Source organism: Dromaius novaehollandiae, chromosome 5 (genome assembly GCF_036370855.1).
Source record: "Dromaius novaehollandiae isolate bDroNov1 chromosome 5, bDroNov1.hap1, whole genome shotgun sequence".
In the NCBI taxonomy this organism is placed as follows: Eukaryota; Metazoa; Chordata; class Aves; order Casuariiformes; family Dromaiidae; genus Dromaius; species Dromaius novaehollandiae.
In genome coordinates this window covers 62,843,422-62,915,318 of record NC_088102.1, presented here as the reverse complement: position 1 = coordinate 62,915,318, position 71,897 = coordinate 62,843,422, and the positions used below count along the sequence as shown (strand labels likewise).

The 71,897-nt window shown below is 40.9% G+C and overlaps 1 protein-coding gene across 1 annotated transcript; it reads left to right on the top strand.

The window, feature by feature from the left end:
- The first annotated feature begins 23,141 nt into the window (after positions 1-23,141).
- RRAS2 (RAS related 2) lies at positions 23,142-71,053 on the top strand. The gene is made up of 6 exons (XM_064513062.1): positions 23,142-23,465; positions 57,338-57,425; positions 58,197-58,299; positions 60,819-60,927; positions 69,039-69,157; positions 69,604-71,053. The coding sequence occupies exons 1-6, from the start codon at positions 23,361-23,363 to the stop codon at positions 69,689-69,691; spliced, it is 612 nt and encodes a 203-aa protein (XP_064369132.1). The 5' UTR covers positions 23,142-23,360; the 3' UTR covers positions 69,692-71,053.
- Positions 71,054-71,897: the final 844 nt, after the last annotated feature.

Sequence of the window (71,897 nt, the reverse complement as noted above, 5' to 3'; positions counted from 1 at the left end):
CAATCTTTCATCTACCTAAACCACCAAGAAAAAAATCACTGTGCTGGAAGAGTAAGTTCCCAGCAGACATCTAAACATTTAAGTCTCCACCCTTCTTTTCATGTCAAATCATAAAAATGGTCTTGAAGCTTTGAAATTAGAAGACTTTTATAGATTCAGGACCTACTGTTGTCTGAAGGCAGCTTTATATGTTTGCCCTTAATGTCTCTATGGTTTGTGATCTCTGGGTATTTAATGATTACTGAAAACTTCCTGCAGTTAAAAGCAATGTGTCCTTAGTTATTAATTAAGAAAAAAAGAAGAAAAGAAAGAAAGAAAAACAGGAGAGAAAGAGAATCATTTGGTAATCTGGCTGGTACTTTTCCAATAAGTGAGTGGTAATATTCTACTCTAGATGTCTCAAGTAATTCATTAAGCCTTTCAGCGCTGTGCAGGCCAATAATGGATGCAAAATGTCACTTAAATCTCTACTAAAAGACAATAATCTTTACAGGAAATGGTGAGCCTTTGACAGTATATTCTAGTGGAGGGCGGTGAGGATCTACCTGAGATGGAATTTTGTGGGGCACCCAATTTATCACCACTCTCTTACGAAATGTTCCAGGAATTTCTGATTCTCTGAGCTTTCCCTCATGTCACCTGACTTTGACTCGGAGCCCAGACTGTAAAATGTAGTTTGGTTTACAACATAAGGTTTTCAATTTCAACCTTAACAGAATTAAGTATTGACTTGACATTTATACCGATTATGACTCATGGGATGAGTTAACTGATTAAAATGAGGACAAGCAATCTCTCAGAGTATGAGAAAAATGATGAATAGTGAAGAAGTAATGGTTGATAGTAATTAGGGAAGATTATATATTTGTCTGTAGATCTATAGGACCTCATATTAACTTGAATGAATTGCAGAAGTTAGATACAATACCCTTCAGTAGAAAGCCGGAAAATTCTAGTGAACTTTTAGAAATATGATTGACTCGTAAGTTAATTTAGTGCAGGCTTTTCTATGTCAGGTGCAGTATTTCAGCTGTGTACAACACATCTTTCTGTCTTTCTCCTCTAAGAAAGACATAAGGGCAAAGCTCACTTACAGGTCCATTTAAAATTTGTGATCTATCATATTTCTTTCATATCCTTTAATATTACTTACAATACCTTGCTCTTGAAGGACTCCCTTGGAATAAAAACAAACCCTGAGATAATGAAAAGAAAGGGCCAGAAGGCAAACTGTACTCAGTAGTGGTCTGTTGTACTGTGGGGATCATTATCACAGCTTCTAGAAGATACTGGGTGGGCAAATAAGGAGCTGTGTCCTTCAAGCTCTGCTTTCCTGTTAAATTTCATTAATTTTATTGTCTGTTTTCTTACCTACCCCTCTTGCCCTTCTCTGTTTTGTGTCTCTTTTACATCAGGACCTACTCCTACTGTGAGCTTCCACGTTGTAACTATCCGAGCTGAGCACAGGATTTGGCTATCATTTTTTCTCTTCCTAGAGGTGGCAAATGTTGCATGTTATTCATCTCTATGTTGTCTTCAAAAATAGACCCCTCCTTTCTGTTCGATATTCCTGGGTGCTACCTTAATTAAAACAGCAGTCTAGCAGTGCGGTTCCCAGTACTCTGGAATGTCAGCAGATAACCTTTCCTCACCCATCTTACAAAATGATGTGATTTCTCTCCTGTCAGTTGATTTTCCAGAAGCAGGTTCATCATTTTTTCCCCCTCTCTTGGTTTGTCGTGATCTGCCTGTAGCTCTAGATCACACCAAGTTGTTTGTTGGAACTTTGGGGAGGCAGAGTGGGGGGTACTACAGTGTCTCTGAAGGCATGGGCCGGTGGGGGGAAACCTGCTTTGTTCCCAAAGGCAAAATAACGGAGAACAGAGAGGAGTATGGCTTACAGCAAGAGCTGAGAGTACTCTTTTTTTGTCTATTTTTGTCCATACTTACTAGCTTCCTGCTCCCTGGGTTTTTTTTTCCTCAACTTAAAATTGCTTCAGTCTGTGACAGTACTTTTCATCTTCCAGTCCTTGCCTGCATTGCTCTTCCTCATCCATTTGGCCCTTACTCATGCTTTCAGGGATATCCTGAATTTTTAAATCTTACTCTGTGTAGGTTTGACAATACTTAAGGAATGACCCTGTGGTGCAGACTGTGCATGAATAACACTGTACATGGCAAGCCCTGGAACACTTTCACACTTTTCTGATGTGCAATACCTTTTTCTCCTTTTTTTCATAGGGAAAATAAGATACCGCAGGGCTTGAACAATGTTTTCTTATCCCATCATACCTACTAGCTACTCACTTTAGCATATGGTAATGGGTTCCTATTCTGTCCGCTTGGTGTTGATGAGCATCAGTAGAGCTCAGTGCAAAATCTCACTATGGTGGGCAGGCAGATCAGTGTGCAATCTAACCTTGATTACTGTCATCTCCACTTCATATTTTATCTCTGGCTTCTACAACCCTTGGAAATTCTCAGCACTTACCCCATTGTTATTGTTATTGCTATTTCTGGTTTTACAGATAGATACATCAAACATAGCTTGAGGCCCCATTTTACTAGATGCCATACTAGACTGGTAGATGATCTCTGATCTTGGACATTTACAATCTTACCCCTCCCCCCCAATTAACGGTAATTCTGTCTCCAAAGTATTTGATCTAGATTTTATTTATAGCATGTTTTGGGTAAAGACATAAGATGATGGTGAAGGCACAAGGGTTCAGCAGCAAGAGATGCTTAGAAGAGCTTTAAGGAATGAAAGGTAGAAAAGGCAGAGATGAGATTGTATCGCTGTCACTGAAGTTGGCAGACACAAACACAAAGGCAAGAGGCCAGCAAAGGAGTTTTTGAAGGAAGTGAGTGGACTCCAAAACAGTGTGAAGAGAAAGTTGTCTTGCTGTTATAGCTCCAGTGTGACCAGCCGAGGGCCAAGTAAGGAAGAGCTCTGAGGAACTTGGAAAGCCATAGAGGGAAATCAACACTAACCCTATTGAGTAGCGTTTGAGCTTTTGAATGGATGTCTCTGAGATTTTAACTGAAGAAATGCGTACCAGTGAAGTGATGTGTTGGATGCTGTGACTCTTGACTACGGAGAGAATGGCGAGTGGAAAGGAAGGCAGGAATAAGAAGAAGGTGGAGAGAGAAATGCAGAATCTATTTACTAGAGATTTGTGACAGGGTGGGCATGAGCTTCTTTTTACTGAATAAATTACTGTCACTGTAAATACAGTGTGAGTGAATCCATTCTTCATCCCAGCATGTATATTAGCTCAGCTGTGGCTGTCTCTTCCAGGACTTCAAGTGGCAGTGAAGGGCTGCAGCAAACCAGACTGCAGCTCTGTTTTCATATTTGTCTAGACTCATCGTAGGTGCACTGGGTTTGTTTTATGTTTTTCTTTTTCCTTTTCCTTCTTTTTATTTCTGTTTCAGCTGCTGCAGGGGTTTATTATTTGTATTACTGATGTTTGTTATATGTATTATTTAAGTAAGGGCCAAGTCCAAGATCACTAGTAAACCCTTACAAGTGGTAGCTTCTGGGCCGATGCTGCCTGGAATTTAAAGACAAGGCTTTGCCCTATAAGGATATTTGTGCTAAATTTACTTCTTGTGCTTCACTTCTCCTAGCCTTGGCCTTTAAAAATGTTTGATAAACATAGATATTGGGTGCTGGACCATACAGTACTTCCCGTCTTGTTACATTGCTGACAGTATAAGCTTTTGTCAGGGCCCTGAGTGCAGTAGTAGGCCTTCATGACCCTGACCAGTCTAAACGTAGGTTAAAGTTTTGCTAGTTATGACTGTATTTTGGCTGGTAACTTTGCAGTTAAAGTGAGCTGTACATCTCTGAAATCAGCCCTTGGTCAACTGTGATTACAAATTTAGTTTAATTATTTTCATTTAACTTTCTTCTTGGGTACCTACACTTACCATTATTTTATCATCGGTGCGATAAATCCAAACATTTCATGGTGACAGTGAAGCATGGATATCACCTCAAAAAGTACACCCAATCTCTATGGCAATGTCAAAGAAAGCTCCTGGTGTTTCTCTAACGGTGCAGGTTCCATTTTTGATGACTAACATAATGTGTGGGGACACCCTGAGTGACACCCTGTTGCCTTGGACAAATCTTTTGCACGTGACCTGTGGCTTGCAGTGTAATAGAAGGCTATCTCAGTGTAAAGCTGAAAGGGAATTGCCTCTGTTTATTGGTTACGGGGAAGAAACTACTGCTCTTTGTTGTGAACTTACAGCCTGTTTTCCAGAAAACACTAGTACATTTAAAAGATAAATTTATATCCTATTTTTTTGTGTGCCCTTCATAGGGATTTCAGAAGGCCTTTCTTCTGTCAGAATTTATAGCTCGTGCTGCTTCTTATTAACTCTGCAGTAAAATCCTCACCATTTTCAATCAGTGTTGCATTAATTCCTTAACAGGAGATAGATAAATAGCACTCTGAGGGTGAATTGCTGAGTACTTTGCTTACCTTGCTTTGATTTCTAACTTCCTCATTAGTTGTGCTTACCACTGATGCTATTAGGGTTTATGAACCCAGTACCAAGATCAAATCCAGTTCATCTTACTCTAAACAGAAGGCATCATTAAATGGTACAAATATGTTTATCATTCAGTAGGGAAAAATCTGGGAAGCTTTAGCTCATTACTCTGGTTTGTTTCTACAACCAACTTTGTATTTTTCTTTTAATATGGTAATTATTTAGTAGAAAACTCACTCAGTAATTTTAGTCACACATGCACTCTTGTGCATTTCTCTAAAAAAAAGATTTCAGAAGTTCAGATATATATCCAGTGTCTTTAAGGAGGTAATTGTCTAATTAGGGTTTCATTGGCTTTCTCAGTAATAAAAATGAAGACAATGTGACATAAAAGACATGCACATGCTGAATGCATTAAGATAATACAAGGGCTTTATGACCCTAATCCCTAATATATAAGTGCTGAGCTGAGACTACTGATTTAGGAAGCTATTTCTGACTCTTCTAGGGGAAAAAAGAATGTTGAATGAAGAAGTGGGTAAATTATACATAAAGACATTGCTGGAACTTTTTAGGTGTAAAAAGCACCAGCCCATACTTTTTCTGAGTGTAGTAGTAATTCATGTTTGCAAAGGAAACTTTAAAATGAAGATCAGTAGATCAAATTGGGAGACTCAAGGCCTGCTGTCTTGATTAATAACTTCTCCTAATAAAGAAGTGGCTGTTAAAAGAAAGAATATCTACCATGATATACCAGAGATGCTATAGAGATGGTCCAATTACAGTGACGTACATTATATTTTTTGCGTTTCTGCTTCTCTGTTCTTTTGTCCTGTATCCACTCCAGTATAAAAGGCCGAGTATTCAGTCGCTCCCTCCTTCTCAAGTGCCACATAACTAACGTTCCAGCCCAACGCGTGGCAGTTTTGTACCGGAGCGTAAGGTGTGGGGCAGGCATTCAAGGGCTCTTCTCCAGGCCGTGCGTGGATGTTCTCGTGAGACTCTCAGGATCCTGGGCCAGTCTCTTAAGACTCCTAATTAAAAAGGTAGAAGGCAGAAATCTGTTTGGTTCCTCTTCCCAGCAGAGGGGTCCCCGTGTCCCCTGGGCTTTCTCCCACAAAGTCCACCTTTCTCAGGAGACTTGCTAGCAGTCGTCTTACCACCTGCCACAAACCATTCCTGTCTTATATTTAACATGTACTAAAGGAAATGGAAGGGTGTGGCTGAGGTTGGCAATGTGTGATGTTAGCTTAGGTGCCTGGAGAGCATACAGTATGTTGTACTTTCTGAAGCAGTGGGGGTCTTGTTAGTCATTCGGGGAAGGTAAACTGCGTTTAGTGAGGTGCACCATGGTATTTCAAGGATGAGAGCTCATATCAAATGCATTCTTACAAAAAAAAAAAAAAAATCTGTTGAAACAATTAAACTAAGAAATGCCACGTCGTGCTATTTTGGCAATGATGTGAATCGTGACACACCTTCCCCCATTTGTGTGGGAGAGCTCTCAAATGGAATGCGAGATTAATTATTTTGTGACGGTTGGCTTTTTTTCCAGGAGATTACCTCTTTGCATAGCTATGAGCTGCTGTTGGTAGTTCCTGTCCACGTCGTTAATAAGGCATGGCCCTCTGTGACAGAACCAACTGAGAGACAAGTATCAGATAGTTTCACCTACTGCAATAAATAATACTTGTTACTAAATAATACTTGTTAATAATACTATTACTTGTTACTGCAATTTAGGTTGGAGTCTTAAATTGTTTATATTGAATAGTTCTCACACAAACTGCTGTCTGCTCAGAGACCAATTTGATTTCAGGAAGGCTTGGTGTAGTCTCTGCAGCCTGCCTTGATGTTATCAGATGAGAGGTCAGAGCTATAGATCTGAATTCTAAATGTTAAGTAGTGTCAACTATACACAGCCAGAGTGCATATGCTATGTGTACGCTACTTAAAACTGCCTATTATTTCTAGGGCACCTATTTTATACATGGAAACTCAAAAATAATAAAATCATGCTGCTTATGGATGTAATTGCTATAACTGTGTACAATCCGTGCCCAAATGGCTGAGACAAGATGGTCTTTGCACTAAGCTTCTCATGTTACAAAATCCAGACTGACATGGAAGAAAGAAGTGGAGCGTATGAACCCCTATTCAGATGTAGGCTACGTTAAAAGGTTAACAAAGTACAAAATGAAAGCTAGTCTGCATTAGACATTGTTCTGTTTTTTCGTGGAAAAATGTCTACCAGTCCTCCCTGCTCCTCCTCCTCCCCCCATCCCCCGAAAACGTTAACACCTCATTGGCCAGTTGTGTAGAAAGGTTTTTTAATAGTAAGACAAGTAACAAAAGCAAAGAGTCTAAAAAGCCCATAGGGTATGAATGAATGACAAATTTGTTTTTATGACTTCCTGCAGTGGAATGAGGAATGACTTTATTTTTCTGAGAGCAGGAATTACGAAGAAGGTTGGTCAAACATATACCGTGAAATCAATCTTGCTTTCAACAAAGTGAGAAGCATTTCAGCAAATGTGAAGGCGTGGCTTGATGAAAGTATTTGGGAGCCAAAGTCTCTTTATAACTTTGGGCCTAAGTGTAAAAAGCTTAATGCCAGTACTAACATGAATCTCTGTCATCTTTACTAACATCAAGTAAATCAAAACAAAATGAACCAACTACACCTTTGGGCTGCATCATGTAATGACTACTGGCAATGTGATTCTCATGTCCTGCTTCAGGAATGAGCTGGGCTTGCTTCCTCCTGCCTTGTGCACAGTACTGTCCCAGAGCCCCCCAGTTGTGCTGCCCTGGAGGAGGCTGCCTTGTCCTTAGCCAGACAGCAATCCTCACTGCTGTGGGCTGCAGCTGAGGCCACAGACTTGCCTCCTTCTGGTCCCTTTGGGGATGGCAGTGCTTGATTTGAGACGTACTTGTGATCTGATCTGGTGCCAAGTTGCAATCAGCAGTCTGCTTTTTCTGTCTTATCTCAGGGCTATACCACTGTCTTGTCCTTAGTTTGTAATTCCCTGACACTAACAGCTATGTCTGCCTCTGTGTTTTGTACAGTGCTGCCCATTGGCTGAACAGATATTCGCAGTTTGGTTTGGGGCACTGGTGTGGCTCTGAAGCAAATTCCTGCAGCTGTCCTCACTTACTGCCCATTAGTTTTGACTGCAGAGCAGTTTTGATGCATGCAGACTAGATTCTTTCTGGAGTAAACTAAACCAGTTGCAGATGTGCACCTACTGTGCTCCAACCTCTGAAGTGGTCAAACCGCTAGTGGGCCACACCATCATGAAATCCTCCAGCATGGACCGAAGTACATCAGGAGATCCTGTGACACTTTGAAGTGTTTCTCAGGTTATACAAAGATCCAAACGAGTCAGACCCTTCATGTTTACTGTTGACTGTGAGCCCTCTAGCCTTTGCAGCTCAATTCTTTGTCTTCCCCTAAGAGTTTCCCTGTCTCAAAATCTTTTCCCTGCTTTGCTTGCTCTGCTTCCTGTTGCTGTCCCCACTTGCTGAAGCACCTGTCTGTCCTTTATTTTTTTTTGTTTCTTTAGTAATATTAATCCTTTTGGCCTCCCAGAAGAGCCAGCGTGGTGCAACCTGGAGCTCCAATGAAATGACATTGCAGTGGTATTAGGAGGTTGCCAGCCGATAATGAGAAGAGTCACATAAAATTCAAGGTGTCCATGCTCTTGAAGACTTGAGGAAAGAACCACATGTGGAGGTAAAGTGGCAGCTGTTCTCCATGTTATAATGTGGTACAGATGCTTGAGCAAATCTTTCGGGGACAGTACACTCATTTGGACATCCATGCCCTGGACAGACTGTGCCTTTTGCTTCCCCTTTCTAGACCCCACAGTCCCCCTGAGAGGACAAATCCAGGAAGCCTCTTCAGCCCACTCCTAGCCACAGCTTGCATCAGTGAGCCCCTGTGCCAGTACTTCTTGTTCCAGCCTGCGTAAGTGTGCTGCTTTCCTATATGAGTTTCTTTTTTGGGTTGGTGAGGGGGAGGGAAAGAGTAGCAACTCTTGTCAGAAGACTTTCTGGCTCCCTCCAGAGTCAATGAATTATGCTGCCAAGAAGCGCCTGGTAGGCCAGCTAATGGAGCATGAGGAAGAGCAAGAAGGTAGGCCCAGTTCTGATTAAGGACCTTCATCAGCACCAGTGATTGCTGTGTGTCTCTCTTCAGAGAGACCCTCTTTACGTGCTTATGTTAGGCTGGGAGGACACAAAATGGCAGCAGGCGCCGGACAACATGATGGCTGTCGGAGCATCTCCTCTCCGCAACAGAGAGAGGCACAGTGCCTGTGGGGTGTTGGTGGCCTCTTGTGAGGTTCAGAAGGTACAGTCACTCCATGAATAGAGTGTTTTGGCCAAAAGCCTAGGTACAGGGCAAGTGGCCAATTTGTCTTGAGATAAAAAGGGAGAGGACAGGACAGAATTTCTTGTGTCACTGTGGAGGGGGATGGGAGATGGTTTCCTGGGTGAAAGAGTGCCTTTTTGCCCTGAAGGATGTAACCACTGGTTCCACCCCTTGCTTTTCTAGCCTTTATCAAGTTTCACTCCCCCATCCACATGAGCTGCTTACACAGCCTTATTGCATCTTCCCTCTCTCCTGCTCCCCTCCACCATCTCCCAAGAAGCAGATAGCAAGCAAATCTTCCCTCACCCCCCTCTCCTTTCCTGAGCTGTATGGCACAGCCACTTCTCAGCTGCGTTTTTCTCCAGCAAAACACTTAATCCTCAGCCTGTGACAGTTCCTGAGGGTTATGGAGGCAGCAGTCACAGCCACATGACAGAATGCTCAAAAGGTCAGAAAAGACATTGAGAGCCAGGGCATACACAGTCAAAGTAACCATGCTTGCACAAGAGATGTGGATTCAGGTGCCCTGAGGAGGGAGTGGGTGAAGCAGGCAAACCTATAACTTTTCTTTGCCTCCTGGAAGAGGGTTGTTTACAGTAAATTGCATCCCTTCCTCTTACTAATTTCACCCCATTAATGAGGGCATGGTCAGACACGGGTGCTCACCTGGGTGCTTCAGCTACTCACAAACTGCCAAATATGGGCATAAAGCAGCTGAAGAAACCAGTCCTTGCTGTTCTGGTCCAGATGGAAAGGCTCAGCTATTTCCTTGCAGAAGCTGTGTGGGACACAGAGGCATCAGGACTGCACTGGGAACATTTGTGTCTAATCTGTCAGACAGGGCTTGTTATATTGCAGTCAGAAGAAAAAGCACATTCCAGTTCTCATAGCATGTGGGAAGGGTGCAGTTAAACGAGGCCCGTCCTCCATCGTTGTTTGGGTATGGTTTCGTGGCCCAACAGCACAGAGGGGTTTCAGCCTCTTCCACACCATAGGCAGGTACCTGTATGTTGAAAATGATCCTGCTTGGAAAGAAGGTGTCAGTATCCCCTTTAGGTCCAAGGCTGGAGGAAGGGAAAACACAGATATCTTGAGTCCTTCTGAAGAAGCCTGCAGGGCTTCTGCCTCTATGGTGCTTCTGTTTGGCCAGTGACCAAATTCAGTGTTGGGAGGAGGCCTGGACAGCTGGCCTATGGTGTCCCCTGGAAACAGGCAGGAGCATGGGTAAGGCAGGGATATAAGAAACGAAAAGCTTGTGCATGAGACACCTTACACAGGAGAGGATGGCTGGGGCAGAGATATACTGCTGTCCCTGCATGTCGCAGATGAAAAAACAACTTGCAGCTTCCTGGGCGGCTCTGCAGGGAACCTACAATCAGGAAAGCAAAGCTTCAAACCGCTGTCATCAATGTTCAGTGTACGGGACCAGACTGCATCTTATCCCAAATGGATAGGACAGCATATATTGCAGTTGTAGAGACCTCAGCACTTTTGAACTGAATATACCGATCCACTCCTATTGGACTGCATTCGTTGTTAACAGACAGCTCACAAGCGAGAACTTAATGTTTTCATTTGTGGGGAGCCAAGTGCCCAAATATTTACTTCTGTTTTATAAGCTGTTTTGAAGAGGTGCAAATCTCATGCACTGCGCTTGGTGCCAGAACCCAGCTAAACTGCAGGTCATTTACTGTGCTTGTGTACAGTTCTCTGCCTCTGTGATAATGTGAAAAACAAATTGTGAGTTTCCTGTGTCAGTTCTGCCATGGCCAGGGAAGATGTGGAGACCTCAGGGTGAGATATTTTACAACCAGTCGCATCACCACTGAATGTGCTATTTAACATTGTCTCTGTTGATTTTCATTTTCACCACTTTCCTTTTCTTCCTGTGCTTTTTAAAATATGGCAGATTAAACTTAGGCCCTTGTTTTGCATATGCTTTTAGAAAATGTTCACACACAAGTTCTCCCAGGAGAACCAAGAAACTATTTAGTTCGGTAAGAGTTTGCTGGAATATTACTGATTAGCATCCCAATTCAATGAGGTAACTAAGGAAAGCATCATTTTAAGCACGTGAGTAACTCTAGTGAATTCAGAGAGTGGTGGATGCCTGCATTTCAGTACCTTGCTGGTTCACAGTGTAAAGCTTCTCAATGCAGTTGTTTATGTAACTAACAAAAAGATAAATTTAGGTTTAATGGTAGGTTTATTGATTGAATGTTTTCTTTTGTTCCATTATTATTTTGTTTGATTACTACTTATTATTTTTTTGTTGGTATCTTTTCCCTTAATAGAAGATTTGATAGGGAACCAAAGCATCTTAAAATTTTACTTTACTGTCATTGTGAACTTTTAAAAATGAGAGTTGGAGTCACTATTAACACAAAATCCTAGGGATGTGTTTGTTTGATTTTTCTGAAAGAAATTTTTTAGCAAGTTGAACATTCATCTTGCACTATCCTTACCAGAGAAGACAGAATTTAAAAAATCGTATGTTGAAAAAAATAGCATCTGATTACATACAACATGTTCTGCCAGATATTCTGAAACAGCACCAGAAGGCACCGCATTTCAAGTGGCAGCAACATGTCATGGAAATATCTGAAAAGTCTCCTTCTTTTTGTAAAATCTCTGTTTATCATGCGCTCGCTATCAAGCTGGCCTGTTTTTTTCCTTAATTTCCCCATTCTTCATTCACTAGGTACACTTTCACTTTTCAGATGGATTCTGATTTTCAGTTATTTAAGAGCATAAAAGTACCATCAAAGCATAATGTAACTTTTTGGATTTTTTTTGTTTTGAAAGGTAAGATTTTTTGAATTAATTCATTCTTACTGGAGATACATTGATCTCCTTGATCTATATTGACTTCAGTCCTTAGTTCTCAGGTACATAAACAGCAAGAACAAAAAGAAAATATACTTCCACAGCTACTTCAGCTGTGGTGCTGCTGATGGTGAATTAACAGGCTGATTTAAAGGAAGATACAGAGGGTATGGAGAAAGAGCAAGTAGAGGGCTTGTGTTGTTTATTCCCCAGTGTGGCTCACGTCACTGATAAAGGCTTCCTGCATATCCTCAGGGATTTTCCTTAGCTTGTCTGTGCTCGAATGTCTTGTCTGCAAATGGGATAATAATATTTCTTTTGTCTATTCAGCCTGTAACTTCCATGTGACAGGAACTGGGTCTTATGACATGATTATACAGAATCTACCAGTATGATCTTCTGATACTGGTTCTGTAGATTGACAGTAAAAACAAAGTTGGAAAAATATGAAAAAATTGTGTTATTCCTCAGCTGAAATCTCAATACAAATTAACTTCACATTTTTGAACAAGTGCTTTTCTTCTTCTTGGCAATAAGCCTCACTGGTTAAAATCTATCTCAGACATGATAGATTTGGGGAAGTCTGCCAACATCATCTTTGAACCAAAAGCATTTCAAGTGCTTCTGGGGCCTAACGGAGGGTACTCTGAATGTAGGGTATTCAGCTCAGAATATAGGGTTTCTTGAGGTGTGTGGACAGAGGAGAAGAGTAGTAGAAGAGGAATTGCTGAAGGTCTGAAACAGCTTATTTTCTGACCTTCAGCAATTTTTCTTTCACTCCTTTTCCCCCATACTTAAATTAGCACAACCCAGGAGAAAAGACTTTTATTTGGGTACTGTGTGTCTATTGAGTTTTGGCAAAACACCCTTCCAGGTCTTTAAGCTGGCGGCGTTGTGAGGTACCTGAGAATACCCTGTATCCTGAGAAGGGGCTCATTGGCTTGTTGAAGGTGGGAGGAGGATGGAAAGGGATACGACTTTACTGTTGGTTGTGTGTTGAGATGTACCTGGCAGTGTGATGAGAATGCGGGACTGAAGGGGAGAATCTGAGGACAAGACGACCTGTGGAGGGGAATTGGTGGAGTCCAATTGCTTATCAGACAAGGAGTTGCCCACAGAATGGGAAGAAAAACAAGAAGAGTGGTAGACAGGAGAAAAAGACACATTTTACAAGATTTTTACATTGCCATCTCAGTTCTCTTATATCCAAAGAAAATGAACTGCTGAACCCTCTGCTGTTCACCCACCACTAACCCTTACATAATGAAATGACAGCACTGAGGCAAGTTATTGTAGGCTGAGAAAACAGTGTTTCACTAAGCAATAGCAGTGATTTCATTGAACAGTGACATTTGAAAACACAGACAGACTAGCCTGTCCTTTACCAGCAGTAAATATACCCTGTTACGTTTAGCAAGCATCCATGGCCAGTAAAGTCGATCAAAATAGGAAGGGAAGCTTCAACAATTTGGGCAACTGTCATTGTAGGTATTGGATCTATAAAGAAATGTGGCATTTTGCTGATAGGATGCACAAAAAAAGAGAGTGGGCACAGGAAAAATATCTGCTTGAAAGAAATTCATGTTCCCAAGTAGCCCTTAACCAGACAAAGAATAATGTATATTTATCTGTGAAACTATGTAGGGATAGGACCTCGCTGTACAAAACCCACTGCTAACACCACCATTGTTTATAGGCTCCACCTACGTGGAGAATCCTTACTGCCCTATTTTTAGCACTGGAGATTTCAAAGATGATATGAGTGTTTTGAAGGAGAGCTCTTTTGACCCAATGGATTCCATAGTGAAGCAATATTATATGTATTTTCAGTTGCCACCAAAATATTGGAACACAACATCTTGAAGGACAGCCAATGCTAGAGAGATTAGCCCCAGCAGACCTCTTCTGAAAGTCCAAGAAAGAAACCCACGTTCTGTTTAAACCAGTGGCAAACCTTCCACTATCCTCAGGATGTACCTACATTGCACAGGTAAGTACGTGCTGTAGAGACAAGGTGGATGAGCTACTCTGGGGACCAGAAGCATGGATTCACATATAAATGTGCTTGGTTAAATTTACTTCCAGTATCTGTACCCTATACTGCAATTTCAGTCGTTTAGACAACTCTGAAGTCCTGACTCTCTTAAATCTCAATTTTGTAGTATCAGACATCTGGTAAACTCCATCTGTGCTATGAAACTATGCTATTTCAAGGTCATGCATTTCAGTAAATGTTTCCTAATGTATTTTGCTCCTATGTGGATTTAGAGTTCTCAGAATTAACCAGACGGCTCTCTGCCTCCAAGTGAGGTACTGAAATACTATGACAATGAATTCTAGAAAAATCCTATCAGAAAATTAATCCAGAAGAATGTGTCAAGGAGGGTAAAGGGAAATAAAAATGAGGCTGCAAGTCGATGGCCTTATAAAAAGTGAGTTTATAAGAAAAAGAAGAGTTTGCAGTTTGCTGAAGAAATGCTATGTAGCACAAGCACGCACCACCTTAGTGCAAAAGAAGGACAGGAATTTTAGTAAGACCACTGTGCCTGAATTACTAGCTCTTCTTTGATCTCAGTGTGAGAAGGAAATATGCAGAAATGAGATCTAGGTCATCATACTGAGGTTTTATACTAAAATGATAATACAAGCATTTAGGGTGGAAATTACACTGTAGCTAGCAAGAGAAATAAAATGTAAGAAAGAAAAGTTCTGAAAGTGTATCAGTAAAAAGAGGAAGTTCAAGGTAGGTGTTGTACAGTACCAAGCAGGGAGAGAAAGCAATCAATTGTGTCAGCACTTGGGGAAGGTAAAGTAATTTTTTTTTGTTTGTTTTGCTTCAGTGTTTGTTCAGTGTTTTTTTACAATATGGTTAACTGCAGTCAAGTAGCTAATATATTATTGTCTGCGTATGGAACCATGTATGTCTTGAATTACAGTCTGCCTTTTAAAACTTTTCTTCAATTTTTTGTAATGATTTAGAATTGTCACCTTGTCCCCCAGCAGGCAGCCTATCTTTGCTGGATGTTGTCTGAAAATGGAGGAAGTGTGATTTTTTGTTTCATCATCCAGGCTTTTACTGAAATATTTAATAATACTACATCAGGTCATGTCTTCTGGATTGTCATGTGATACTTTCCTGAGTTTTGACAGTGAACCACTGAAAACCACTGAGTCCGCTGTTTCCACCTGTTCTGTTCCCACTTTGTAGTACTGCTGCTTAATATAAACCAGGGAACTAGCTTGTTTATGAGAACATCATGTAAAACAGTATCAAAAGCCTTACTAAAATCAAGATATAGAACACCTACCGCTTCCTCCTACTCAAAGGCCTATTACTGAATCATAGAAGAAAAATATTTTGATTTGACACACAATTTGTTCTTGGAGAAGAACATATTGGTTGTCAGTTATCTCCCTGTTTTCTTCCAGATATTTACAAATAGTTTATTTGTTTTAATATTTCTTTCAGAAAATGAATCAAGCTGACTGATCCATAACTCCCTATCCTTCCTTTTCTCCTTTTTTAATATATTTACCTTCTTCAGTCTCCCAGACTTCTCCCTCACATTTTATAAATTATTAAAGGTAGCCACCAGTGCTTCTGAGATTGCATGCCCTGTACTTTACAATAAATCTCATCAGGCCTAGCTGATTTAGGCCAACTTACGTACGAAATTTCTCACCTTTTTCTTTCTCTATTCAAGCTTAAATATAATCATAATTAAGTGAGTCCAGGTGAACAGTATTGCTGTGGGAACTTTGTATGAGTGGTGGTAATGTGTCTTTACGATAGCTAATCTCATGGCTACACTATCTTACTGACTCCAGGAAAGCAAAAGAAATAGAAAAGAACTAAGATATGCCCGCAAACGTCTCAGGTTTTTTACAAAGTGAGTGGCAGAGGTTTCTCGAGGCAGATGATATAAATCAACTCCCTCCTTCCATTCTGAGGCAGCGGGATCATGGGTACAATGACCAAAAGGTGTGCAAAAATGTGGCTGTTCCCAAACTTGAGATTCAGAGGCTGATATGGATATCCAGGTACAAACTCTCTTTTTGTTATTCTGCCTCTCTCTCATCGCTCTGTGGAAAGGTCATAGATGAGAGAGAGCAAATAGGCTTCTGAGGTTTAGGGGAAAATAAGGAGCTTTTTTACCTCCTGTTTGAGGGGAAAGGAAACCAGTGATGATTTATCTCTTGGTGAGAAAGACAAAAAGCCAATTTCTTTATCTTTGTGCGTGTGGGAGACTCCAGTCTTGCTGTGGTAAATGAAGTGACTGCATGCATTGATTGAGGTAGCTCATTTTCTGGCCATGAAAAGCCACGGTTTGTGGGACTGTGTGTTGCTGCCCCTGAGATGCACATGCAGGGATAATGCTGCACGCTCCCCTGCCGTCCTAGGATCCTGGGCGCTGGCCGCGGCAGTGCTGGGTGGGCACAGACAAAGGGGAGGGCGCAGCCCGGATACACGCGCTCCATGCGGAGCAGCTCTGTGCCAGAGAGGCCCTGCCGCGTGCAGCCAGCCGGCCGAACGCACACGCTGCTTTTGCCCTGCTGCAGCTCCGGGCATGGTTCCTGTGTGCGTGTTGCCTGTGATGTTACTGTATGAACCCAGGAGAGCTGGGTACGTGTGGCGCTTGCCAGGACATAGCCTGGCAGCCTGAGTCCCCGAAAGCTGGTGTCCCCTGGGGGAAGGAACAAGCGCCAGCTCATTCCCATGGACTGCAGCAGATGCAGGCACAGGGAGTTTGGCTGCTGGGTGCAGTCATGCTGGAAGGTTTGTGACAGAGCTGCAAAATGAGCAAATGGGAACCAGACAGCTGATGTGGAGACACGAGCACATCAGGCTGTGAATCCCTTGTATTACCCTTGTGCAGATGGTATGTGGTGCCGTTAGGGACATGCACTGTGACAGTCGCAGGCGCAGAAGATTTGCAGGTGTTATCTCAGATCTGAGCCATGGTCTCACCCTCCATAGGTTAACTGCGACAAGTCAGAAGTCGCAAGGCTCTCCAGCACCATAGCAACCTTCTCTTTGATGAGCAGCTCCCAGCACTGCATAGCCTGTGTCTGCCCCTGGGAGAAAGCCCTGGATGGACCCCTGCACCTGGGAATTGCAGATGCACAGCTCTTATCTGAGGCGTGCGGACCACAACACAAGCTCCTCTGAGGTGCTGAGACAGCCCTACCCAGTAATGCCTGCTCTTGTCCCATCCCTCCGACTCAGAGGCTGGTGTCAGAAGATGTTATAGATCCCGGTGGTGATCTCATGCTGCCCAAGCAGCAGCACAGAGCCCACTGCCATGAGCAGCGCTCAGCAGCACCTGAGCACCTGTGGGCTCGCCGCCCTGTAGCGAGGGCTCAGCTGTAGCCCCATGTCACCACTAGCGTGGGGCCGTGGGGGCTGCAGGAGATGCCAAAGTCTTGCAGTGGGAGAGCCCAAAGGTACGGGGTTTCTCTCTGTGCGGTATCAGTGTGAATGTGGCCAGGCCGCTCCAGAGGGCCCTGGCTGTGAGCAGCGTAGAAAGGAGCCTGTCCGTGCCATCCGTCCCAGACCCAGAGCTTGCTTTCTGGGGCATGTTGCAGAGAACAGCTGGAGCTATAGTTACCCAGCTGATCTGGAAAGAGACCAGAAAAGGTACAGTTTCCTTCCAGTAGAGCATGGCTTTTCTCGAAAGAAGTAATTTAAGGATGACCTATGGCGAATTTTTCTTTTTATTGAGACTTGGGTGCTTTTAGGGGGTCTGTAGGGAAAGTCTGAAAGATATTTTTTCTTTAGTTTTGGATTGCTTTCCTGCTTGTTTTTTAGTCCAGCAATATCAAGAAATTCTAAATGTATGTATAAAAAATACCGAGATAGGTTCCCTTGTTTTACTGGAGGTTTGCCTGAATGTCTCAGTGTGAAAAACCTGACCTATTCACTAAATGAATGATGCTGCTGCATTCTCTGCAAAAAAAAAAAAAAAAAATATTCCCACGTGTTAATTGCTCACTGCAGTTATGCGAGTGTTAGCGAAAACATATACCAACCAAATTTAAACAGTCTCATCTAAAAATCCTCTTCCTACTCAGTTACTCAGCCAGACTTTTATGCTTTTCTCTTGGGACGCTATTGTTTTGTAATTGCTATTGGGTATTTTAGAATTAACACATCTGAATTTCTAAAGTAATCATAATAAAAATTTTCAAACCCAATTTATAAATTATAGCAAAAAAGAGGGACATAATATTTTTCCTCTGTAGATCAGTCTCAAGTTTCTGTGAAAATGGCATATTTTGAAAAGTCTGTGCATGTGCATGAATATTTACTACAGACTGCTTTACTGGAATAGGTAGATACAAAAATAAAAATGTGGCGAACATTTATAAAAAGCTGTAGCTGCTTGGCTGAAAATAGTTTTGCTTCTACACAAAAGCAGAGCATAGCAGGTTTATGCTTCTTACTCAGATAGAAACTGATATGTATGTCTGAGGAGAAATGTTTTTTCTTTTAGTTTCTGGGTGCTCATTATAGATGTAACAATTCATGTTTTTTATACACAGCAAAAGTAATTGTCCATTTTAATCTGAATTCAATTTTATATTCTTATCCCAAGGACAATCAAACCGTTTGTAACTCTTCCCCCAAGCTGCTTGTTTTATGACTTTGTGAAAGCCAGTTACCTCCCACGTTCTTACAGCCAACAGTGGAGTTGTTGCTTGGAATTGCAACACGTGGAATTCATTAGGTCACAGCATCCACACTGTGTTAGGAATGATCTTTAAGGCCTGTTTGAGCAAGGTAAATAAATAAGTGCCACCTTTAGGAACATACATCATACTAAATTAATGGAATAAGTCAACATACCTACCATGCTTCCAAAGATTTTGTACATTTTTTTCTGTGGTAAGCCTATGAACAAGTTTTCTTTTAATTAAGTTATTATGCTTTCACATAGAACTTTTTAGCTTTTAGTATGTCACTTACTGCATATATGTCTTGTACCTTCTAAGCTCACATCTTTGCCAGACTGCCGATGTAAAATAAAGTTCTGGATCATTTTCCCAAGCTCTCCCTGAAACCTTTTTTTCCTGTCACTATATAAAGCACTATGGTACTCTGTCTTTTAAGCTTGCCATCTGGATGTCATTCTTGATTTCGTCTCTCTTTAAGTATTTATATTCAGGCTGGATCTAAAAGGATGCAGCTTCTTTCTGTGTAGCAGTTCTAAAAACTGTACTTTCTTTTCCATCCACTTTATCAAAACTTTGGCCATGTCTTCATCATCTCATGTCTTGATATTGCAAGTTCTTCATCTCTGGTATGAAACACTGCAGTTTCTGCCTCCCTAGGGATATGCAAAGTGGTGCTGCAAAATTATTTTCCTGGCTGCATGGACCATACAAAACCTCTTTTGAATCATCTTTCCCTACTACCTTGTATCAGTCACAAGTTTCTTGTCTTTACCTTGAAGCTCCTGACTACTCAGCCTTTTCTAGGTTAGCTGATGTCTAAATTAATCATGACCTAAGTTGCTGCTTCCTCTTTTCATACTTCACTCATATACTTCACAGACCTGTCTATATTCCCTGGTAGAGGAGAAAAATCTCTATGTAAAGATCTGTGCAACTGCTAACTTCCTCATTCCCCCCTTCTTTCAGCTCAGTCTTGCCTCAGAATTGCACCTGGACCCTCACATCTGTGCCTAGTCCCTTCCCATACTCGTACCTGCTTGCACTTAGGACTATAATGAAAGGAGGTGAAAATAACAAAACTGGGTATGCATTATCATTTGCTTATATATTGTATCCTCATCTTCATTGCTTTCTTCACGTGTCTGTAAACTCCTTGTTTCCTGACACCAGGGCTCAATGGGTGCTGGTGCGGGGAGAGACGATGCTCAGTCTCCCAAGGCTCTGGGTGCAGTAAGTGGAGGGATTAGCACTTGCAGAGGCTGCCTCTGCCCCCACTGCTCTCTGACGTCTCCAGAGGGCTCAGCTTCTCTCCAGGCACTGCACAGGGAATGTAAGACAACTGTTTCGTATAGAAAATTACTATCGTACACAGGTGTTTGAACACCCAAGATTTTAGGCTGTAACTTCTGTGCTAGGGACTCACTCTCTCTTTACTGATGTCTGTACAACACCCAACTCAAAGACAACACAATTCTTATTGGGATCTTTGGATACAGTTATAAACCACAGTAAAATGCTGCTTGGTTATTGCTGTCCATGTCTTGCTGTTTTGTGATTGCTGCCTTGTGTTTTGCACGAATATCACTTTACTTGTGAAACTGTATTTCATTACCAAAACAACAAGTGCAAAGAATTGTAACAGTAATAAGGCTATTTTAAAGATCAGTGTTGTTAGTAAAGTCAATGCTGTTAAAAAGCAAGATTATCTGGTGGAATTCACAAGGTTGGGTGGCCACATCAGTAAGAATAGATATTTAAAAGGATGTATAAGAAAATTGAAACATTAAAAAAAGGTAAGGGAAAATACAAATGTTTGTTTTCTGTATATTTTTAAAATAAAGAAATCAAATATCCTGTTTCAATAGTTTTTGTAGAGACTATTATATTATTAGAAATCTACTGGCTATGAATGTTTTTCATGTCACTTCAGTCTCAGCTCCCGGGAGTATAGCTTACTGGTTACAGTACTAGTAGCCAATTGTGAAATCTTACCTGTATCTTTTTTTAAAAAGCTAATACTTAATAAACTAGCAGCAGCTCAATTTTTGTAGATGCTTTCACTTCATAGTAAACTTCATACTTTGGATTTTCTTAAGCTAATGAACATAACTCTTCTGACTTAATACTTAAATGGGTCCCTGTTCCTGACAGTGGTTACTCACTGATTCTTAGGCAAGAGTACAAGAATTGGGGCATGTGGAAAGTAACTTGTTTCATATAGCAGACCCATCTGCTGACTGTCAGTGTCTTAGAAACTTCCCAAGTCAAAATTGTGTCCCTCATCACTGTGTTTAATACTTGCTTTATGCCTTATGACTTGGTCTACTCCTTTTGTCAGCTCAGATACAATTTTGTCTTCCACAACACGTTGTGGCAGCGAGTTCCACAATTCCATGATTGTCTGGAAAAAATAATCCTTTTTGTTTATTTAAACTTGTTTCTTCGTACTATCTCTGGGCGTCCCTTAATTCTCCTGTTATGAAACTTTATTCAACTCCTCTGTGCTGCTTAGGACTTTGTAGATCTCTGTTTCCCTCTCACTTTTCTCTTTTCCAAGCTGGAAAACCCTAGGCTATTTAATCTCTCCCTTGGAAGCTGTTCCTTATTTCTGATCAGCCAGGACAGTGAGGAAATGGATGTGAAAAAGTGGCTTATAACGACAGGAGTGTACTAAACCAAGGGTCCTGAGTCCTAACATTCCTCTTCCAAAATATAGTCATGAATCCTGGTGGCAAAGCATATCTCTCATCTCCCTCTCCTACAGTTACCCCATTAAGGCTCAAGGTATTGGTTTGTGTCTTCTGTGCATCGAATATTCCTCCACCCCAGACCCAGAGGGGGTGTTCAAAGAGGTCATTCATGATGTCCTTTTTGTTTGTTCAGTTTCTTTTTTTTAAGCAAAGAAATGCAATGTAAGAATTACAAAGTTCAGCTTGCCAAATTGGGAAATGCTAGAATTAAGATTACTTGTATCTCATTGATTTACCCCCTTTGTATGTATGGTATCATGTTAGCTCTTAATTAGTTCCACAGTATATTATTTTTCTATGGACCTCTGCGTTACTCACTGCATTGAACAGATCTTGCTGTGGGAACGAACCAGGTCCATGAAGAAGCAGACTCCTGCCTGTACGACCCTTGCTTCATCTGTTGCAGAGCTAAAAGGCATGTGGATTGCAGAAAGTAGGGGTTTCTTGGGTGGATAAGTTGAATGATACCTGGATTGCTCTCCCTGCAAGTCACTTTAACAAAGCTTTCGTGCATGCCCACTAGTTCTGTTTTCATTATTTTCTAGGTGAGAGGAGGAGTGCGTCTACACTAGAAAATGTTGTTGGCGTGGCTATGCTGTTGCGAAATGTGATGGCTGTCATTCTGTGCTGGCAAGAGGCTGCTCATCTATGTAAGCACTTTGATCTTGCTGCTATAGCTCCCTTCTTCTAAAAGGGAGAAGGAGAGGAAGGGAAGAAGTAATTTCCTGAAATCAGGTATGCTGCCAAAATCCTGTTTCACTGTTACAAGCGAAGTATATGCCACTGATATCCCGACCTGGCTACATGGGTGTTTCCTAAACCAGTTGATCCGGCTGTCCCAGGTCGGATGTACTGGGAATGCTCAACATAAGCCAGTCTGTGTGTGTTACAGGTCTAATGTGATCTGGAAGCACTGAACTCATGAAACCTGTGTAGAGCAATTTGACGGTGCCTGTGCAGCGGCCATCTGCTTAGTGTTTGGGATGTCTAGAAACAGGTGGGACAGTGGAGTATTACCCACATCAGTAGGGCAGTAGCTCATCACTGAAAGCAGTAGTCTACCACAGCAGAGGAAGCAGAGAGATAGAGGGCCAAAGTAAATTACCACAAAACGCTCTCCATGTAGGTATTGTCTGATAGGCCTATTTCGTGTCCAAATTGAACGCATGGAGATACCTGAGCTAGCTTCTTCGGAGCTACGTTGTGAAGTGCAGGCACATGCTTAGAGTCTGTGATAAGGAGCGTATACGATGTGTGAGGCTGATAATAGGTAAGAGAAGAGATACCTTGTGCTTAAGGCAGTTGAACATTACGTGGGGGAACTGGATCCCCTCCCTGCTGCTGCCCCAGAGCTCCTGTGGGATGTTAATGAATTCCCAGAAGCTGGCATTTTCGGAGGGATAACATAACCTTCATCTAAGTGGTCTAAGCGATGGGGAAGCTCGTTCCCCTGCGTGGTCGTGGGTGTACTGATGGCACGGCAGGGGGGGCTTTGCCTGGTGGTGGCTACTGAGAAGTGGGGAAGGGTCGAGGTCTCCCCAGATTTTCTCTCCCTCCTGGTAGATGGGTGCCTGGCAGTAACAATGTTTTAGCTCCGCCTTGCTTCCTCGGCTGTACTTTAGGGGTCATAATGCCTCTCTGCCTCACGGGCGTTCAAAAGACGAGTTCGTTCATGTTGATGGAGCCCTCAGTAGCGTAAGCAAAGCCCGTGAGGAAATTCACGGCGCGCGGGCCGGGGGCAGTAGGCACACACGGCACCCCGCGGGGCGCGCAGCGAGGCGCGGGGACGCAGCTGCGGGCCGCGCCGGGCCGGGCCGGGCCGGGCCGCTATCGTACCGCGCCGCCGCCGCCTCCCCGCGGGCGCCAGGCGCCAGGCGACGCCGCTGCCGGGAGCGCGCGCGGGGCGGTTCGTGACGTCCCGGCGGGGCGGGGCGGGGCAGCCCCGTGCCCGGGCGCGGGGGCCGTGGAGCGCCGCGCGCCCCGCCCCCGCCGCCATGAGCGGGCGCCGCCCCGCGCCGCCCCCCGCCCCGCCTGCGCGCTGCGGCTGGGCTCGGCGCGGCTGGGCTCGGCGCGGCTGGGCTCGGCGCACTCGGCGGGGCGCAGCGCGGCGGCGGCGGCGGCGGCGGGGCCTGCGGCTGCTCGGCCTCGGCGCGGCGGCAGGAGGGAGGCGGCCGGGCCGGCGGCGGCGCTGCCGCGGTGGGCTGGGCGCGGCGCGGCGCGGCTCCCCGATGGCCGCGGGCTGCAGGGACGGCCCGGGGCAGGAGAAGTACCGGCTGGTGGTGGTGGGCGGCGGCGGCGTGGGCAAGTCGGCGCTCACCATCCAGTTCATACAGGTGAGGCGCCGCGCGGCCCGCTCGCGGCCGCCCTGCGCTGCGCTGCGCTGCGCTGCGCTGCCCGCGGCGGCGGCGGGGCCTGGGCGCTGCCGGCGGCGGCTCGAGGCGGGGCGGCGGCGCCGCTGCCCCTTCCTGCGCGGGCGGCGCGGCCCCGGGCGGCGAGCGGGAAGCCGGGGCGGCGGCGGCGGCGGCGCGACCTTGAGGGGCCCCGGCGGGGGGCGGCGGCGGGGCCGGCGCCCCTGGGGCGACAGGGCGGCGCTGGCAGCGCCGCGGCCGGAGGAGGCGGCGACGGCGGGGCCGGGCCCGCCGGCGCCGCGGGGCAAAGCCGCCGCCCGCCCGGCCCGGTGCGGCGCCGCTCTGCTCCGCTCCGCGGCGGCTCCAGTCGGGGCCTCGGTGCGGCTCGGTGAGCCGCGTCTGGCCGCGGAGCGGGGCCGCCCGGTGCCGTCCGGGTTGGTCTCGGCGCGGCCTCGGCCAGGAGGCCGAGCAAGAGAGTCGCAGACGTGCGGGCACCGGCCCCGGCAGCTCTCGCCCGTTGTACGTCTGAATTCTGGCTCTGGATGCATGCCTCAGCGTCTAAATAATTAGACTTGTTTTTTCCCTTTGATTTCTGACATAGGGAAACACGGCAGTAAAGATGAGGCAAATTGTGCATAGCAGTCTTATGAGGAAAGGTCCTCTTTCCTCCCCTGCCACTAATTCAGCAGCGCCTCTGTTACTGCGCTTCTCTGCTGTCGCTTTTAGCGTTGCTGCTGCTGTGGGGGTATTATTAATCTGTCTGTGCCTCTTTATGGTGGACGGAGGAGACAACTACTTGTGTCCTGTTTGTTGGTAGCAGGGTCACAAATCTGGAGAGAATTACTTTTTTCTGTGCTTTTTTCTTTAGTTCCACTGAGGAGAGATCTTGATACCTACCGTTAAGATAGGTTTTCTGACATTGAGACAAATTGTTGCCTTTTAACAGTTAGGGCAGTGATATTTTCAGAGAATGTTTTGTTAGAGCAGCTGATCTGGTTGAAATAGACTCATTTTTGATTTCAGAGTCTCTTCTCTAATACACATATCCTTGTGTTCATTAGTTGTAATATTCTGATGAGAGTTTGGGCTCTGCAGCATAGACTAAATAACTGAACAGAAAACTGTACTTTCAAAATTTGGGTAAGTATTGGATAACTAAATGCTTAGAAAATCAGGCATATTCTGTAGGACATTCCAGTAACTGACACGTTAAGAAATTCGATTATCGGAAAATTATTTTGAAGAGTGCAGTTGGGATGGAATGAAACTATCTGTTACGCCCAGGGCGTGTAGATAGCTGGTCAGGTTCCATATTTAAGATACTGAATCTCTGTAAATCTTGTCAGTCCTGTAAGGTAACGACTGGCTGGTCTGTTTGGAGGCGATAGGGCTAGAATAACTCACAGTTCTGTCGCTGCATTGATTGAATTCTTCCTTGCTTGTACAGACAGATAATAGTGGTTGATTGAAGCTGAGATCTGGAGTGCCATTCACGCTTAAATACAGCATTATGGCTTTAGATGGTATTACCTGCGTGTTCTCATGGGCATCTCGCTAATCATGCCAGTAGTATGTGCAGCTGAACATGACTTAAATCATTTTTGAAGTGGTAGTGTCTTGGAAAATGTTGCTGAATGGATTTGTGAATAGTCCTTGGCTATGTTAAAAGCTCTTGGACAATTTTAACTTGATTGCTGACTATCAAGGTATGGATATGGGGTACCAGCTACACTGAACTTCCACAGGAGGAGTGATGCTTTCAGCACTCTCAGCTTCGTAAGGTCTTGTACTTAGTCTGTGTTGCAAATTTTAACTTACTGTAGAACTATATTCAAAGCCTCATGGAACATTAGACTACTGACTGCTTGGAAAAGACAGTATTTTAAAATATTGACTGTTATGATGTGTGATGAAAGGTACTTGTATTTGGACACATCTTGAAATCAGTGAACTGTTTGATTACTGAATTTTGAAGATGAAAAGGTAAAAATGCTGTCATTTCTATTAAAGACATGAGGAAAAAAATGTGAAGTCCACATGTTGCCTTGGTACCTCCATTTACTTTAATAGCAATAAGATTCTGCAGTGTTCTGGGTCATTTTAGTGTTTCAGCACCTGTAGAAATTTGTTCTTTAAATAAACCAACAGCTTGGGCTACATCCCTGTAGAAATAAAAGTTTTGGTTCAAGTGCTTCGACTGACACTTGTCTTTCAGACAAGATTTGCAAGTGAGGAATCTCTCTGTTTTGTCACACATAAGGATCTCTTCTTCACTCTAATAGCAGGAAAAAGAAATAGTTTAGTTTTAAAGAGTAACAAGCAAACAGCACTGCAGCATTGAGCTGAGGTGTTAAGGGGGAATTACTCAAAATAACTTACTGTCAGTCTGTATTAAATCATCTACATCTTTTTTCCCTCTCAGCTGCTTAATCTTGAGATAAAATCTTGCTACCACAAAATGATCTTTAGCAGAAAATTTGACCTTCTAAACAGGGGAAAGAAAAAATAGCTGGGAAGTAGATGCCTTTTGAGAACAGCCTCAGATGCTCTAGAGAAAAGTTTTGTCTTGTTTCAATACTTGCTATGTAGTTATGGATAATAAGAGATGAGGCTTGGTGGAAACTTGCATACCGCCATATCTTCCTGAGCTCTGACTGCTTATGATGATATCAAGTGTGTCTGCTGTGCAAGCTCTGCTGTGCAGCCACTTCGGTAGCTTGTGTGGCAAGTGTATTGCCAAGTATGTTGTTTGTCTTTTAAGGCTGCATAGAAACTGCTCCAGACCGCTTTAAAATTGATTACGAGCAAGTCACGTGCTTCATTTTTGGAATTTCTTAGGATTAAGTAACAAACTCAGAGGGTTGCCTTCCCTAAAGCGTGGACCAGACTAGATTTGGTCACCTGACAAATCTTGGTGTCAGTTAGGGATTTCAATTCTTTTGCTTCTCTGTTGCTTGTGTTAAAATGCGGCTCTGACCGTCTTAGTTTTGAGGCTTAAAAGGGAAAGTTTCTTCTTACTGGTAGTAGCAAGTATTTCCACATTTGGACTTGCTTTCCTATAATCCTGTCTTTAACTTTCTGTAAATCAGTACTTAAGAACGTTTATTCTATGCAAGTGATTTGTTTTCTCTTGCTTCTACCTTCAGTGCTTCTTAGTATTTTCCAGTAAACAAGGCTACAGTGGCGATAGATCAGGGGAAGGCATGTGGCTTTGAGATTATTTGTTGATTTACGTTGCGCCTTTGAAAGACTCATGTTTGAAAATGGGAAAATTACTCCTTCATTTCAGATGAAATAAATGAAGGGGAGAAAGGAGGACCTGAGGATGCAGAGAGAACCAGTTTAGCTTCTTTCTCTTGCTGGCTATCTTGTGTACAGTACATCCTTTCCAGCCTTGTTTGGGTGTTGGGGGGGGAAACCAGTAGCATTAGCCCTTACAACAGTAAGAGTTGCCAAGGTGGACTCTTGCTGCGGTACCGATCAGCGTGTAAGCGCTCCTGCATACGGTTTCTGAAAATTGCTGCTCTTAAATGTGGACTGAAACAACAACATTCTTGTAATGAGGCTGAGTGAGAGAGACAATATAATGGAAGTCATGTCATACAATGGAAGTTGTTTCACAGACTGAGTTTAGCATCTCTGCGCTAATTAGTACGTTGTACTGAGAATGGTACAAGAAACGTAACTATTCATTTGTGTTTAACTGCATGTGATCTTGTGTCCTTTTTTAGAAGTTCATCTTACAACTTGGGGAAATTTTAGACCACAGATTAACAGATCAAAGCTTTCAGCAGTTAAATGACTAGTGTGTTCTGTCTCTCAAAACTCTTCCTCTGGGGAGATAAACGGAGCCTGATACTGATGTTGGTGGGCCAGGATTTCATCCTGGAAATTTTATAATCATTTCCGTTAAATCAGGATGTGATATGTGAACTTACTGCTGTGCAGTCTGTGCACTGTTAAGACAGGAAGTGAAGAAGCTCTAATTGTAGAGATGAGTAGATGGGATTTGTCACAAGTATAAACGTGAAGCAAGCAGCAGTGAATTATAGTTAAACTTTATGCCACAGTCATTTTAAAACTGTGAGTGCTAGAACTAAGCATTCCTTCTCTTATTAAAAATAAACAAATAATCCATCGTGCTCGTATCCCAAAAGAGAGGCAGAAAACTTTTAAAATAACTTGCAGCCAGTTAACTGGCCCCTTGGTAGGCTGAAGGAGTTGGGAGTATGAGCTGTACCGAGCACAGCTGTTGCCACAATAGCTTTTCTCCAGCTGTCATGCAGAGGTCTGTCACAAAATACCCCACATTCCCTTGTAACTCAGCCCTTTGTAACATTTAGGTTTCCTTGCTCAAAGGGAGCACAGGCTAACAAATACTTAATCACCCTCTGTGTTTTTTTAACTCGCAGTTGCCATTTACTTCATGCATTTTTTTTGTTAAGCTGAACAATGTATGGTTAGTTTTAGCAGTATACTGTAAGAGTGCTGCTGATGTTTCAAGTATCTGCTTTGCAAAATCGTGGATACTTTTGATCAGAAATCTTTTTCCACAGACAAGAGGTGTTCAGCCTCTCTGAAGAATGTTACAATTATTTATCATACTGTTTTGCCTCTTTGTAGAGCTATAGATTTTGTTTTGAGACAAATACATGTATAATTTTGCATACTGAATGGACTCCAATGACTTACAAGAATGTACTCATTTATAAATGTCACAGGACCCTTGAGATGGTATTGATTGGATGTAATTCAGTGCAGCTGAGTTGAGCTTAGTTTGTCAGTCAACTTCATGTTAAATATGGTAATGCAACAATGTGCTTAAGACTGCTGAAATGCTTAATGTAAATATAAAATGTATGGGGGTCTGTAGGGATCTGTTTTGTTTTCATATACTGATACCATGCTCTATTTGTAAGTGAATTTTTTACTGCCAGGTTTGCAAAGTAAAGTACTTGTACTGCTCTTAAAATTATCAGTTAAAAATTCTGATTACAGCTGAGCCGATTATGTTACTGATAACAAGTGAGTAAAATGAACTGGATATAGTTTCGTTGACTCTTTAATGCTTGTATCAGACACTTGTCTAAAAGCAAGCATATATGACTTGCAGATGGGTCATGAGCAGGTGTTCATATGTGTGGTTTTTCTTCGTCTTTTCCTTTTCTAAGCTGCTACTTCCAGAAGAATGTTAGTTCTCATTGATTAGAAATAAAGTTAAAGGTGGGTTATCTGAAAGTATTTTTTATCTCTGGTGTAGCTGTTGGGTAAGAAAATAGCCTGTTCTCAATTTTATGGTCAAGTTGTAAAGTAGAAGAGTAAAGCAGATTGAAGAGCACCAACTGAAAATGCAGCTGGTCTTCAAGGCAACGTGCTGGATGTTTGACAGACCCTGATGCCTGTGGTCTGTACCACTTTAGTATGCTATACTTGGTGGATGTGTAAATCCCTCTGCTGTTTCTAGGTACTCTTGACTAAACATTGCTGACCATCAAGAAAATGTTCTTCAAATAAGCCCATAAAATTCAAAGGAATAAAATGCCATAAATTCCAGGCTGCAGATTGATGCAGGGCTATGCCAGGACTGGTATGCTTACATTTTGATAAAGAGCGGGGCCTTTTTACTGTAAGTAGTACAATGTAACTGAAGATGACAAAACACAATTCAGGCGAATGACCAACTTAGTTTAGTGTTGGCATCTATTGATCTTAAAGGTTGTGTGTGCGTGTGTGTGTGTGTGTGTGTGTTGGGAGGAGGGGGAAGGTGAGAAATAAAAATCCTGATCAGCCCAAAGCGCTTGTGATGTGGTCGCCTGGAATAATAAGGGCTGGTTGTTCCATTTCTTGTGAAACTTGAACCGCTTGGCTCCTTGCTTCCCTTAGTACTGCTACCAAAAAAAGCTCTCTTGCTTGGGTTAGCTGCAGATCTACAGTCTGTCTGACAAATGTAGCAGATAACTTCTGGCTTAACTTGCAGGCAAGAAAGAGGCATTGGATCGCATGTTAGCGTTTTGGTATAGCTAATGTTCAGAGTTGAAAATATGCCAAGAGTTGCCAAGTATTCAGTGTGATACGTTAATGTCATGTGTACATGACAGCTTGTTCAGAGGATTAAGCCATGCAGTTGCCCCAGGGAGCTGTCTGATAGTATTGACTAGGTGTTGCGAAGAACAGCAGCAACTGATGGAGGGAGTATGCTGACTTGCTCGGACTGTCTGGAGAGCGTGGGAGGGTGCGCAAAGCAGAGATGGTTCCGTTTAGGGCTCTGGCAATGGTATGATGCATCGCAACTTATGCAGCAGAGATACTGTGCATTAATGTATGTATAGGGTAGAACTGAGCTGTGTTCAAAGGCCAGCATAAATTCTGAATATGGCTTTAATTTCTAGATACTGATCGTTCCTGTTTTGAGGAATTCCCAGTCCTTTCCCAAAGTGAAATTCCTTTGAGATATTTTAAACCAGCCCTTGCTGTGGTCAGGCAACACCTTTCCACGTGTTAACCCGTAGTGGCAGTTGCTTGTATAGTAAGTCAATATTGACGTACCTTTTGGCTTTTGCACAGGGAGTACTGGCGCTGTTTCCGGGATTATGGACTGCCGTGCCCTTTGCACTTTCAGGGATGAGCAGGCAGCTGCTGGCAGGTAGCTCTCTTCCTCATTTCCTTTCTAGGGGAGGCTCCGGCTCCCCGTTCTGGTTTTGTCTGGAGCTCTGAGGGCAGTATGAATCCCACTTTTTAGCAGTGGAAGCAGAAGGTGGCCTGGTTCAGTCCAGCTCTTGTACTGGGGGAATTTTGAAGGACCTAAGTGGTTTATATTTGCATAGTTTAAAGATTTATAACTTGTCTGTATTTACCAAAAACATTACTAGCACAAAAAATGTTGCAACTTAACTTCTTGAAGTACTCTGAAATAAATACTAGTTTCATTAAGTAAAATTCAGTGGTAGTCTGGCTAGCTGGTAGGCAGCTAGGCTTTTTGCAGGCCTTCCTAAATGATTCACTTTTCAGGACTAGACTAGTGTAACGCAAGTGAATAACTTCTCAGTTGTTTCTGACAGCTGTTGCAATGGTTCAGACTGCTTAACTGCGCTGATTTGGTGTCCTTATGTTCAGTTATGACCATACGTACTCAGTAAAATGTAATATTCCAAGTGAATGCAGCATTTATTTTGTCATATTTCAAGGTGTATGTAAAATCAATATTAAAACTGAAATCACAATTGTAATTGCTTTTAATTTTTTGACTCTTCCCAATTGCTTTGCATACAATGTGTCCCAAAGATTTTTGGGTGTAACTTTGGCCAGCTTAGACAAATTCTTACTGAAGGGGGTAGAGTGAGTGGGGTTCAAATTAAATAGTTTAATCACAAATAGGAGGCAATGTTTACGAGACAAATGGTTTGCCAGACAAAGTTGCCAGAGTCTTGTTTTAAAATGCTGACCGATACCTAGTGGTAACTTGTCATTCCAAATTTGGAGAAGCAAATTGGATCCTAGATGGGGGAATTATTCGTATATGAGCAGTGAGTGAGGCTCTGCCTACTTGTCTTGAACCGCATCTTTCTTGCACTAAGAGAGATATACACCCTGTGATCTTGACCAAAATCTTTTTCTCAGCTCCTTTTTTACATTCTTTGCCATTTTTATGTTCTCACAGCTTAAGTGTGGTTGCAGCTTGGGTGTGGAATAGCCTGTAAGCTGCTTTGGGGGAATGGGTAATATGAAAGAAAATATTTCTTTCCTCTCTTTTATAACGTAACTGCTTGAAGTAGATAGCAGATGAAAAGGATGTTTACTAGCTCTGTTTGCTTTGTCTTTTCTTACTCTCCTCCAACGACACACCATATGGATACTTAAACTAGTCGCATACCTAAGTGCCAAAGTCAAATGTGTAGGCGATCTGGTGTGTGTTACTGCTTTTAGATGGAACCTCCATAAGATTAAAATTACTTTTTTTTGTGGGTTGCTTGCTTTTACTGGGTTGCTTCTAAGAGGATTGGAGTGGAATGCAATGCACAGGGTATTTACTTAAGTTAAAGAAGGGTAATGTATTTGTGTTTTAAGTGCTTGATCTTGTGAGTAATCAAGTGTTGTGCGCAACACTGCCCCTCATTAAAGTGAGATTATGGTTTCTTATCAGTCTCTGATAAAAGGCTATAGAACTTGCACTTTAGCTGCCTTGAGGTATATGCAGAGCCTCAAACCAAGTTGGATGAGGGCTGCTGAGGAGGGTTTTAATGCACTTCTCTAGTTAGGTCAGGAAGTGCCGTAAGTTCCAGTTACGGATCGAGATCCTGTTGGCTGGTGAGTTCCTTGGAAACATTTGCATGATGTGGAACTGCGCAGCCGTACGGCAGGAGACAGTAGGGCAGCGTGGATAGAACAAGCTGGGGTCTAGCTCCGTGATGATTGTAGCAATGGTGAAAGCTCATAAAGAAAGGTTTTGAAAGAGAAAGTACGTTTCCAGAGGCTTATACAGCATGCAAAGGAAGACACACTGTGTGTAAAGGCATGAGAAACATGTTGAAATGGTCAGCAGGTAGGAGCTGCACAGTAGAGAAACTGAAGTGGCTTGGAAGTGAGGCCAAGTTGATAATTTGTTTGTCCTTTAATAAAAGGAACAGCCAGTGGGGAGGTGCAAGGCAAGGGAAACGATATTTTTACATTTCAAAACTGAAGAACAGGATTTTGCTGTAATTGAGGGTTTAATTTGATAAGCTAGTATTACTGCTAAGGAAGAATGCTCTGCAGGTCCCTGCACTGCCACAGCAGTTGTGCCCATATAGCTATTTACGCCATCTAGCTCACTGAAGCTCCACAGAGTTTAAAAATAACCAAGGAATGTTTTCAGCCAGGATCAGTTACCCTGTCTGGTTCACTGTGCAGCTCTGCAAACAGCTTCATCTGGCAGTAGTGCTAGTTTAACCAGACCTGCACCAAGTTCTCTGTTGTGTTCAAACTATAGTGTGTGGTGCTTTAAATAGTAAAAATCTATGCAGAAGTACTCTATTAAAGGTTGCATGAAGGTTCAGTTGCTATGACCAATGCGTGTTAGTAATTAACTAGATGTTAGCATATAAAAATGCTACAGTTCAAGCAAAAAAACTAGTGCAACAATAACAACTGAAATATTCTACAGCAATCTTTATGTAGAAGATCTGAGAAGCTTTATTTCTCAACAGAGTTATCTTAGGTATACATTCATAACTGTTGTGTGTATTGCTTTCCTCAAGATTTTTAAGTCAGAAAATAAATGTGAGGTTCCTTCACCTAAATGAGTAAGGGAATTATTTTTCCAGTACTGTTCTGAGTATTCTGCAACTGTAGTGATTTAAAATGTTGAGTCACTAGTTATGTTTGTTAGGAAAACTGAAATTTTAAAATCACTGCCGTTAAACGATGTTCAGTTTCAGCCCTTCTAGCAAAACTAACTTGCTCAGCTCATACCACAGAGCATCTTCAGGATTCCCAGTTTAAGCAGGTACAAATCTGTAAACCTGCAAGCAAATCTGAATGTTATTTCTTGTATGGCAAGTAAAGCGTGAAAAGGTAGGATGCTGGTGATAAATCTGTGTGAAGACTGGCATTTTTGGTTGGAGTCAGTCTCATAATAGAAGATATTTAACAGGTCACTTTCCTATGTAAGGAAATGAAGTGGGATTACAGTAATACGTACTGTAGGTATGAGTGTTTCAAAACTGTACATTCGGAGTAGTATTTCTGTATGTGCCTTTCCTTTTCAGCAGGTCCTTCATGATCATGGGGAAAAAGTAATTGTTGACAGTATATTTGTATATGTGCTACTAGCTCTACTATTTAAATATACATACAAGGTTTTCCTCTACTAGCTTACAGTAACAAGTCCTTGTCAGCAAAGAGCAGTAAATAAGCAAGTGATGTGTTTACAGGATTTTGACCTTGCATGACCAAACCCAGCATTACTAAGAACACAATTTTCAGTTTGTTTTTAATTTTGTCTTGCAATCTCAGTTGTTTCTTAAGCTTTCTCCTAGTTGTTTGTCTGCAAAGTCCTCCAGAAACATACAATCCTTCCATGTTATTCTCCTGCCTTCCCCCCAACCCCCAAACAAACCTCTCTGAATCTTGACCACATTTCCTGACTGAGATTTCCAAGACACAAATGTACGTGCTGTACCCCTTTTTGCTTTCCCATACTCTGACTTCCCTTTACTGATGTTCCTCATTAATGCGAGGCAGGTTCTCGCCTTGCTGGGAGTTCTCAGGTTGAGGTTCTGTTTTGGATCTTAAAGTATTGTGGGTAGAGAGAATACCGTGCCGCGCTCCAGCCCAAGAGTGTAGACTTCCCATATTTCCCAAGGAGTGTGCACTTTCCGTATCCAGGGTTGAGCAGCGGTTGTCTAATAGTCATTTGCAGTATGATTATTTCAAAGCTGGGAGCTTTTACATGGTCAGTGTTTGGCAAAATAATGACGGGTTATGCAATGGCTCTTAAAATCACTTCAGTCTGCTGGCTTTTGTAAGATTTGTCTTCTGAGTATTTGAAATGACAGCATTAAAATACAATTTTTCTGATCCTTCTGAGTTTCTGAGGATGCTTGGGTATTGCAAGATTTTGCAACACAAATTGCATTTATTGACTTTTTTTGAGGGTGAAACTGAACTGAAGTTCATTCTTTCCTTCCAGCTGTGTACACCTAGTTAAGTGCAAAGTCAACAGGCAAATCAGAGACTGAAAGGTCTGCTTCAGTCAAAGGTCGTGTCCAGACTCGTTCACCTATGTCAATAGTAATAGGTATGTGGTTAGTTCACTTACAGTAAACCTATGAAGTAATTGCTATAGCTGCTTTTATTTTTTTAAGAAATTCTGAAACACCTGTCCTATAAACTAAAATACTAAATCTTAAAATTAGTATATTAAGGACGACTCAGCAGCACTCATAGTGCTTCCGTGAATTCGGAAAACTTAGCAATAGATTGAATGAAATAATTTTCAGATCCTCGTGTTGGAAAGTATACCTGTGAGGTCAAAATTCTTGGCATTAGGTTTAATCAATTAGACTCTCATGCAAGGAGAAGCATCTCTGTAAAGCTGAGCCTAGTAATCTGAGGATACAAAAATGAGAAGTCTTAACTATGGAAATAGTACTTCTGTCTCCATAGAGTAGGTTTTCCTTTTCCTCAGTTACTGAAGTGTGCTGTTTGTGACACAGGCAGTCCAGGTGAAGTGGGGGGGACACATCCTGCCTTTCTTTTTTAATGCTGGCTCTTAAGAGGTTGTCACTGAGTGGCAGTGGTGTTGACTGACTACTATTGGTTCAGATGCTTGTGTTTCTAGATGTCTTAGGTCTCTTCTCATAAACTAAAGAAAAAGGCACATTAAACCTCTGAATAGTCTTGTATATTGTTTAACTACTTCTGTAGCTGTTGGTGCAATATTATTTTAGGTTGTACAAATGATACTACCGAGCTGTCAGTACAAAACTGTAAAGCTCTCATCTTGTTGCTTAATTGCTGTACTGACTAACCTTTAAGATGTTTTCCATACCTGGATTGTTGGAGGAGTGATCATCTAGAGGCATTCTGCTAAAGAAATCGTCAAAAGGGAATTGTGCTGCTTACTGTGTCTTCTCGACATTGTTTAGTATTAAATGTTATATTAAAACAGGTCTTCAGCAGCAAGGTTAGTTTAGGTGGTTTCTGCTTGTAGCAGTTACACAGTTCATGACTTCCTCAGTTGCACTGGTTTGGCTGCCTGTGGGGTCATGCTGTAAACAGGATCACAAAATTCCAGGTAAAATTCTTCTGTAGCTAATGTGGACCATCACGCTTACGCTGATCTGTATGTGCAGGCAGAGTGAGCGGGGGAGGGCTGGGACAGGCCGCAGCCTCTTCAGCAGGGTTAACCACTGAAGAACATGTGTGTAGGGCTACGTGAAGCCTCGTGCAGCTAAGGGAAATCAGCCTGTTGTTCCAGCTCTGCTCGAGATGGAGAACGAGACTTGAGAGCGGTCGTTCTTATCATTTAGAGCAAACGTAGGGCATCTTGCAAAATACCTCCTGTATATAATACTGATGAGCAAGTCCTGTTATCATCTGATGAAAGGGCGTTCAGCTGAGGTCTTTCTTCATACTGTCTGTGTCAGATCAGCTCACAGAACAAGAAGGTTGGTTTTGTTCAGGTTGAGCTGCAAATGTCAAGGCAACTCTGAGACGTCAAGTTTTTGTGGTCTTCTAACTCATCTAATTAGAATAAGTGTCTGTGCATCTCTGAGACCACTAAGCTGGAAAATGAGTTCATTGCCCATCAGTGGGTGAACTGTTTGATTCCCTAAGGTATTAATTCTGAGAGCATTGCTTTGTAGGAGGAGAGAGACATTTTTCAACTGATAGTGTTGTGACTTTCATGGGGATATTTAAAAGCTGAATAACTTCTGAATCCCTGTACCTGTGGCCTAAATCTACTAACTATAGAAAGCATTTTATCTCCTTTGGAGATGCTTTTTTCTTTTGCTGTCTAGAAGTTTTTGCACTTATTAGGGTGGACACAGTGTGTATCAGGTTATCAGAGCACTCGATCAGTCTTTGTCTGTGAAACTAATTTGAAGTCGTATTTGTTTTACAACATGAAATGTTGTATCATGAACATTAACGAATGTGTGTAAAAAGTTGAGTATCTGAAATTGTCTAATATCTGTTGGTGAGCTTATATGGGAAAAGAGCCTCTAGAACTGCAGTAGTCCTTGTCCCATGTTATCTGCTTTCTTCCAAGTAGGTTACATTCCACACATTTCTAATAGTGGCTTCCCCTCCTCCACAGCTGCTTTGACTTGTTTTGTGGGAGGACTTGAGTATTTAGACTGACACTCCAGAGGTCTTCTCCCAAAAAAGAAACTGATTAAGATAGTAGAATTGTTCACTTTTTTTTTCCCCCCCCATATGTGTATGCAATACCCAGATGCAAGCTATGGGCAGAATTTGAAAATAATCTAACCTGTGCTAACTTGAGGGCTGTATAATTGTGGCCTGTGATCTTAAAATCCAGCTGAGTTTGTGTAACTGAAATTTGGGAATTTGCTCAAGGTTTAAGGTTTTAAGAAGTGGAGTATTTTTTTCCTTAAGAGCTAAAATTGCAGGTTGAAATTCTGTATTCTATGCATTTCATCAATTTACAAATATTCTTAAGTTTAAAAACTTCTGAAAATAAACAAAAGCCTTCCATTTCTTGAAATGATCTCCCCCAAAACATGCTGGCTGCCTCTCTGGGTAAGGGAAGGGATGGTGATTTTGAAGAATTTGTTCAGTCTGATTGCAGAAGGTGAATGATTTAAACTATAGTCACTTGCTTCAGACTAGATGATTGAGAGTTAGTTTTGTAAGTTAAATAGCTTATGTTAAAACTTAAAAATTTAGTGTACTACATAATTTCAGCTAGCTGTTTTATACGTGTGAGTACTTTTATGCTAATTGACTAGCTTGAGAAATTTAAAGCATCTTTTTCAGAGTTCCTAGTGTTAGTGGTTATTATGAGATGCTAATGAGATTGCTTAATACTGTTCAGCCAGGCATTTACTATCTTTGTCATTTCTTTCTTTAATGGATTATGATACCTCTCTTTAGTCAAGGAAATTACATTAAGCGTAACTAGTGAAAGGGACTTAAATTACTTTCCTCTTCTGGACGAATTCCCATGTGTGTCATAAGTTCTTTTCTTGCTAACTGAACACTTCAAAGTTGGAGAGCTGAGTTTTTATCAGCTTTTGTACTAGTACCTAGTGTGGTCTGACACAAACCAATTATGACCCGCTATCCTAGCAATCAGCAGACATGGAGATTCATAGGAAGATGTTCCTAGATTGGCTTTTATGTTTTATCTTCAGGGTCTGACAGTCATTTCCGAGACCTGAAGCAGGTACTTCAACAAGTTTGACATGTATGCAACCCATCTAATTGTTTTTGATAACTATGAAAGGTTGCTTTTAATACACACACAGGAAATAAGTCAGGAAAACTTAGACTTAAATTGAAACATTCTCTAATGCTGGAAGAAAGCTCAGAAGAAAAAACTCACTTGCGTTGGATTGGTAGCATCCATTCTGCCTTTGTAAGTGTCTTAAAATTGGCTTTGCTACACGTTAAAAGCTGACGCAAGTCTGTGGTGGTAATGTTTTGTTTAGAGGTGCTCAAAAGTGGCTAGGTAAGAGTTAAATAACAAGAAGATCAGGTGTCCCAACGGCTTTCTTCGTGTCATATTGATGTACTGGCTGTCCTGAGACTTCACCTGTGATTACTGGAAGTCTGAGTAACACTGAATAGTCTATTATTCTAAGCATGGTGAAGTTGAAGAACCTGTTTCTAATCTATAAAAATGAGAGAAACTAACGTGCTTTCCTGTGGTTTTAGTGCAGAAGGCTGGTTGCTTGTGCATTCCACGCTCTGTTTTCTCTTCACTGAATGCCTTTACCACAAGATCACTACTCGGCAGAATATGGGAGCGGAAATAGCAATAGGTTTAAAAAAAAAACATCAAAAAATCCCTCAGATCAACCCTCATGCATTCTGAAACCTTCTTAAAGTAAACAAATTGACAGTCTTTGCACACCGTTCATACATTTTAAGGCAGCGTTTATTGTGTTGCTGCCTCTTCGCACCTTTTAACTGAATGCTTGCATGGGTCCTTATGTGCCCAAGAAAACGATCAGATGATGGTGCTTGCTGTTTATTGGAAGCAGTACTTTATTGCATGGAACCATCTGATCAGGGAAAAACACTGCATGGTGCAATTTAAATTTAGAGTTTCCTGTAGGTGAGAGAGTATGCTCCTCTTCAAGGCAAGTCGTTTTAAGCTGTCTTCCCCACTACATATATAATAAATCTATTTTCCCAAGCGCAGTTAATTTATACTATAACTAGGGGACTGCAGCCTGTATTCTATATACATTTTATGAGTTGAGCTTAGGTAATTTCTTTATCAGTTGCTCAGTTTTGATGAATATTAACTTGTTTGGGGAGGAGAGAACTGAATTTGTTTTGTTTCTAATGTTTTTGCTTTGGGATTTTATGATTACTTTATGGTACAGAAACTCTTGGATTGTCTTTCTTCTTGCACTTTGTGTGGGATAGCTAATTCTTCTGTTGCTGTACCTTCACTGCAGCATGAAGTGTTACTCAGATTATGCTCTGCAGAAATGAGGTGGGGAATGTATGAATTGCTTTGCAGGGCCATGTGCAAGTCAAGTAAGAAGAGCAAGCTTGCTTCTTGAGAGTAGCTGCTTCCCTCCTGGAAAATCCTGTGGGACCGAACAAGTTGAAAGGCTGTAAGCTAATGTCTTATAACTGATCATGGCACTTGATAGCCTGTTTAATTTATTGTCTTAAGCCAATAAGCAACATGGAACTTCCTGATAAGTTTCTACTAGCCTGTATACAAGTCTGTTACTTTTGTGCTGCTAGGTGGATTCATACTAGTATCCTCTTTTCTAAGTTTCCTATGTGCTTTGAGTTAGAAAAGAATATTGGCATAAGTACCTTACAGTTGTTTTTTTTTTTATGGCAGAATATCTTAATAAAGAACAAATTGCTGGATTTCTGTTGTTGCCAGTGGCTATCCACAGAATCTGTCCTGAGGAAGGCAGCTTATTTCATTCAAGCTTTGTTTCAACTTAGTGATTATAAAATTGGAGATTTAGAATGGCAAGTAGTGGAACCAACTTGTCTTAAGTGAAGAAACATGATTAGCATGAACAAGTTGTTTTTCATAAACCCTTTCTTTCCTCAGTTTGATCATCATGAAATACTTGCACCTTCATAGTTTAGCTAATGTGTGTACTGATGCTTTTCGTGACCTGTATTGATAGGACTTGCACCTGTGTTTTCCAGATAGTGATGCTTTTCTCCTCAACTGATGTCTGTAAAGGAATATTATGTAGAGAACTCATCCCATATCCTCTGCTGTAAATTAAATAAATCATGTGATCTATCTGTCCTCTTCAGTCTAAGAGCAGCTTATAAGTTTAGAAAACAAGTTTATTTGAGAAGTTATGTAAATTTTGGTAAGAATGAGAGCACATGGGGACAGAAGGGAAATCACCTTACTGGAAACCCCCTGAACAAATTGTTTGACTAACCATATAGTGTTGTAGAACTGAAGTGTCTGGGTGTATATTTGAACTTTTAATTTTTGAATTTACAGCTTTTGTGAAGCCTAAAAATAGCTTTTGAACCAGTCTTGAAGATGGGAGGACAGCCTGGTCAACATGGGTACTGTGTGGGAGAGCACTAAATGCTTTAATCTTTTATTGGTCTGCATCTCTTATTTTCCTTTAAAACTTAAAAACTAGTTAGTCTGCTGAAATACAAGCTTTTATTTTATTCAAAACAGGAGTTGGGAGAGGAGAGAGAATAATCTGAACCTATTAAAGTGAATTTTGGTAAAGAGCTGTACTTAAAGGTTAGTGTGGACATATGTATGGCTCTGAAGTTTTTGGTTTGCTGCTAATGAGAGAAGCCACTAGCGAAATGGGTTCGAGTGTGTTCAGATAAGTATGGAAAGCTATGATGTTGCAAAAGGAACGAGGAGAAAAGTACTCTGATGCTTAGTTGGATCTAGCTGAGATCTGTTTTAGACAAATTAGTGGTGCTTCCACCGCTTTCTAGTTGGGATGAGGCAGTTCACTGAAATGAAGTGTGTAAAAGAAGGGAAACAATGGAAGGGAAAGACCTTGGGGTGGAGGGAGTCTGTAAAGCTATGGGACACTGGCTAAAACAGCGTTAGAAACATCCTCTTCAAAAGGTTTGTATCTTTCTTGCACAGAAAGTCCCCCATAAATTTTCTGCATGAGGGTTCTGCAGTGGTCAAGGGAAAAATGGAGGGAGGAGAGAGGAAGAGGATTAATATTTCTTTCTTTTTTTTTTTGTTCGTTTGTTTTGTCTTGGGTTGTCTTGATTATCTTAAGTTCTGTAGATTCATTTATTAGTCTCCAGAGAACTCACCCTATACTGGAGGAAGAGCGTTTTGATGTTAAAGCCCTGTTAGCAGTATTAATTCACTAGTCAATTACTTAAGCAAAAGTGCATTTGCAAGTGTGAGATGGTAGAAGTGGCAGGGAATAATGCTTGTCTTGGTGTTGTGCTATCACACCATCTGTGGCTGTCTTAATGTTTGAAGCGCTTGTGCTTTGAACAAGAAAATACAGCACCTATAGTTTCATGAGAAAAGCCCTTCACTGGAGAGAACAGGTTTTGCCTGAGCATCCAGCTCTTTTTATAGAACTAGGGGTTGAATAAAGCACTGTTACCTTTTTAGTAGCTTATGTGTGTTTCTGAATGAGACAGTCCAAACTCTTTAGTCTACATTTGATCTTTAAGCTGTCCTTGCCCTTGGAGAAACCTCAGCAACAAACTGTGGGTAGAGAAGTATTTTGGAACTTGCTTTAACATACTGTTAAACAGAAGATATGAGAGGGAGGTATTAGTCCTCAGTTTTCAGTGATCCTAAGGTCTGCATGACTTGTCAGCCTGTGGCTGTGAAAAGTGCAAGTGCTTCTGGCTCAAGCTCTGAATTCCCTAAAGAATGAGGGTTAGTCTGCGATGTAGTGTTTAATGTAAATTATGTTTTTATCTGTTGCTTAAAATCAGCTCCATCATGGGAAGTGATGCTGTGCAGTGTAAAACTGCTCCAGTCTTTTATTTGCCACCTTTACTGCTACCATAAATGGCTGTACTGTAAAAACATTTGTTGAGAGCTTGTGGCGTTGGACTATGTAGAGCCTCAGCTGAATGTTTACTTGCAGTTTCTTGATGTGGTTCGCAATAGATGTGGCTTTTCATAGTGTGAAAGTAGGTATTTGCAAATAAAATGGCGCAGGTTTTGGCATAGCATAGTGTTAGGCAGATCTTAATATGAGAGTAAGGCTGCTAACTCTTGTCTTTGGCATATTGTGTTGCTGGTTTTTGTTAATTGAATGACGATGATACCTTACAGGAGCTGCATTTATTTTTCTGCCTCAGTTGTTACAGTACGTGGATTTGGGGTTAGTTACGTTCTCACTGAGGTAAAACAGTTCTTGCTGTTAAGGTCATTAGTTCTCTAAAGGTAGAAAAGATAGTATTAATGCCTAACTGCTTAGGTCCTCCAGCTCCAAAGATCATGTGAAATATTAATCTAAGTGTTGTTAATGCTGCAAATGTTAAGTAATGTTGATTATCCATATTCTTTTTCTGTTCCATGCAACGTCTGTGGTAATTCCAAGCACCAACTAAGCTCCCTCTGAGTTTCCTATGTGCTTTCCTTCTTTTTCCTGCCTTGCGATTTGGAGTGATGCTGACTAAGAGTGGTACTACACCTGCAGGTGCAGAGATGAGGGGGAAGAAACATTGTGGTTGGTTTTAGTATAAGCAAATGTTTTGCTGGTAAATATGCTTTTTTTAGATGAAAAGTGATGCTTGCTTAAATATGTAGGCTGAATACTGAGGGCAAATGCTTTTTGTTTGAACCTGAGAACATAAGCGTGCTGCCATTTGACATTATCTCTTTTGACTTCAAAATCTAAAGTTGCTATGGCTGGAAATTCTGGCACTACTTAAAAGAATTCAAATAGTGCTTACTGTGGCTTGAGGATCTCTTCCTTTTCCCTACAGATGAGCTAGGAAGCTGATGTTAGCAAGACAGTGCTTGTAGGCAATCCTGCACTCTGAAATCTTGCTCATATGTCAGGATTAGCAACTGTAAAACCACTTGACAGCTTCTGATTCCTGGAACTCGAGTCTGTACACATTGCCCTGTATGTTAAGTTGTGACAATACAGATCACTCCTTCGCATTGTGCTTTTAAAGCGCTCTTAATTGGAAAGGTAATTCCACTCAAGAACTTGCTTCAGCCAGCATCCCTAGTAAACTGCTGTGGATGGTATTGCTTCATGGTAGCCACGCTGCTAGAAGGGTGCGTGTGCTGGGCATGCGCGCACAGCCAGTTGCTGAAGCTAAAGGAAGGACCATCCTCGCGCACTTTTCCAGAGACAAATGTCTGTCCTGCTCTTGTCATGTGTCACATGACTCTGGCACTGACCAGAGTTCACACACACCTTAAAAATAATTCAAGTAAAATAAATACTGCCCAGCTTGACACGAGCTAAGTGCAAGCAAGTACGTTTGAGGGGGCGGGAAGAAAATGCTAGGTTGTAGGTAAGCTTTAGGGGGCGATCTACAAATTCATGAGTTAAAACTGACTCTGAGCAGCTTTGTGCCACTGAGGTGCTGGATATGAGAGTAGCATAGGCATGTCTACGGACTTCTGAAAGGCGTAAAACTTAGGGTCTGGAGCTCCTGCAGGAGAATGTCATTCGGATTCACTTGTGAGACACACAAAATATATGGAAGAATAGCTTTCAAGACTTCAAAACCAAAAGCTGGGTTTTTTTCTTCTTCTAACTACTTGGGATAAAAATTTCTCTACCCTCCCCCCTAATAGGAGGGATACTTCCATTGTTGGGAAGTATTTCTCTACTATTCCCCGTAGGAACTTTAGCTAGTGTCTCTAACCCAAAAGTTCTAATACAGTCAGCTTTGCTTCTAAAAGATCAGAAAAGGAACACTACATTTCCTATTATATATCTGTAAATAAACAAGCCTAGTGCACTGTCCTCCTGCAACTTGCATGTGATGAGAAAAACAGTCTGAATTACGTTGTTGTCAGATGTGAAGGAGTAATCATTTTAAATTTATAAATCTGCTGCTGCTGGTAATAAGAGAAAAAGTCCCATAATGACTATGAAGATACTTTTCAGAGATTAACTTCACTGCAAGCACTGATTAGGCTGGAAAAAAAAGTATTGCACTTTCCTGGGATCTAAGATGGAAAATACTGTTATTTTTTCAGAATTGTTTGTCCCATTGAAGCTTCATTACAGTTACACAAGTCCATATTGTAGGCTTCTTGAACTTTGCATTTTGGATTTTTAATCTTTTGTTTTATAGAAACCTGGAGTTTCCAAAAATAGTGGTATTAGTTTGAACCACTTCTTATGAAGCAGTAGTGTCTGCATCTGTGAAACTAATGTTTTAATTATTTAGGCTTTTCCACAGGCATCATTCATTGTCATGATTTCAAGTCAACTTGTAGCTCTGAAATCTGCCTATGTCAGACATCTCTGCCGAGCTGAGGTAGGTTTTCCTGGTTTTTACTTGTAGGCATGTTCATGGATTGTTCTATTCAGTTTGTCTGACAGTGAGCAAGTTCAGTCTTTTTTTTTTTTTCCCTATGTCCAAATCTGATCTGTGTAATGCCATGTTCAAACAGCCTGATAAAACAAAGGGACTGCTTGTGTGTCTCGAAGCTTCTCAACATGCTGTCTCTAATACTAAAATGCCTGCACAGCCGATTTGACCTGAAGAGATCCCCTTCCTTCCTTTTCACTCTCGCTGTTCAGTCGGTTAACCTGACACCTTAGGTTAGAGACAAGGCAAAAAAACCCTCTTAAGCTTTGTGTTGTTTGTCTCTCTAAATTCCAAACTAAGGTTATGAATACTTCTCCTGCATATGTCTGGGTTAAAAACCTGCCACTGAAATGTCAATCTCTTGACAAACTTTTCTTTGTAGAGAGGACATTAATTTTGTGGAGCTTATTGCTGGACTCCAGGAGTTACTGGAATTTAGATGCTGTCTTCTCCTTTTTGGTAACTTTGGTTGCCTTTGTGCACGCTCAACAGATAAATACCACTTCTGAAAGCATAGGTCACTTGGAAGCAGTATTTCAGTCAACCAGTATAAATTCTCCCTCCACCTGAGGTTTTACTGCTGAGCCACAAACTTCTGAGAAACCGTTTCAGCATGCAGAAAGCACGTTTTCATTTTAAAATACAGAGTGATGACCGATACGGCTGTGCAAAAATAGCTGGCGTTAGGGGATGGCGAGTACTCCAAACTACTGAAGAGCCACAACTGGCAGTGCTGTGGCGTGGGTTTCCTGCATGCTGAATCGATCAGCCTTGTTTGGTAGAGTTTCCAAGCCTTGTCTCTTCCAGTGTGAAGAAGGCTTAAACTGCCTTGTTAAAAGTGTGCATTTAGTGCATTATCATTAGTGTTGCTTTTACATCGAGAACTTTGGGGGATTTGGGAAAAGGATATTTCAGAATAACTAGCCTAGCTGGAGAATTCTGGTAAAAGTAGATGGCTAAATAGCACTTAAAGTTGCCATTTCAGCACCTTAGCACTTCTGTTTATGGCACTTTCAAAACTCAAAGATTATAATAATTGTCTGTAGTCTGTGAAACACATCTAGACAGTCTTGTCTCAGGCCAGAAGGCTGGAGTTGAATAAATACATAATTTGGGCAAATAAAGCTATTGGAACTGTGCTTGCCTTATGACACAATAGTTCGTATTAGATTTAAATGCTATTTTATGTCTTTTTCCTAAATAATGAGCTTCTACTGATCAGTCAATAAATCTGGAAAAAATACTCCAGACTTTGCTGAGGAAGCTGAATTGTCCCATGGTTTCATGTTGGATATTGTCCAAGCCAATGCTTAGAAATTCCACAGGGTTAACTCTGGTAATAATAGAAGAAATTATAGGACAGGAACTAGTGTATTGCTAGCTGTGAATCTAGTAATACAAATGAGGTGTGTTACTGGCTCTTAATGAGCCTTCTAAACTTTGAATTATATATTCAAAGTGCTGTGAAAAGTTCTGGAAACTCTTAATTCTTGGTTTAATCCTTTTTTGGCACTTTATCTTGTGGAGGTTTTGTTTGTTTTTGTTTTTTAAATACATACTTAATATTTTAGAGGAAAAAGGAAATCTTTTCATGATACACTGTAAGATCTCCTCAAGTATCTGGACATCTAAAGGCAGATTTGCAGTTGACTAGTATTTGGATGTGTGTGGTGTGGGTTTTTTTTGTGTTTTTAATTTTAGATAACCGTTTAAATTGTTTCATCTTCTGGTCATGCTGCAGGCAATAGGAGGAGACAGGTTAAGGAGGTGAAGACCGTGGCGGCAGCTGGGGGGAATGACAAAACCCTGCTTCCACTGGTAGCAAGTTGCTAATGCGGTTCAATTGTATTGCGAAATATTAGACTAGTAATATTTGATCCTCATTTGCATCATTCTAGAAAGCTATAGTCTGCGTGAAACTACATAATAAATTTATTTAAACACAGCAGCTGTGGCTCCCTGCCGTGCGCTCCTGCCTTCCTCCTTGTTTCCAGTTTTAATATGATTCTGTAAAGCCTAGTTACCTAGCCTGGGACAATTTACACTCATCAGGTCACCTAGCAGGTGAGGTTTTGGCCAGTCTATCTTTGTGAACCAGCTTGTCCAGAACTGGACTAATGTCACTGCTAGCTTGGGAGAAGGAGGGCATTTTGAGAAACTGCTTTTAGTTGCTTAGCATATACATTACTCCCCCCCCCCCCCCCAACTTAAATGTGCGCATTCAGTTATGGTGACTTGACTCTGAACTGTAAAGTAATCTGTGATTTAAAGATAAATTGTTCTGTGCAGACTTTTTTGCAGTGGTGATTAGCCTGGCTGTGCTCATTATTGGAAGTGTTAGCTATCATGGTCTACAGGTTTAAGTAAGGCATGGCATGGTACTTATATTAGCTGGCATTGTTGAAAGGGAAAAGCAGGCAAGATTTTTGGTGCTCAAGCTCGCCTTCAGATTTCTTAAGCATAGTTAACTGTAACAAAAGATGCAGCCCTGGTATGCTGCTTTTTTTTTTTTTTTCCTCATTTATAGGAATACATGTGGATTCCTAAAAACTGCACACTCTTTCGTATTAGTTCCAGAAGAGATCCATTTCAACACACATTTAAAAAAACAAAAACACAAAACACCCACCTTCTGCTTCCCCATTTTGTTTGACAGTCAGTAAAGGGCTGTCTCACAGTGGCTGCCTAACCTGCGTAGAGAAATTTTTTGTCAAATTGTTACTTCACCTCAGTACTAAAGTGAGGATTATAAATCCACAGGTTATATATTTCCTTCCTTATTAATTGGATTTTGGTATTTAAGTGTGTTTTAACTTGGTATGTATAGCTGATTTCTTCATGAATAATTGTAACCTCACTTAAAAGAATATATCACTTATTAAGGATGGAAGGCTAAGCTGAATATTTAATGTGGTTAATATGGTCATTCTGGTTATGCACGTAAGTGTAAAATCCTCTGTTTCTTGGTTCAGTTCTGAATTAAAGAATTCCTCTTCAAAGCTCAAGAGTTTGTATTAATGCCAAAAGAAGGCCGACTCTGTGGATGTACTGTGTTGTTTCAAAACTGACTTCTTTACCCTGAATTGACAGATGACTTGTCTGCTTTCCGTATCTTGCTGAAGAATGATGGTAATCACATCAGGCTTTGGAAGTATTTCAGGCTCTGGGTTTCAATGGACTACTTAACCTGGCTGTATCTGTGTGAAACAAATGTTTTAAAAATGAGAACGTGGAGAACTTACCTTCAGACTTTCTACCTGACTCTCTCTGATGAAAAAGTCACTGTCTGCTTCCAAGCTATAACCAAGAAACACAAGTGACAATAGCAGCTGGTGTTGTAGAGAACTGGAGTGTGATAATAGAGGCAGGAAAAGACTTTTACTACTTAAAACAGATCTTTACATATTACTTTCAAAATGAGAAAGTAATTGACTTCAGCTTGACTTAAGCTTACTGTAAAGTCCCAGGACTCTGAAACATTTTCTGGTACTTTAAAGCATGAGCTAACATTACTAAAATGCACTCGATTTCTGAAGTGAGCCTTTGTTTTACTTGCTTGTTTGGGCTTCAAGAACTTCTTGCTGCTTTAATATAGTCATACGGATCCAAATGTCCACAGTCTAGACTAGACAATCTGAAAAGTCCAATTAACAAGCAATTTGTTTGCAATGTGAACATATTTTAAAAGTTCTGATCTGACTTGAATGCTTTCTCCTTTCTCCTCAAGGGTCGATTTCTGTGGTGGAATCTACTTTTCCAATCTGTTTCAGTACTTGGAGGGAGCTGTGGAAAAGCTTCTTTCTTAATAGACTATGCATACCCTAAATGTAGATCTCTCTGTAGCTCTAATCTGAAGTCTGTTGCTGACTGTATTTTAAATAGGTTTAGGTTACTGAAGTGAAGGGCTATTTTAATTGATTTGAATTCTTTCCCCCTTACTTCACTTAAATTTATAAATCAAAACCACTTATCTTACACAATATTGTATCTTGAGGTGTTCTAATGATGTCATATATATGATAAAAGGTATTCCAATAACTTGACTTTTTTCCCTAAAGGGAATTTTTTGATTAACCTTACATTCTTTTAACTTATGTTCACTATGTTCCTATTACATGGACATACGCATATCTTAAAATCAGTTATTCACTTAAAACAAAACCCAAAAAACATGCCTTCTTGAGGTAAAAACTGAGGTTGTCCAAAAGAGCTTGTATAGCCTACTATGTTGAAAACTGCTCCTGATAAAATTTTATAGATGAAGAGATACTGTGTAATGAGTATTTTAAACATTCCTTGAATAGCAAGTGGCCAAGATTAGGAAGACTAAGTACTTAATGTGTTCATAGCTATTGCAAATGTTTGTTTTGAAGCAAAAATGAAATTCAGTGAAATCAAAATTCATCTTTGCTTGCAGGGTAGAATGTATTTTATAATCAGACATGTTTAGACTTGAGGAATTGCAGAGCCTCAAAGAACTTTGTAGGTGTTTACTGGCATTAAAACACACTAATTAAAAGCATTACAGAGAGGTCTTAACAGACAGTGAAAGTCTGTCTTTCTCCAGTCTTGAGTAATGAAAAGTGCATCACCAATGAATTGTCCAAGTCTGAAGTCGAATGTGTATATTACTAATAACAAGTCTTTGTGTTAGTATACTCAGTGTTAGGTGTTGCTTGATTCTTAGAAATTTGATGAGAATTGTAAATAAGAGGTGAATGTTCATAGTAGGATAACAAGCTACTATGACTGAACTGATGTATGATGTGGATGGTTGTAAACTAGTAACTGAACAAATGTAAGCACAGTGCAAATTTAGTTTGAATTTAAAATTTGAAAGCTGTTTTTAAAAAATAGTGTTGAACTGTTTTCTAAGGAAACTAGTATTTTAAAAAGATGTTCACAGGCATTTCAGCCCTTAACTGAAACAAATGATGCTCCTTTCTTCAAAAAATGCATCCAAAAAACCTCAACCCTCAATAGTATTCATGTTATATGCGTGTAACCACTACCCACTCTACCCATAACTCACGTGTTGAGGCTGCATAACATTTTATAAGAGTTTTTGTAACAGTATATTTAAACTTAGGAAGGAGGCTAGCAAAAAGGCATGTAACCTTTTTTCAGTAAAGTATTTGTAATAGTTATTCTTTAAACCTCTGTTTTGGACATTCACTCAAAATTTGTCAGAGGCTGCTTTAATTATATTTCAAAAATGCTTTCTTTTCTCCAAGAAAATTTGCCATTTTTTGGTGGACTCTTATCTTTTTCCAGCATTGTGTATTTACCTGGTCAGCAGTTGTGTACTTTCCAAAGTTTGTACCAGTAAGTCCTAACTAGCCATCTTGCCAGTCACTAGTTGGGTGCCAGATTCCAGGGATAAAAGAAAGCAGAGTCTTTCCTGTGCCACTGATGCCCAAGCAGCTCAGGAGAAGATAAAAGCACTCTGTTGTAAGTAGCAATTAGAGGAAGGCCAAAAACCCATTGGCAGTTTTTAGGAGCGCTGAAATATCTATAGCACTGGTGGATGTTCCCTTTCAGAGGACAGGAGTCAGTTTGACCTCAGAGTCGTTCATCTTCCTGAGGCTTAATCCACTGTGTGACCTGCAGAGCAAGTTTCAACTCCAGTACCAACATAGCTCTTATATCCCTAACATGCGTCAGTCCTGCTGAACTGTGCGTAAGATCTGTGGAATTTCTTAGTGTATGACCATCTAGAAATGTCATCAGAAATGAGCCTGTTTATGAATGCAAAGTTGAAGTGCTTGTTTAGGGAAATGTCAAAATTAAGGGGTGCAAAGACAGAATTCAGGTATGTATGTATTTGTTTTCAGATTGAAAACACTTTTATCTTGTATCCTCTTTTTTTCCCTTCCTTTTCCCCTCTCCCCGCCCCCCCTTCCCCCCCATCCTAACTCACATTTCCCGCAGCCTGTGAGGGGAACAAAGTTGTTCTTGATTTGTTGCTGTAGGTATTATGGTAGTGACCACTAAGAAGTCCATAAGGAAACCAACTGTATTATAGTTGGCTATGCACAACAAATATGTCAGTGCCTGGAACACAGATGACTTAGTAGTTTTTTTCCTAATGTGCTTGTTCAGTGATCACCATACATGGAAGAGCTGGGAGTGGAGAAAGGGAAAAAAGTAAGAATAGGTGGCTGTATTAAAACACTAACTCATGCTTTGCTTAGTATTGCCAAACCAAGGACATGCTTTTGATGCTACTTGCATGATGTATACTAGTTAACACCTCCCTCCCCCATCCTTTAAGGAGAAGACTTACTAAACTTAGCTTTAAGTCAGATATTTATTTTGTATGCTACTGTGTCTTATTCAGAAGTCAAGATTTGTACTGCTTCTGTCTTTGAAGTATGTGTTGGGAAGGTAATCTAATGGATGCACTCCTAAGACACTATTTGTTATTTTAGAACTTTTTTTTCTTCGGATGCATTCTTTAAGATTTGAGTAAGTGTGTGCTTAATGTAATGTAGTGCTAGTTCTTCAAGAACAGATAAAAGGACTTATAGACTTGTGCATTAATTTCCGAAAGTGGTATAGTGTTAAGATAAAAGTTCCATCTCTTACTGCCAAGTACTGAGAGGAGACCATAAGAATTGAAGATGATGCTCTATTATGACTGATGGTCACCAAACCTATAAAGAGGTTACCTTGTATACAACTCATGACACTTTTTTTACACATTAAAACAGCGGGAAGTACTGTAAATTGAGGAAAGCATTAGTGTTTGCTTAGGAACACTGACTATCTTTAATTTAGGTTTTTCAGAAGAAAGGAGCGTGTGCTCTTACTGTTTCTAGAACTAAGAGAAAATTATTTTTAAGGACTTGTATGAATGTGGGATAATTGGAGGAGGGTATACCTGTCCTCGTGTAGCGTAATCCAGAGTTTTTATTTCCCGCATCCCTCTGCCAGTGTTCAACATCAAAATACTTCCTATAGTTCTGCAAAATGACTGTTTATGCCAGCAGAGCATGCTCTGTGCTATCTGAAAGACTTCCTTTTAAGAGAGAGTTCGGTTGGTGTGTGTACCTCTGGCAGTCTTTTTGGTCTTTTTAGTAATTCTGTGCAAAATATCTCAGCCTTCTGCAGACATGGCACTCCCTCTGCCATTGATCCCAACAGTGTTAGTTCTCCTGGTGCCCCAAACACCACTTGATTTGACCTATCTGTAAACATCAGGCCATAGGGAATCACCTCTTCATATACTTGTTCGGAGAGCTACATGTCAAGTCAAAAGCTCTCTAATCAGTTGGCTTTTTATTTTTTTTCCATGGCTCAACAAAATAATAAATTGCTCAGCTTTGCCCTACATGTTTCATTGTTCTGGAATGCTGTCTGGGTTTAAGTTTGTTTCCAGAAGTCAGTTCAGGTTTTTTTTTTCCCTCCCTGCATGCTTTCCTTCTTTTCCAGCCAGTCAACTCTAGTATTTCTAAAGAACGTAGTTTAGGAGCCCCCTCTGTCACGAGAAGGGAGGTTCTGCAGTTAACCTAACTGCGGCGAGTCTCTTCAGGTGCTGGGGCCCTCGGAGCTGCTTTAACTACCGATTCTCCCCGGCAGAATAGTTCTAGGTCAGAGCCAACTTTGTGTTTGAGAGGGATGGCAGGATGTCGCCAGTTGTCCTGTAACAATGTATTAGTGGAGACGTTGAACCTGTCTGTGCTCCTCTAGGGATAGGAAGGGAAGTGTAGATAAAACCTGAAATAGTCTGTAACCTCCTCTGCACTCTGGAGGAGGGTAAAGTGTGACTGAGTTATAGAGTCACCTGTTTAGATCTTAACGCGTAGTCCGTGCAGGGTTTTTATGCTGTAGCCGAGTAGCTCAGGCAGAAAGCTGGCCACTCATCTCCCTACCGGCTGGCCAGGACACTATAATCCTAATTTCAAACTGTGGCATTGACTTTGTCTAAGACATGGTACAAGCACCAGGAACACTCACTTAAATGAAGAAAGCTGTTTAGAAAATAACTTGGTCAGATTTCATCCTTTTTCTGGATTAAGTATTTCTGATCAATGTATTGTGTGATAAGGCTGTAGCTGGTGGTGTTATTTATTTTATGCCACTGCATCCTTCAGGTGTGACAGGAACAGCCAGATGTTGCAGGTGAAGTGGAGAGGAAATGAGGAAAATGGTGGACAAAGAGATCAAAGTGTTAGAGTCAAGGGAGAGGCTTCCATAAGAAAGTACTCTGTCCTGTGGCACTTAGCCCGGGAGATGTCTTGGGATCGTGTGTTTCAGATGTTTGGGACTCAACTCAAGTTTAAAACTGAAGCTTTGGTGCATAGCATTCACTAACTCATCTGTTTTAAGCTATAACATATAATTTATAGCTGGGAAGAATTTCTGGGCTATTCACAATACTGAAATTGTAGATGTTATTTAAATCTAAAACTGGCCTGTAACTTCAGCAGGAGGGTGGAAACCCTTCCTTGCCTTCCCTGGCTTGGAACCAAAAACACATTTGAACATGTGGAAAAAATTTAAATAAGCAACTAGTTACTCTTTGAAACATTAAGCATATATTTAGTAAATACAAATGGAGATTATAGACGTAGGAAGGATGAATATGTAATTTGGCATGTACCACTCCTTTAACTTAGTCATAGCGGTGTGCTTTCACTGCGCCGGGCTGCCTTTCTTTGCATGATCTTCAACTTTTGTGTAAAGATAAAAGGGAGGAGATGATGCAACCAGGCTCTGGACTGTCGCTTACAGTACCCTGGTGATAGTGTCCCATTTCTCCCTCACCTTAGAACTTAAATTCTGAGCAAAGCAAAGTAATCCAATGGTTTTTTCGGTCTATGGACTATTGACAGCACTATGAATAGTAAATAAAAAAAGCTGCACAGGAAATGTGAAACTTCACTGTGGGTCTGCATCTTTACATGTAAAATGTCTTCACTTAAGTAATTGTTTTATCAATTTAGAGGGAGGGAGTCCTGAGACTGCAAGCAAGTTCAGCTGACAGAGAAATTCCCCTATGTATATTAAAGGCAAAATCAGTGAATGGGGAAGATAGTAAGCTGAAAGCAGATTTTTCACAAGCTCTCCATGACTTCAGTGTTTAGATGAGTGATTTAAGGATTTCTATTATCTTAAATGGAGTAAGGCTATTAGAATAGTATCAGATATCGTAATCTCATCGTCGCAGAACAGTACTCATAGGAACTCCTGGGAAGGTGAGAAAATCGGCACTGAAACACGTTTAAAGATGACAAGTGTGTGTATAAGAAGAGCTGTTGTTGGTGAGTTGCCCAGCTGCAAATTGTGTAGGTGTTGCAGGGATAACTTTCTTCTCCACAAAACGGCTTGCATCCCTGGCAAGGTTTCCCATCTCTGGACTTGATTGCCGTGCAGTCTTAGAGGAAACCTAGAAATCCTGTTGCATCATATTTTGTGTAAATTGAATGGTTGACGGGAGTACTGGGCTCAGCTTCGCATTTCCACTCTAGGAGTTGGGTGGAAAGAACCTTTATTTTTACTAGTGGTAGTTTCTTCTGTTTCCTGCAGCTGGTGGCCAACTGCAGCGGAGCCAGCTGACTGAGATTTTACTCCCCCAGTTCATCATAAAAACTCAACTGCTCCTAGAGGAGCAGATCTGAACACTGGGTCTCTATAGTGGTACTGTAATGGACCACCCTAGAGGGTGATCTGGTCTGTTTTGTACCAGCTGGCATCCAAGATAACTGCTGTAGCTTTCTGATATTTCAGTACTAGATATTTTGTAGTTTAGCACCTGGTTTGAAAAGTGTTCAATACTTGTACGTAACAGTTTTCGCAAAGAAGACAGCAATAAGCCGGCCTGGGTATTTAAATGCTGGAATTGCACCACACTGTTGTGCTAAGCATGTATGTGCTCCTTTAATTAGTCTGGACCCAGCTTCAGTATAAACCAGTAGATTGGCAGTGTTTCGTATCTGCTCAAGTTGTGCTCCTGTTCGTCTTCTAAGGAGTTTGTCACAAGCTCCTTGACCTCCTCTACAAAACCGTGATGGCTGCTATATAGTCTTGGGCTTGTTGAATGTACAGGAGGCTTCTCACTGGCGTGAGATGGCATTCAGAGGTAAAGGTACAGCGTCTTGGAGTATTTTGAGACATGCCCTGTTGTTCCTTAATTCTTAAAACACTGGCAGTCATGTGGCAGCAATAAGGTCCATTTGTGCTCAGATTGATAAATTGCTGGATCTGCTACATCTAATTTTCCTAAATCAGTCCTGACTGAATAAGGTCTGCAAGCTGTAACTAACATGCTCCCTGTGGCAAATAGTCCCAATGCAATTTGAGAAGACTCCTTCCAAACCAGCAGCTATTTCAAGCACCTTAGTTTTGTCCACTGCCTGGAGGTAAACCACAACACTAATTGCCTTGCAAACCTCTACTATAATGGCTGTGACAGCAGATTTGGCAGTGAAACTCCTTGTGAGGGAAGAAATTGTTCATGTGAGGCTTGTTAAGTGGGGGAGCTCTGGCATGCACTCACTCTGAATTTGAGATGTAGCTGATGCTAGAAAGTCAAAAGCTTTCGTTCTGCACATTGGGACAGCACAGCCCTGCTGCCTCTTTTGAGGGAGGAGCCCCTCCTCTGTCTCTGTACCTAGCCTGACTCTTGTTTTGTGTGTGGTTTTCTTTTAAGAAAGAAAAGGAGGGGGGGACACGGCAGTGAAGGGAATCACAAAAATGCCCTGGGGAGTCCAGAACCTGCTACAGTTCTTAGTCCTTGGAAGGATAATGAGAAAAAGATGAAGAATCCCTCTGAGACAGTTAAGCTTTGCTTTTCCTGACTTCTCTTAGTGCAAAATATTGCACTTCTTGGATATAAATCTGCAGCTTTAGGTGATCTACTAATACTGATTCGTAAGAGTGGAATAAATTGATTCCATGCTCTCCTTTTTATTTGAAATGTGGCATACTTTACCACTTCATGTATGTAAAGGGTCAGACAGGAATTTTGACTTCTGCAGAACAGAGAAATGAAAATCTAAAATAGTTATCAAAGCTGGGGTGGGATGGAAAGCCGCTTCAGTGTGCTTGCTTAATCTTCCAAATCAAAACTTTGAATTTTTAGATAGACTAACAGTGTCACTACATTTTAGTCACCTAATGCCTTTTCTATATAAATACTGTTTCCTATTTCATTAAGGAAATGTATCACTTAGACTCCCTTCCCTGTGATCTTCCCTCCTAAGACCAGTTTCTTTAAATAATTTTATTTACATGTTTGTGTGTCTGGATAAGTGAATTTTTCTCTTCCATCTTTCGAAGTCTGTTAATGGCAACAGTAGACTTGAGACCTAATTTTGAGTTCATGATTAAATTTGAAAAATTAAGAAAAGAAAGTCTGTTCTTAAGCTACTAGATAACTCTTTGAGTCACAGATATAGACAAAAGAAAAAACAGGGACAGTTTATACTTTTCCACTTCAAATGTTCAGAAAAGCAAGGTAAAAGGATGGCTCGTGCTCAGAACAGTGCCCTTTGTGTGCTCGTTCTGTAGTGAAATGTTCTGCTGTGTGCAAGCAAACTTCCTTCTGCTAGAGAACTTGAATTGTCAACTTGAGCTGTGGGTGTGCTCCAGTTATGATCCAATGCATGTTAACTTTTCTTTTTGAAAATTGCTTAGCCTGGACAAACGTGATACAAAACAAGGCAAGCCATTTCTCATACAGAAATGGGCAGCCGGACTTGCATTGAACACTGAGAAATGTGCAAAGCATAGCATTTCATGCTCCATGCAGTTATCTCTGGTGGGACAGGTTATTAGGACTTGCCCTTTTCAGAGAGGAGCGTGGTTGTTTTAATTTTATTGATACTTATAGGTGGCTGGTTATAAAAGGGGGCCATTGATGCAAAGCAACTGGGAATACTGGATAGATATATCCTAAGAAGTAGGTTTTAATGTCTCTGCTCTAGGAGTCAGCACTCTTTCAGTAAGGTACAAAACATAAATGCATACAGATGAACAGCAGCCTGTACCTACTCTTCCTCTAGCCAACTGCAAGATGGTCAGGTTGTGGTATATGAGCATCAGCATAGTGGTATACACAGCTGGGGAAGTGTATTGCAACCGGTGATGTGTTCTTCCCAGTAAGGCAGCTGCAGCTCTCTTACAGGGCTCTGCTGGGAACTGCGTCCACGCTGTTAAACCAGAAGCCTTGTGTGCACATGGCCAAATGCCAGGCGCCAGCTGAGTGCCGTCAGGTTAAGGAAGTCATCTTGCGTAGTTTTGAGAGGAGGATGGGGAAGTTCTGTAGCCAGTCCTCATGGGCAAGGACTGAAACCAAGCAAGAACAAATACACTTGTATTGGTAAGAACAGGTTTGTCTGTATTCTGTACTGACATGGATGCCCCTGGAGAAAGTTAGTGGGCTAGTGCTATGGTTTTAGTTGTATTTCTTTTTTTTCTTCTATCTGTCAGTTTGACTTTGGTAAGTTTAGAGGACAGATGCTGAACAGAGTGGTGACTTGTTGGTATCTTTGTGTGGTTGGGAAGATGCTTCAGGGAGAACTTCTGATTTTGAAATAAAGAAGGAGATGCTCCTTATCTGGGGGGATAGTTGTAGCTTTTTTTTATACAAGAACAACCGCCCTCCTTTTTTTGCTTCCTAGGAGCCAATTTGTAGGTTTAAAGCATTCTCATTTGCCTGTTGACTTACAGACTGATTAACATATGCAAGTAGTACTCCCTCAGTTGCTGTAATGTTTATCTGGGTACATACACGCCTGATGTTCTTGATCGCTAAATAATCTAGACTAGTACACGTTGCCAGTTCAGAATCAATATGCTACTGTGCTTTAGTTTTGGGTAAAGATACTTCCCTATGACTGCATACAGATTAAAAATTCTTATTGAGAAATCTACATCTGTGTGTTTCCTTGGATAGTACTGTTACCCGCAGTATTCAGTATCTGGTCTCCCAATCTATAGAAAGAGGTACTTCGTTTTGTGGTTCAGGTTATAGGTAACAAATGTGATAGCATCTGGTTGGAACCTCAGGTTTAGGCAGCAGGAGTTGCAGGTGTTTTATAGCTTATTCTGCTTTCAGAATTGCCTCGGGGAGGAGTGGTGCTTAGAGCCATTAAAAACACCAGCCGAAGGAGATAAATCCTAGGAACGAGGATAATCTACTAAACTTCATCTAGTTTAAAAACTTAAATGTCATTTGTTCTGCGTGGACCTATTGCAACAAATAGTAACAAAACTACTAGAGAATTCTAGAAATCGATAGGAACATCTCAGCACTTCCTAGAAATGAGGGAGGATTCTGGAAATTTTTAGGAATTGCCAAAAAATTCTAAACCCTACCGGAAGTTGACAGTGCCCTAGCAGTAGCTACTTGAAAATTGTAGTTTTGGGGACTTCCTGCTGGGAGATGCTAGGGATTGTTAGAAATTTCTAGAAAAATGCTAGAAATTCTCTAGAAGTCCAATAAATTCTGGTAATCTGCCATTAATTTCTAGAATTTATTAGCATTTACCAGGAGTAGAAAAGCTATTATCCCCTATCCTCTCGGGTAAAGTGACAAACTGTTGTATGTGAGTAACAACCTGCTCACTTTTACTAGTCATGAAGGTTCCAGTTTTAGCTGTGTTGCTCAGTGAGTGTCCTGTATGTACTTGCCTTACAAATAAAATTTTCTTCTGCAGTCCTATTTTGTTACGGATTATGATCCAACAATTGAAGACTCCTACACCAAACAGTGTGTGATAGATGAAAGAGCAGCACGCTTGGACAGTAAGTAGCCTAACTAAAGCATAACATGAAGCAGTCTGTAGCTGTCAGTGCCTGTGTTTGCATTTGTATGCATAAAATGTAGCACAGTGGAGCACAGTTGAGCAGCTGTGCAATATGTGGTTTTATGCAAGTTTGAAGCTGATAAAAGCTAATATACTGTCACTTTATTACTGAGATACCCATGATTTGAAATGTTTAGACTTTACATATGTTTAAGTGTTTTTGTTCACTGTTCACATTTTTAAAAGACTTATTCCCGAAACCTCAATGCCTACAAAACTAGGAGAACTTATACAATTCCTGTCAGTTAGTTGTGTGACATAGCAGAATGAAAAGCAGATCTCCCAGCTCTCATGTTCTGCCTCTCCCAAATAAAATACAAATGTAATGTGTAAATGAATAATGAAATGAAATGTATAAATGAAACTTAAGAGTTTCACTTCCCTCTTGTCAATAATTTAAGGAGAAAACAGCATCTCTGCCCCAGTCCCTCTGTACCTTTTCCAGCTATTTCAGCTGGTCATGTATCAGTGAAAATACGCCCAGACTTTGTCTTTCAGTTTGGTTTGTACGTCTCAAATTGTTGAATCAGTCCAAGAACGTGATGGAAGTCTCATCAAAAATCCTGTAATGTCTGTGGAAAATGATTTGCACGTAGCTTCTGATGTATAGTAGAGGCTATCGCAGTGTTCTCTTAGGAAGGTTTTTTTTTTCCTGAGTCTGTATTCTAAGAACATAAATTGTACTAATTAACATTTTGCATATGTTCAGTTCTGGATACAGCAGGACAAGAAGAATTTGGAGCCATGCGTGAACAGTACATGAGGACAGGGGAAGGTTTTCTTCTTGTGTTCTCAGTCACCGATAGAGGAAGGTAAGCTTGATGTCTGCTTATTTAAAACAGACAAGCAGAAACAATCCACCTTTGAAGTTGTAATTGATCTTAAATTGCTGCTCTAACCTTTACTGAAATAACCGCTAGCAGAAATCTTAAGTGATATATTCACCCTTATGTTCTGAGGCATTAGCATTCTTCCAGCACTGATGAAAACCCGTTTTAAACCACTACTTAAGATGGCGAGCATCTGTCCTTTACAATAAATTATTTTAAAGCATAAACAAAAAATGATGATTCTCTTCAGGAATTTCATTACAGCTAAAAATTGTCCAGGATATTAGTTTCCTGCAAGCAAATGAGATTTAAAGCAAGCGCAACATGCTATGATATCTGATCAGCTCTTGAGAAATATCCCTTTGCTGTGTGCTTGTCAGTGTCCAGTGGCTGGCTCTGTGTGCATTTCTAAGCTGCTATGTTCAGTTCAGGATCTGTCTCCATACTTTATTTGTAGGCAGATACTCACTCTGCTTATTTCCACAAATTGATTGGAACCTGCATAACTGATTGACTGCAGTGTTGGGATGAAACAGGACTTTTTAGCAGCCCACAGAGTTTGGTTACATAGCTCCTGATCATTTTAAGAGTAGGAAACTGCCATATACATACAGTCAGTCACTTAAGATTTTGAGTATGATCTTTCTCCATCGGGCTAATCAGATATGTAGTGATACAGCAGAAATGATCAGGGGAGCTCTCCTGCTCCTTGTTTGGAGTTGCGATAGAAGAGCTATGAGATGACTAAACTTCTGTGCTCCAAAGTTTGGTCTGTAGTTCTTCAGGGTTTTTTTTCCTCCTACAGATTCAATCTGGGTTCTGAAAAGTGACTTCTGATTTTATTATTGATAGCTGTTCATAATCAGAATTAAAGTACATGTTCTGTGGAGCATGTGTATATTTCCTTTGGATCTGTATCTTGCACTTAAGAAGGCTGCTAAATGCAAAAATTAATCTTGAAGACTGTCCAGAAGAGAGACTCATGCTTTTGTCAAGAGATCTGGGTTTGTGGATTGAAGGTGTATTGAGTGCTTGTGTTAACATAAATGCTTTTGCTGCAAAGGACTATAGATTTTTAAAAGTCATTATGTGAACTCCTTTGCCTTGACTGGAAATTGTAAGCTTTTGTTTGCTCTTCTGGCAAAGGGTCTGCCTTGATTTTAAGCAGATCTTGATATGTTAAATTTGCATATCATTTTCTTCTCTGAAACCCTTAAAAAACTTCAGATGAAGAGCAAAGTTTTCATTTTTGTTCTCATATTCATTTAATTCAAGATTTACTTTGTGTACCTGTCAAATATCTGCTAGTGGTGTCTGTTCTACTTGTGTAGGTGGAAAGTAATTCTGAACAAAGAAGAAATATAGATGAATTAGTTGGTAGCTTTCAACTCCAGTTAGGACAACACCTAGTTCCCCCTCCCTTAATCCAGTAGCTACAGACTTCTGTGTTAAAACACCATATCCAAATGAAGGTGCAGATATGCTTGGTGGTATGCCTTTCTTCTAATTCATCCTTCTCGTGATTGTTTTATATGGATGAGGTGGATTGGCAGTGTCATGTCTGCCTCTGTAATTTTTTTTATGAAACTTCCTTACTGATCATGATCTTGCTTTTGAATTTTAGTTTACGAATCTAAGTGTAAATGGCTTCAGGCTGTATGCCTGAAGTTAAACATGGTGTTTGGGATGCCTCTGATGCAAAGAACGTGCTCTTGTCTCCAACATTTGTACTGAAGCTCCCTGGGTAGTGATACAGCTGTGACAGTGTTCGCTGTAGCAGTATTTTTTTTCTGTATAGGTACCTGTGTAGACCAGGGTTAACTTGTTTTATATACTGACTTTGGGGAAGCTTTCTGCTTTGCTCACCTTCCATTAAGCACCGCTGGAAATATTCCTTACTGCCTAAATAGCACCAGTACCTGAAATAAGTTGGTTGGCCATCCTAAGCATATATGCAGGAAACTGGAAAGCTTTCTGCTCATTTAGCCCTGCTGTTTTTCTGTCCTTCAAGGAGTGTAATTTACCAGCTTCATAACTTTCACAGAAATTCCTAGAAATGTCTGCAGAAGCTTTGGGGATACCAGCTAATGTATTCATCAGCAGTGTCTCTAGACTGAAGTTTGAATATTCTAGCCAGAGCTGATCTCCAAAATCAACATTTGAAAAATGGACTGTTTGCTTGGTTCTCCCTCAACCCATGCGAATCTCGGTACCTCTAGAATGGGACACAATGAATGTTCTGCTTGCCCTGCAGTGCAAACCAAGTCCAAGTGCATAGTACAGTGCTAACTTGAGTCAGGATTTTTTCCAGTTTGAGCATTTACTGGTTCTCTAACGGGTCATTCAATGACAGTGGGCTCTTTGAGGGAATGTCCGCAGCTGTCTGTGCTTGTGTGACATGGCAGGGCAAGTCCTAATAGATGATTCATCATTCCTGAACTTCTGCAGAGCTTGAGAATCTATGAATTAGTAGACCGATACTCTACTTTGTTCTTTTACAGTTTTGAAGAAATCTATAAATTTCAGCGGCAAATTCTTAGAGTGAAAGACCGTGATGAATTTCCTATGATTCTAGTTGGTAATAAAGCAGATCTGGACCATCAAAGACAGGTAAGCAATTTGCTATCGATTACTGCTTACTTTATTCTAGAAACTTCACAGGTTTCCCCCCGCCCCCCAAAACAGAGTGGAAACAAGAAAAAAATGAATAAATGATGTTATAGTAACTAATCACAATGCAAGAAACACAACTAATGCTCACTTTCTATTCTTGAATAATCTTAGAAGTGTGATGGCATTCCACATACCACAGATCTTCTATCTGACTCACTGGGGTGATGTTGAGACCAGATCTATTCACATATGGAGTTGAGAGCTTTCTGTCATGACTTGATTACTCAGGCATGAACGTGTCTAATTCCTCTGTTGTGTTACTCACCATAGTACGCTATGCCAAGCAGAGCACATTCCAGCACTAGCTCGGATGATTATGGGACTGCACTGATGTTGCTTTTATTGTTCCCTGCTGTTATGTGTAAGTGAGTAGTCACTGGTTGTTTTTTTTCTGTTAGGCTATTTAAATTCTGCATAATTGACTTAAAGCTTTTGAAGTTGGAGGTACAATGACAGAATTTATTCCTTATTTAAACGGCTTAAAATTAAGATTTTGAAATTAGTAGATTTCAGTCTTTCACCTAGCTGTAAGAGAACTTAAAAGACTTGGTTTAGAATGGTTTAAAGGAGGAACTTAAATTTGTTTTCCCTATTTACACTTTCAATTTTCATGCACCAAATTGCTGATTTGAGCTGAAATGAAAATAACCTTAATACGTCAGCAGAAAAGGATCAGTTGTCAAACTATTTCTTTTTTTAATGAAAGCAAACTAACTAAGAGTTACTAAAATTGCAATTATTCTGAGAGTTTCACAAGGAAAACACAGCTTTGAATAATAAGAAATTCCCAGATTTGGTCACCAAGAAAATGTGACTTAGTTTCTGTCCACAAGTATTCACCTCAGTTTTGTTCTTTGCTAAATAGAATCTTTTCTCTGTCAAGAACCAGTTGCTGGAACAAGATGAAATAAGGCCTGAAATAAACACATTAAGAGATCAGTGGTTTTAGTGCTTTTTTTTTTTTTTGCACTGTTGTTGAAAGAGTTTGAGTACTACCTGAAGTCTTCAGTACAAAAAAATTCCCTCTGATGATACTCCCTTGGCTGTCACAGCCTCTTAACCCCAGATGTAAGAAGGTCATTTAAAAAACTAAAACCTGTGTTGAAAGATACTATGTGGAAAGAAGTTTCACATTTACCTCACTACATTCATCTGAAGTAATCTCAAATGGTCAGACATGCACAGAACCCTCTAGCCTGTCCCTGAGACAAAAGTGAAACTCGTTCACACTTTAATTACTGTTATTCCCTATCAAAATTCCTGGATTTAACCATGCAGGTCCTGGAAAATAATGTACTTTATTTAATACGTGCTGACAAGACATCAGCATGTGAACCATGTAGGTGAAACTAAACTGTTCTGCATTGAAGCAAACTAATTACTGAAGGACAAATACCCAAATAGTGGGAGGGAAATAGCATCATCTCTGTCAATCAGTCCCTGATCCTCAAGGATTCCTGCAAATGTAGATTGTAATCCTGTAGATCCATTTCTAGAAAGAGCTATGAATTGTGTTCTCTTTCCTCCATCTTTCTAACGTTATTATACAGCCTATAACTTACCTGTTTCTCCTTTAAAGAAAGAGGTGTCTATCACTTGTTCTCCTACCACAGTATCCTCTGTACTCATTCCCTAGCTGCTGTTTCAGACGGTGATGGCCTGATTCAAATGTAAGCTCAACGCAGCAATATTCAGATTGTTTAACTCTGAAGTTTTGCTGCTTACAACTTCTGGTGTGTATAGGTGAAATAGTACTTCTAGGTTTTCTGAAATAGCTTGGTACATGTTTTTAACTTTGATACACATGTGTACATGCACTTCCCTCCTTCACGTGGTACAGTTCAGCTGGTGTTAAGTCAATCTGAAGGAATGGTTGTGAGATGCTGAGCTGACATAATACATATGCAAAAGGGAGAGGTTCCCCTCTGTCTTGCCTCCCCTCCCTTTTGTCTTCACATTCTCACACTTGTGTTTGCTGGCCATAGCACTCATCTGAGGCATTTTGAGTTGAATCATCTCTGTAGACTAGGAGGAGAAACAAACAAGCTGGGATGACTTTTTCATACTTTAGTGAGTTAAATCAGCTCACAGAAAGGTTGAGTGCCAGAGCTCGAAGCATGGGAAGGGGTGGGACTGTGGCTAGGAGCAGAGCAGGGAGGAGCTGGGGTGGGGGGAGAGAGTGAGACCTCGCCTTTTGGCAGCAGCAGCACTTAGATGTTATCAGCTGGTGTGAAACATCAGCCAGAGCCTCTGCTCCCATCACTAGGGCTGTTCCTGCTCCATCATGTGAACTCTAGATGCAGATGTCTGTGCAGCAAGCTGGATCAGCTTGTTGATCTGGCTGAAAACTAGTACTGCCACTGCACTTCCCCAAATATGGGAAAACTTCAGCTGGACAAGCGGCGCCCTGGCTGCCTGTGAGCGGGGACATGCAGGGCAGGTCTGGCGAAGAGGCAAGAGTGTCCATTGAGCGAGTCCTCCCTCAGCTGGGATGGGAGCTCTGGGGGGAGTGCGAAGAGCGAAGTGTCTCCAGGCTGTAACTTTTACAGGCAAAAAGAGAGGTGCTGATCTTCTAAACTTTCCCGTTTTCAGTCTGCTGGTCTGTCAGGCCTCGCCTGAGTTACTCCATAAATCTGAATAATCAGACTAGAGTGCAATACTGCAGTCCTTTTTCTTGCCTGTTGATTCTGAAGTTGTAAGAGTCATCTTATTCTTTTAGACTTGTATAATCACAAATATATGCTTTTCAGCTTCAGAATTTATAAGTAGTATTTTCAGAATTCAAGAAGTTGAGTATAAGTGATGTTTAGAACATAACTACCCCCACCAGGCATCTGCTTTCTGTTTTTGAAAGCTAGGAGGCAAATCAGTGAAATAGCTGAGCAACATGTGCTGCCTATGAGAACATAAAACTAAGTGAGAGTAACTTACTGTTTGTTTTGATCAGCAAATGACACTCGGTAGAACTAACGCACAAATCTTCCTGGAGCTTGAGAGAGTTAAATGCATCATAATGTGCTTTGGATGTCTCAGGGGTCTGACCACACCTTTATGCGAGTAACTGTATTTTGTAGCTGTACAAACTACAGAGTGCTATCATTATGCTACTATAAGTTTGGAAGCAAATTATGTGTAACTAATAATCCTGGTGTGGTGGCAACTGCTTCTCAGCACATACTTGAACTGCCTCGAGCTGCTGAAGTAATGGAAAGTACATGGAGTTATAATGTGGTCTTGATGAAACAGTAGTGCTGTAGTCAAGGTGTATCCTCAGATAGTGGTGGCTTTAATATGCTGAAGGTTACCTTGCAGTGTGTGTGGAGGGTTTTGTTTGTTTTCGTTGAGGAAGAGAGATGAAATAGGAAGTATACCACAGTAATAATTATGTAGCTATATGGACTTAAGCAAACTGGTTGCAATTCTGTCTCCTGTGTAGTAGGGAAGGGAAAGTCCTGAATATTTGCACACGTTGAGTTGACAAAAAAGATTTGCAAGAGGATGTGCAAGCATTAGTCTTTAGGATTTCCTCAAAGGGTAAAGAATGAAGTTACTGGTATTTCCAGATTTCCCCAGTCAGTCACAGGTTGGTGATTGTGAGGCTGAGATTAAAGCACCATATCTCTTGTCGCTCTTCCCTTGAAGTAAATGCAGTGTAGCAGTTGGTCTCTTAAATGGGTTAACTCAGTACAACTTGAACAGCGCTGGATTTTTCTACAGTAGCCAATTCAATGGAGCACCTGATGTTCCAGCTGTAACCGCCACTACCGGAGGAGTAGGCTTGTCAGTGCAGGATATGTATGATTTTTTGAAGATAACTGCTAGATAAACTGAGTCAAGTCTGATCATTCCCCAGATGGCAGGGTTTCAAGGAAAATCCAGGCTGTAACAGGAAAGTGCTTGAATCTGATTAAATGCTAGTTTTTCCTTTGGCATCACTACTGAACAACTAAAATGGCATAGTGCTAAGATCTTGTGTGTTACTGGATATCTTTAGCGCAAGGATTTAAAGCGAGGTCCTTGTGACTTCAGTTTATGCCTAGATAGATGATCAGCAAAGCTGACCCCAGGCAAACAGTCTCGTGGTTTGACCTTAATCAGCCTCAGCTAGAGGCTCCTTCCAGGGGGTGGATGGGTGCAGGGCCCTGGGTGGTGGCCTGCCTTAACGCGTTAGCATTTAGCTTTGGGCATTCTCTTCGCTGTGAACTCTGTGTGAAAGTGTGATAATAACTTCTTGAGGTACTAGCTTTTGCTTAAGAGAAAAATGGCTTAATGCATACGATATTTTTAACTGGCAAATCCAGAGCAATTTCTTATAGTCTTTTGAGTATTTCCTCTAGTACTGTTGAAATGGGGGTCAGCAGAACCGTTATTTAAAAATTTCTGAAAAGTATACTAATATAGTTAACTTCTATCTTCTCTTTAAGGGTGGGAATGGCCCCAGGCAATGATGCTTCTGTTATCACAGACAGAATATCTTTTCATGCTTTCCCATGGTTCGCCTGATTTCTAGAAAACTATAATTTTAGCTGTGTAGACAACAAGTAATCAGTCATTTGGTGCAATATTTGAATACAGCAAGTCAGTCTGAATACCTATCAGTGCTGCATAACCACAATCTGTCTGCACTAATGTGACTTTTTAAATGAGAACACAGCCAAAATACAATTTCTGAGTAAGGAAATGCGCTGCAGAAATGCATTGTGTTGGCCAACTTTGAGCAAGAGCTAGCAGCATCTATGGGTGGGCTGGTGAGGCAAAAAATCAAGATGACAGATCTGCTTCTTGGGAATGATGGAGCTGTCCGCAGGAACAGAAAAGCGTGTCTGGGTAGGGAGCGCTGTAGACGGACCATGGGGAAGGTGAAGGAGATCCCTGTTGAACTTAAGGAAGCGCTTAGTGGTCGCTTTCCGATGCGAGTACAGTGTGGCCCTTAGCTATGTGATTATGGAGGCAGAATATGCATGCAGTGGTGAAGTCAGGCAGCCTTGTAGAGGCTGTTCTTCAGGTACAGAAATGAATAGCAACTTCAGAAATGAATCCATTTCTGACACTTCTCAGATACCATAGTGAAGAGGGAGGGCAATGTAGGATGCCTAGGGGAATATGTTCACAGGATTCTTCATGCAAATGTTCAAATGAAAGCTGTTTCAGTAAGAAAGATTGTTACTTGTGCAGTGAGGTTTTCCATGTTTGTCTTGCTCATTTACCTCATCTGTTCTGGTGCTTAGTTTGAGAAACGCTCACCAAATGCTGAGCAGCTTAAGTGAATGGTATCTGAAAGCAGACAATGAATTATCTGAAAACAAAGAATAAGCATCATAAGTGATTCCTATTCATGTTCATCCTTACACTTACCAAAAGGAAGAGATTTTCACTTCAGGGCGCACGCGCGTGCAGGCACAGAAAATCTGTGTACATCTGTCAGAATAAAATACGGTGTTCTTTGAAGAAAAAGTATACTATTTATATTTTGCTAATGATCTTTAATAAGCACCCTTACCATCCTTACTGAAAAGTCTGCCATGGCACAGGGTTGTCTTGCTTGAGGAGGGAGAAGGGGATGTGAAGATGTAAATTTACATTTTTGTTTTCAAGTATTTTCTATGTTTGTACTTGCTATGTTTCCCTCAGCTTTAAAAATGGGACTGGTATGCTCTGGCCTTTAATTTACTGCTTTGGCATTGCAAACACTAGTGTAGTGTTCCCAACTAAAACTTTTTTCGGACTGATTTTGTTGAGGTCGCTAAGATTGACCATAAACTATTTGACAGGACACTTGTAAAATCAGACAAAATGATGAAAACATTATTTGGATTTAAGCAATTATAGGTGTTCAAGCAAATGTGATAAGGACTCTATTGCTGTGTCTATAGCATTTTAAAAGCAGAACATTGTGGAAATATAACTTAACTTTATTACAGTGTAATAAAATTGCATCCCCTGCAGCTGCATTTGTTTTGTACTTACATCATGTCTTAGATGCAATAATAGGGAAGGTGGTAATCATGTACATTTAAAGACTGGGTTCACTTTCTTTTCAGAACGATATATTCCTTCCCATTTACTTCTTTTTATTACACTTGAATCTGTCGGTTTAAAGCATGGATATGGAAATTTTTGCACAACCAAATTCCTTACTTTTCTTCATCCCTGCATAAACTACTGCAGCCCCAGAAACTATTTTTGTCTGGTCAATGAGGCAAAGATGCATAAAAAGTTCTGAAAGTTGTGATACAAATTTCAGGGGACTCTGCATTATCATTGACTTGCTGGAAAATAGATACGAATATTTCTCAAAACGCAGCTTTCATAGGATTTGGAAAAAGGACATTCAACATCTGGGATTGGAGGGGAAGATTGAAATTCATTTTATCCAGCTAGTGGAGCAAAACTCTTGAGTATTATTCAGTTTTCAGACACTGGTGGAGAATTAAGGGATCCCAGTCGTTTTACGTTTTGTGCCCTGAAGCTCCAGTAAGATCATAGTAGTTGATCTCAGGTTGTTTTGTTTTGTTTGTTTGCTTGTTTTAAGGCTCCACCAAATGGTAATAATCCTGAAATAAATGTAGAGTTTAGCAAGTGTTTGAGAACTGCTGATGCATCCCAAGTCACTCCAGCTACTGTCACAAGGTGCCGCGGGCTCCTTGTGGAGCTTCATGAAGGTTTGGTGGGGGCTGCTCTCTATTTGAGTACAGTTTAAGTGGGGGTGCCAGTGGCACAGGAATTGAGCAAATTGAGGTGCCTTACTTGAAGACTCTCAGGTCACATGTATAGGTGTGAGAAAAATATTTTGCAAGCTGAGATGTACTGTGGTGAATGTTCCCAGCAATGTGTTTTTTGTTTGTTAGCTTTTTGTTTTTCTTAATTTCCATGTTTTCTCTGCGTAGCTTGTTAATGGAAGTGAATATCTGACTGCCTTTTCAAAAAACAAAGAAGTTTGGATTTTTGTTCTGCTGGTATCAGTGCTGTACACGCCTCCTTGACAGCATTTTCCTGTGAAAGCGGTGTGGTCTTTGACATTTCTTCCTCTAGCCACTGCCTTGCCAAGATATGTTGCTGCTTCCTTTTATCACTAAAAGCTGCCCTTTCCTCCTTGTTGCTGTGGCCGAACTTCCCGTTGGAGCCTTGCTCGTGTATTGTGCTGCTCAGGGTAGCCTTCTGTTGGCTGACCTCGCTACTCTCTACGTCGTCCTGGAATAGGCAGCGATCTTCTTCGGTTTCGCTCTGCGACCAGCCTGCTCCTCTCTCCTATAATGCTCCACTAGAGTCCTGCCTTCCACTTCATCCTTTTAAATTTTATACCGACTTCTGGTATAATGACAGAATCCTCTGGAAATGATGACATTCTCACTCTTTATCTCCCTTTCCTCTCTTGTCCCAGGGAGACAAGAGGTAGATAGGATTTCTTTAATGTCCCTAAACGTGGAGATTTCAGGGGTATCTCTTGTAATTCAAGCTGTACTTAAAAATGTCTGTCTTCATAACTTTTTGCTGTGTCATAAACAGATTTCTTATGACCTCTATAAAGAGTCAGAGGCTAAACATCACTTTTTAAAGTAGTAATCTCTTTTTTTTTTTTTCTCCAGGAATGGCTGGGACAGGGAGAGGGTGAATTTAGCAATTAGTATCCACAGCTGTGTTAGTAATCTGGGAGATTTTGTTTGACTGAAGTGCTTGCTCTGAGCAGGAATGAGGGTCTCTTGGCTGCTTTTGAAGGAAAACTTAGTCTTGTTACTGCAGAACTGAAGTGAAGGGGAGGGATCTGCAGTCAAGGAAATTCCTTAAAAGGGTCAGTCTTGATCTATTGCAGACACTTTTTGGAAAAGTCTTTGCTTGCATTTGAAATGATGTCTTTAGTGGATCTGTTTTCCACTTTTATTATGTGGATGGTGCAGAAACTGTTCTGTGACCAAATACTATTTACTGTATTAAAGTGCAACACAGCATTATTGTTTGAGGGAAGTAGACTTTTACTGTGTGTTTGCAGTGTCTGCTGATCTGAATCTGTCTGCTGAACCCTTGAGCTTAATGGTTGATTTGTGTTACAGGTGACACAAGAGGAAGGTCAGCAACTAGCACGACAGCTTAAAGTAACATACATGGAAGCCTCAGCAAAAATCAGATTGAATGTAGACCAAGCTTTTCATGAACTTGTCAGAGTTATAAGGTAGTGTAACTCAAGTCTGAAAAAGTTAATGTCCTTTCATTAATGGGTAGCTGCAGCAAATGTATGAGGGAGATCACTGAGAAAATTCTACCTTCTGTTTTCTGTAAACTTCAACCAGTGCTATCCATATGAGACGTTCCTATGTGTTAAGAAAAAAATGTGTGACTGTTATGTGGATTTGAAAGAGAGCTTTGCCTTAATTTCTTGCATTTTACTGATCATGCAGTAAGCAAACCTGATGAACTAAATCAGAGTATTGGCCTTCTGTAAAAAGTGGGATGTCTTTAAAAAAGTAAAACCAAAAAGCTGTCTCTCATTTAATCAATAGTTTGGATGCCAAAAGTAATTCCACCCTCTAGGGAGTGTAAAAATGATAACTTTTAATGCAGTATTTATTATTTAACTGAAAATATTCTTTGAATTTAATTTGAAATATTTATTTTCAGGAAATTTCAAGAACAGGAGTGCCCTCCATCACCAGAGCCAACACGGAAAGAAAAAGACAAGAAAGGCTGCCATTGTGTAATTTTCTAAGAATCCCAAGAACCAAGCTATCAACTGCCAGATTATTTTTTCTTTCCATCTTTTTACATCACTTCCGGTATTGGTCTAGCCTTATATGTGCATGTCCTAAAAGTGGTCACCAGAATAGCCTTAGTCCAAGAAGCTGGCAGAATAGTTCTTAAAGAAGACTCGGTCATCTTGGGGCAGACTTCAAAACAAAACACTAAGGCTGCTTCTTTAATACCACAGTTCCTTCCTTCTCTCCCTTAAGAGGTTGCACCTTGTGGAGTTTTATTCGCAAAGGAGATGAAACAAAACCGTGTAGGACAAGGTGTTGAAGTCATGCATAAGTTGTTTCTTGTGAATTAATTTATTTTTACGTCTGACATTTCATTAGCTATTACAAAGACCTATATTGAAGTATAGAGTATACTTTTAAAAAGGGGTGGATTGGCTTTTTGCCCTCAGTTAAATTAGACTTGAGTATTCAGCTAGCCTTAAGAAACCTACACTGCATTTCATTGTCAGCAAAAATGTTCATCTCTTGTTTATGCTGCAGTTTTATTTCAGTGGCCAAAACAGTCTACTGTATTTATTTTATGAATCCAGAGCAGCTACAGGATGATTGCTACTACTCTTAGAATATGGCCAAATACCTGAGCTCATTCTGGATTGAGGCATTTCAGCTTGTTATGAAATTTCACATCGTTGTTTGAAAAAAAATTAATGTGTCTTCCTTTGTATTTCTGGGTAAGGGATTGAGGAAAACTTAAAATTGTAGCTGTTTTTGTTTTATGTGATATAAAAATGAATTTGATCTTTCCATTGTCAGAGATGATTAAATGTTTTTGCTATATACTTTTATACATTATTTTCTTATCAAACTAGTTAACAAGTATTTTTATATGTTTGTAAGCAAATATGCTTTCACAGCATAACTTGTGTATATGTAAAGATGAGTATTTAATTCTCACAGTTCACTTTTAACTGACAAAATGTGAGATTTGCCAAACTGTGGTAAACTTCTCCTTACTGTTCTGGTTATGCCCAAGAATGGCCAATTATGTGCCTGCCCAACACACCCATAGAGTAAAATCTAGTGTTGTGTTTTAATCAATTTCAATATCCCTTACTAAAGACTGACCATTATGTGAATTATTAAACTGTAAGACTTTTAACCGATTGTTTAGTTAAACTGTGGATGGTTGTTTAATTTGAGTTCTGTGGATTGTGTTTAAACAATTCAAGAATATGTTCCCTGATATTGAAATACGGAGTGGTATTGCACAGCTGTCACCTTACTGAATGTGTCCAACAGTTCTTTGAAACTTGATTATTAAGCAAACCCTTGTATAACTTCAGGTGCTAGAATTAAAGATGATCTAACCATTATCAGGAGGTAAGCATACTGCCTCTTTCTGCCTCTCTCTTCTAAAAACTTAATTTTTTGGGGTGGTGGGAAGATGGGGTGATGGAAGCTAGTTAGGAGACAAATATGCAAGTCTGTATGATCTTCCTTCATGCTTGAAAGCGGCTTGAAGCTTCCTCCTTGAGTGATGACTTAAAGTGCTGCTTTAGCCCTTAAAAAAAGGGGAGGGGGGCAAGCTCTGTTAATTGAATTTGTTATAGCCAATAAAAGCTGATATTTCTTTGACTTTAAAATATGTATGTAAAAAAAAAAAAAGGCCCAATTAACAATTCTTTTGTGTTTCAGGCTATGCTGACTATCAGTTGCTCTGCCATAAATCTGTAACTGTCTGCTGAGGAAACAGTGTTTAAACAAGTTCCAGTTACCTTCACTGTAGCAAAGCATTAATCCTAGAAGTAATGCTTGATGCATAGCGGAGGAATGTAAGTTTTTTAAGTAATTTAGATTAGGTTGTGAAATACTGCCTATGAGAGCTTAAGTAGCTTCCCTCCCCACATGGAATGCTATTGGTTGGCAAATGGCAAGTTATCATTTGAATAATATGTAGCAAAGTCAAAATAGAGGTTACAGTGGAAATACATTTGAGAGGTGGATTACATTCTTCCAGTCTAATGTAAGAAATTACAGACTGTAGCAAAGATCATGTGTTTTCTTGTCTTAAATATGTAAAGCTCCCTGGGATTAAGTCACTAAGTGTGGCGTTAGAATGAGTTAAGACAAAAAATTACAGCTTGCCTGTTGAGACTAAATTTGTAAGGTGCAGATATGCTTATTACTAATTTACATCATTTTTTTCATTCTTTTTTA

Excerpts from the sequence above, each read along its gene's own strand:
- RRAS2 (XM_064513062.1), top strand. The coding sequence starts at position 23,361 with ATGGCCGCGGGCTGCAGGGACGGCCCGGGGCAGGAGAAGTACCGGCTG. Across the intron at positions 60,928-69,038 it reads ATCTGGACCATCAAAGACAG|GTGACACAAGAGGAAGGTCA; the intron begins GTAAGCAATTTG and ends TTTGTGTTACAG. Across the intron at positions 69,158-69,603 it reads GAACTTGTCAGAGTTATAAG|GAAATTTCAAGAACAGGAGT; the intron begins GTAGTGTAACTC and ends ATTTATTTTCAG.